Source organism: Quercus robur, chromosome 9 (genome assembly GCF_932294415.1).
Source record: "Quercus robur chromosome 9, dhQueRobu3.1, whole genome shotgun sequence".
NCBI classification, from domain to species: Eukaryota; Viridiplantae; Streptophyta; class Magnoliopsida; order Fagales; family Fagaceae; genus Quercus; species Quercus robur.
In genome coordinates, this window is record NC_065542.1 from 46,181,066 (window position 1) to 46,253,154 (window position 72,089).

The following is a 72,089-nucleotide window of genomic DNA, read 5'->3' on the forward strand; positions in this document are numbered from 1 at the left end:
TTCCATCACTGGTGCCACCCAGGTGCCTCCACTTCTTCTTCTCTTCCATCACTGGTGCCACCCAGACTTGCCTAGTCGTTGTTAGAGCCAAATTGAAGGATCTATCGTCCTCGTGTATTCCATTTTTTTTTTTAGTTAACTTATGATTACAGGCTTGTCTAAGCCCTTTTATGTATATTGTACTATCTCTTTATCTAATAAAAGATGGTTTTATTGCATTTTACGTATCCTTTCTCTTCTGCAATAATTATCTTGTGAATGGATGTGCTGGTGTCTTTTCTTTCGAACCATACTTAAAACTGATGCCTTCGTCGGTAGAGTTATTACTTTGAACTTATCGAAATTGACGAGCACAACAGTGCCGACTTTAAATAAGTTAACTATACAAGACTAACCGGAATAACAGCTGCACGTTCTGTATTGCGAACGGGGTGACCGCCTAAGGATGTGTAATTCGAAATAAACCGTCCGAGGGGGTCACTGGGAATTAGGGTTCTTTTCCGCATTTCTAATGATATTCGTAGCTTTAACTTGTTTTAAGTGTATGGTTTGAGGACCGAGGCATGACTGTACCTGGTCTAAACACATAAAGGCACCATTGTGTGTTAGTTTCCATAAGGCCGAGGACCATGCAATACCTTCATTCTGCCTAAGACTTAGGACCTTCTTGAAGTTGCTAGTTTCCCGTAGATTTGAGTCCGAGGACTATGTAATACCTTGGTTCTGTCTAGCAGTTAGGCTTAGGCTCTTAGAGTGTCTAGTTTCCCCATAGGCTTGAGTTCGAGGACCATGCAAGACCCTGGTTCTGTTTAGCACTTAGGCTTAGGTTTTTAGAGTGTCTAGTTTCCCCACAGGCTTGAGTCCGAGGACCATGTAAGGCCTTGGTTTTGTCTAGCACTTAGGCTTAGGCTCTTAGAGTGTCTAGTTTCCCCACAGGCTTGAGTCCGAGGACCATGCAAGGCCTTGGTTCTATCTGGCACTGAGGCTCTTAGAGTGTCTAGTTTCCCCACAGGCTTGAGTTTGAGGACCATGCAAGACCCTGGTTCTGTTTAGTACTTAGGCTTAGGTTTTTAGAGTGTCTAGTTTCCCCACAGGCTTGAGTCCGAGGACCATGCAAGGCCTTGGTTTTGTCTAGCACTTAGGCTTAGGCTCTTAGAGTGTCTAGTTTCCCCCACAGGCTTGAGTTCGAGGACCATGCAAGGCCTTGGTTCTGTCTAGCACTTAGGCTCTTAGAGTGTCTAGTTTCCCCACAGGCTTGAGTCCGAGGACCATGCAAGGCCTTAGTTCTATCTGGCAGTGAGGCTCTTAGAGTGTCTAGTTTCCCCACAAGCTTGAGTTCGAGGGCCATGCAAGACCCTGGTTCTGTTTAGCACTTAGGCTTAGGTTTTTAGAGTGTCTAGTTTCCCCACAGGCTTGAGTCCGAGGACCATGCAAGGCCTTGATTCTGTCTAGCACTTAGCCTTAGGCTCTTAGAGTGTCTAATTTCCCCATAGGCTTGAGTCCAAAGACCATGCAAGGCCTTGGTTCTGTCTAGCACTTAGGCTCTTAGAGTGTCTAGTTTCCCCACAGGCTTGAGTCCGAGGACCATGCAAGACCTTAGTTTTGTCTAGCACTTAGGCTTGGCCATTAACTTCTCTCTCCGTAGGGGATCCAGCAGACTAGACTACTAGGCCCGCGAGAATTAGGCCCTTATCAGGTGCCCGGGGCACACGTCTGACGCCAGAAGCCCCTAGGACTACGTTTCGCTTAACAACCCTTCCCACGTAATGAACGCTTAAAAGTGTGGGCCTGGGTAAAAGCTGAGTAACGACAACGACGATGCGTTTTAGGAAGTAGGGGGGAGGCTTTCGTGCAGTTTGTACCATCGCCACAACGGTCTTCCTAATGGACTCCTACTGGCAGGAGCTTGATCCCACCGTGATTAGCCATTGCACTTGCTAACGCCTGAGCTCTTCCCACAGACGGTGCCAATTGTAAGGTCACGTTTTTCAGGCCAAGCCCAAGATACATGGGACCTTAGACCAATGAGCCCGATACAATGAGTTTGTAGAGAGTGGGCCAAAGAGCTGGGCTTTGGTGTATGGACAACGATCATCACGGTGTTCCTCATGGGCTAAGTTTATCAAAGAAAATTGGTCCTCGGCATGATCCGAGGAGCTTTTCCTGGTCTCCCTGATATATTGGGGGGAGGATCCCCCCTTCTGTTTCTCTTTATCCCCTTTTTATAGTCGCTTTCTTCCTCCTGAATGGGATCCCTAGGGTATGTACTTGTTCCATCAGCCTCTCCCCTCAGTTGTTGGGAGTGGTTGTAAGGACAGAGAAGTATGGCTCTGTCAGGCACAAGGCACTGAATGCAATAGTGACAGCCTTTCCTTTAGACGCTTCCGTTTTCTCCGTTGTCTTTTTCTGCTTTAATGCTTTTCCTGCCCTGTGGAACGATATGGAGTGTCGCTACTAGTGATATGTTGCCTCTTTTACCCTAAGCTATATCTCAGCCGAGGAGGATTCTCTCATGGCCGAGGAGGGGTTTTCCTTAGGCTGGGCCCTTGGCCCAAAGTAGACATCGACCTGGGCCTATTAGTCTTTTACCACCCCCCCCCCACAACACTGTTTAGTGGGTCCCGTGTACTGTTCACGAGACCCATAAACCTCTTTATTTAGCAACTTTTTTTTATTAAAAATGGGTCCCACGGTACTATTCACACATTTAAAAATTATTTTGCTACAGTGTTTTCATTTTTCAGCAAAATAAGCAGTATCCAAACGGACCCTTATTTCCCTCTTCCTAAATGACCTGTAAGGTAAGACTCTAAATTTTTAATTTTTTAAATAAATGAAAACTAGTAAAAAAAACTTGTACAATTTACTTTAAAGTTCAACAAAACATGATATTTTCTTTTTTCTTTTTTCTTCTTCTAAATATATAATTTAATAATTATAAGAATGATTTATAGATATCTTTGTTTTGATGAATCCTTTTTGTGAAGATAGTTTTTTCACATTTTCATGTGTTTGGTAGTATTAGAAAAAATGGTTAAAAAGAAAACTAACTTTTTTGGAAAACAATTCTATTTCACACCAAGCTAAAAAACAAAAGTCAAAAGATAATTTTCTAACTTATTTTAAGGTTGCTATAAAATATAGGAAAATGAGTTATCTAGAAAATATTTTAAAAAAAATTGATTCATTTTTCAAAAAATATTAATGTCAACATTAGAATAGGATAGGTAAACAAAAAGATCAAAAGCTTAAGTTGTTTATTAAATAGGAAAGTGTTTTTCTTTTATTTTTTCATTCTTCTTCAAGGTCACTCGCTTATAGTTCTTTTCTTCTCTGCAATAAATATGTATAGATTATTTTAGTAATACGAGTAATAATGACATTATAGGGCTGGAAATTACAAATATAAGCTGAACCATTCTTCTCAAAAAAAGAAAATAAATATATATATATATATATATATATATATATATATATATAGCTGAACCAAAATTTTGCATAGGATCCAAAATAGATGCAAAACATGAAAAAAAATTCTTAGTATTTAGCCAATACTATCTTTCTTACTTTTTATTACATAAATGAATAAAAGGTAATTACAATTCCCTTCCTTGAGATTTGGGGAAATGACACTCCATCTCAAACCTGAAAAGAAAAAAACACTCCCCTAGCTCCTTACTACATCAGAGTGAGTGTTATAACACTCACTCTAATATAGAACAAACCGCCATGGCCTTCCTAGACTCTCACGCATGAAATTTGGTAGGCTGAAGTGAAACAATCTTCTAAGCAATAATTGTCGCTTTACCACAAGGTACCCCTTGAAAATAGCGAATTCCTTCATTTAGGCCCCGAAAACTGCGATTTTTCCGTTTATAATAATTTGTGTTTCCTTAATAACTTTTTGTTCAAAAGTCAGAATAAGGTTCCGCTTATTTTGGGACAACCCTTAAGGTTAGTAGTTTGGAACTCTACTTTGATAAAATTCACCAACACCTTTAAAATTTTGTTAATTGCACTATTAATTACTATCAAATGTATCTAACAGCAAATTGTGTATGGATTTATAACTTGTAGATGCAAAACGTGAAAAAAAATTATTCTTGCATTTAGTCAATATTTATCTTTGTTACTTTTTGTTAGTTAATTAGAACTAAATTATAGTTTTTTAGACATTAAACTAATATTTAAAATTAAATATTTTAATAAATGAAAGTTTAACTTATATTCCTGTGAATTTAAAATGTCAGTATCAATTCACCTCAGTGTTTTTGCAAACATAAGGCAAATTTTTGCAAACATAAACATGTTCTTAACCATAACCATATATCTTAAACATATAAAAATTAATAATGATTTCATTCTATTTATGTTTTTTTTCCATGATATATATGCATAGTCAAAATATGTGCATCCAATCTTTCGGAGACATTTGATAAAGTTAAATAAATTACATAAAATTATAGCACTATAATAATTATAAGTGTACACATACACTTATACACGGATGGTTGTTTATGTATGTAAAAATTTAAGTTGGCATCAACTCAATACAGTTTGAGACTTAAGAAGATAAATTAAAGTAGGGTCATCTTATATTTAAATTTCTATGTTAGAAACTTTTTTTTTTTATTTAAAATCAAATCTTCTTTCTTTTGGGGATGCAAAATTTTTAATGAGTTTGAAGTATTTATGTTTTTTTAACATATTCTTATCAATTGATAATATGACTAATTCACTTAATTTTATTGTGATACAATCAATCTTATGTGTGATTTTATCAATTTTAGTTTTCAAAAACTTCTATCTATATAAACAATTGTAACAAGTATTGTTAGTAAAATTTCATAATAATATAATCTTTTTTTATAATGAAGAATTATTATGTAATAAATATTTTATCAACATTTTTTTTTAAATATCTTACTCCTTTATGTTTTTTATAATAATGTTTTGTTAAATTTTCTATATTGCAAATAACAAATTTTGTATTGAAAAAGTTTTAATATAAAGATTGATGCATTCTAGTATATATATATAATTATAAAAAAAAATTACTAATAAAATTAAAACAATCCACAATATAAATTTATAATATAAATATAATAAATTAAATTGTAGAAGAATATAATTTTATCAAATGCACTATTTCAACTTCACTGAACAATAGAATCACAAAAAACCGTAACCTACCGAGAAAAATGAATTGAACATATAACTTGAAGAGTAAATACAAATCAAACCAATATTAATTTTATATAAAGTGTCAAAGATTATAATTTCATATTCAATTTTATTTCGGTGTTGAGTGAGATATTGTTTGGTATGTGTGGCCAAGTGGGAGATTTTGGGATCTATTATAAGGGATTATTGACTTATAATTTTAGGGGATTTCCTAAGGAGACCCTAGTTAAATACCTAATTATAGATATGGCCTTGGTTGAAGGAAAAACATACAAACAGTAAATGGCAGATAAAAAGAATGAGAGAAAGATGGAGATGACTGTTTGGATTGCAATTGGTTTTTTCATAATGGGATATTCTAAGTGTAATTATCTATATCTTTCAAAGAGCCCTAAATCGGGTAGTTATAGGCACGTAAAATTCTCAATGCTATACTTTAGTTCCTAATTAAGTTCAAGAATTGAACCTTAATTCACTCTTATCCACTTCATTGATCACACTCACTAGCTCCATATCTTTGTAAAATGAGAAGCCACTTAAATTGCACATTTGATCACATCAACCCCAACACCCCCCCCCCCTTTCTCTCTCTCTCCAAAACAAAACCTAAAAGACCATTAATATACATTGTATAAAATAACTTTTACATGATGAAAAAAATCCCAATTGTGATGTAAACTTAACTCTTTTATTTTTCTAAGCCAGAACCGAGTCGGACTGGAGTCTAGTGACCCAACACCTAGACCAGTCCATGTGTTTAATTGGATTGTTTTTGTAGAGGACCTGGTTAGTCCCAAGAGGTTTGTGGTGAACCGTGTAATCCGATTGGGTTTGTATCACTTGCCTGGATTTGTGAATTTTGTAAATTGCATTTATAGATCCACTCTATTTACTTCTTTATTATTTAATGTGTGATCATATGGTAATTTAAAGAGGAAAAAACCTATAAAAAAAATGCACTACTCTCTACCATTTGCATGTTGTGCCCTTGTCTAAGTGAGCGTTTGCGCGGATCCACATTCATGTTTTCAGCTTTTCTCTCTCTCTTTTTTTTTTTTCCCAACTCGTGAACAGTAAAATCACATGAATTTACTGTGCATGAGACAAAATATACTGTTCATGCACTGATCATGGGTCCCACAACACTATTTATATATTTAAAAATTATTTTGTTACAGTGTTTTCAGTTTTCAGTTTCAGCAAAATAAGTTATATCCAAACGGACCCTAAGAGTTCCATCTCATTCAAAGACTACTACGTTATTATTGTTTTATGACATTTCAACCTTTGTGATTATGCCTAAGTTTTTTTTTTGCTCCTGATCAGTTTTCACTTTCAGTCGTAGCCCATAGGTATGTATATCGGTTTATGTTTTAGTTTTATAACTCCAGGTTTTTTAGGCTTTCAACCTTTAAGGCTTTAAGAGGTTTTTCCTTTGTTATGTTTAATGTTTTTGTCGTGTAGTGTGAGTGTGCGATCGGCTTCTTTTGAGAATTTTATTGTTCTATATTCGTTTATTGCGTTAGTTGATTTTGGCTGTTGGATAGTATTTTTTTACTATTTAATTTATTTTTGCTATTATTTATAGGTTTTATTACACATTTTGGTACTATTTATGGATTCCACTTTATTATTTCAGCTAACTTCTACCATTATCTAGAGTACTTTTGACAAAAAATTTTCAATTTCATCTAAATAAGTTGTTTCCAAACGGATACCATTGCGTTTAACATTGGCTGAAAAGCCAACTTTTTTTACTATTTAGTTTATTTTGCTACTATTCAACTTATTTTTAGTACTATTCATAGGTCTCATTGTTTGGGTACTATATCAGAAAAAAGTTTTCAATTTTGTTGCTAAGGTAAATACCACTATTGCTAAGGTAAATATCAAGAATGGCAATAGGTCGGGTTTGGGTCGGGTTTCTTTATACCGAACCTGACCCGCGGGCTTATACCCATTACCCGAACCCAAACCGTTTAATAAACGGATTTTTTTGGTTGCACCCAAACCCGCCTTGTTCCAAAATCACAAACCCCAGCCCAAAATCACAAACAAAGAAATCAGTACAAACCCAAAATAATCATAGCATTTTCTTGGCAATTTTCTTGCCATCTAAACGGATGCCAAGATCTAACAAACCAAATTGTAAAAAAAAATCTAACAAATCCCAAAAATTTTGCAAACCCATAAATAAAATTAGCAAATTTGAAAATCCCACTAACAAAACACAAAAAAAAAAAAAAAAAAAAAAAAATCCAAACCCAAATTTTGCTCACAAAAACACGAAAAGAAAAAAAACCCAAATCCAACCGGTTGTAGGTCTGTAATGGGTGAGGGGTAGTTCGCGGGGGTTGTGGAGATTTTCATGGTGCTTGATGCTTGATTGTGGTTGGGCTTGTCGGCGAGGTGCTTGATGCTTGATTGTGGCTAGGCTTGTGCGAGGATTTTCTTGGTCACTTGAGGGAGGGCTTGCGTCAGTTGCGTGGGGCTTGATCACTTGAGTTGAGACTTGAGAGTGAGAGTGGAAATTGGAGTTGAGCTTGAGTTGCTTGAGTGCTACGGCGACGGTAAGATTGTGAGTGAGTGTGTGAGAATGGTGAGCTGAGAGGCGGCTGAAGAGATTGTGAGTGTGAGTGAGGTGAGGTAGGGTTATAACTATATATATATATATATATATATATATATATGAAGATATTTTAGTAATACTCACACACACACACACACACACATATATATATATATATATATAACCGGGTCGGGTTGCGTTCGAGTTTGGGCCGGGTTTTTGTAAAAACTCGAACCCACTTCGGTTTTTTTTTTTTTTAAATCCAAATGCGACCCTATTTTTAATCGGACCGGGTAAAACTTGGCCCATTAGGGTTAGGTCGGGCCAGGTCAGGCCAAGTATCTGTGGGTCAGGTAGAAATTGTCATTCCTAGTAAATACCTAAATATATATATACATATATATAATTATTTTCACTCCAAAATTAATGATATAATAATTTATGTTGCTTTTGAATTATCTTATGTTGCGTTTGAATTCTCTTTGCAGTATACTTAGTGTGCATTTGGATACTGCTTAGGTAGGGTTATAACTATATATATATATATATATGAAGATATTTTAGTAATACTCACACACACACACACACATATATATAACCGGGTCGGGCTGCGTCCGAGTTTGGGTCGGGTTTTTGTAAAAACTTGAACCCGCTTCGGTTTTTTTATTTTTAAATCCAAACGCGACCCTATTTTTAATCGGACCGGGTAAAACTTGGCCCATTAGGGTTAGGTCAGGCCGAGTATCTGTGGGTCAGGTAGAAATTGTCATTCCTAGTAAATACCTAATTTTATATATACATATATATAATTATTTTCACTCCAAAATTAATGATATAATAATTTATGTTGCTTTTGAATTATCTTATGTTGCGTTTGAATTCTTTTTGCAGTATACTTAGTGTGCATTTAGATATCTCTTATTTTGCTGAAAAATAAAAACTAAAAACAATTAAAAAAAAATTTTCAGTTACTGTTCATTTGCTTGTTTGCACCGTTCATGAGACTTACAAAAAAAAAAAAAAAAAAAAAAAAGGCAGACGTGATGAACGCGACGCCAATCCAAACAAAGCTCTAAAAAAAAAAACCTCAATGGCCTCTGTGTTCATAGTGACCCCGTCACCCACACCTCTGAAATCCATGAGATCAAACACCATAAGTCTCAACCTGGCATAGGTTTTCCTTGATTAACACCATGACTGAACACGAAAAACCCATCAAAGATATTCCTTTGCCAAATGAAAATCGAAGCGCACGCAATGATTCACAGCACAATGAACAACGTTCTGTGTGATGAAAACAATGCTACCAGTACCTCTAGTGATGTAATAGGTTTGATAATTTTCTTTGATTTTCATTTTATGATCATGGCTACTGCCCAGTGCCTTGGGTAATGGTGGGTTAGCTTGGTTTTAAGGGAAATAGTGAGAATGGGAGAGTTAGAGAGAGACAATACGATTATACAAACTTTCCGATGAAAATGTATGGAAGCATCTGGAGTATCACCTTTATAGCTCTTGGTTGGTCTAACAATTTCTCTCATTTTTTTCTTCTTTGTATAATCATTCCAATTTTTAAAGATCCATGTTTGTACTTGTTTTCTTTTGGATTTTAATCTTGTTTACATTGTTTGCTAGTTTGGGTCTAGTTTTACAGTATTGATTTTTTTTTTTTTAAGAATCTTTTACAGTATTGATCTCAAGTGGATATTCGATTATGAGGTGATTGTATTTGTTTCCTTAGCTTATTTTATTCTTAAAAGAATTGTACAAAAACTTTTATTTTAGTCCAATTTGTATTCAATTGATTGGCCTAATTGAAGGAGCTTGAAGAGTTTTCGTCATGAAGTATGAGTTTGAGGATAGAGAGAAATCGAGAGAGAGAGAGAGAGAGAGAGAGAAGGGGACACAAAGAGCGTTATAGTAAACTAGCCTCTGAACACGCGCTCACGCGCGTGCTCAGAGGCTCTTCTATTTTTTGGGTAAAAGTTAATTTAGAATAGTTATTATAATTTAAGATTACTACATTTTTCAATCATAGAAAAACCTAGGGGTGTGATGAAAAAATTATTTCACTTGCAAACACATAATACTCATCACACCCCTAGGTTTTTTTTGTGATTGGAAAATGTAGTAATCTTAAATTATAATAACTATTCTAAATTAACTTTTACCCAAAAAATAGAAGAGCCTCTGAGCACGCGCGTGAGCGCGTGTTCAGAGGCTAGTTTACTATAACTTGACCCAAACTTGACCCAAAAGATACACGTTAATTGTATACAAAAGAAATATAGTTTCTATTACAAAAGAAATTTTTTTACAACAGTTTCTTAGATAACAACCACTTTATGTGAGGTTTAATACATATAATAATTCTTGTAAAGTCTCTCACCCGAACTTATCTAATATTCCATTCCAATGACTCCTCAATGCAATCCAAAAAGTTTGTGCGTACGTGAACCTGAGAGAGATAAAAGAATTAGGAGTAACCAATACTGTGGATAAAAGAAATTTTTTTAGGAGATAAAAGAAATTTACATATCTATCCTCGGAGATTTAATTTGTTAGGAGTAAAATGTGGGAGTGGAATTCAAACGTGTTAAGGGTTTTTTTTTTTTTTTTTGAATTTGAAAAGAAAAAGGGTCGGCCATAGTTTTTTTTTTTTTACAAAACGTAGGATTTTTTTTTTTTTTTATACAACGTGGCTTTTTTTTGTTTTTAGTCACCACCAACATTTCAAAATTAAATTTAAAAAAAAAAAAAAAAAAAAAGTAAAGCAGTTTCTTAGGAGTAAAACATGGGAGAGTGGAATTCAAACAATTTGTTAGGAGTAAAATGTGGGAGTGGGATTCAAACGTGTTAAGGGTTTTTTTTTTTTTTTTTTTTTTGAATTTGAGTGGAAAAAGGGTCGGCCATAGTTTTTTTTTTTTTACAAAACGTAGGATTTTTTTTTTTTTTTTATACAACGTGGCTTTTTTTTGTTTTTAGTCACCACCAACATTTCAAAATTAAATTTAAAAAAAAAAAGAAAAAAAAAAAAGTAAAGCAGTTTCTTAGGAGTAAAACATGGGAGAGTGGAATTCAAACAATTTGTTAGGAGTAAAATGTGGGAGTGGAATTCAAACGTGTTAAGGGTTTTTTTTTTTTTTTTTTTTTTTGAATTTGAAAAGAAAAAGGGTCGGCCATAGTTTTTTTTTTTTACAAAACGTAGGATTTTTTTTTTTTTTTATACAACGTGGCTTTTTTTTGTTTTTAGTCACCACCAACATTTCAAAATTAAATTTAAAAAAAAAAAAAGAATAAAAAAAAAAAGTAAAGCAGTTTCTTAGGAGTAAAACATGGGAGAGTGGAATTCAAACAATTTGTTAGGAGTAAAATGTGGGAGTGGAATTCAAACGTGTTAAGGGTTTTTTTTTTTTTTTTTTTTTTGAATTTGAAAAGAAAAAGGGTCGGCCATAGTTTTTTTTTTTTACAAAACGTAGGATTTTTTTTTTTTTTATACAACGTGGCTTTTTTTGTTTTTAGTCACCACCAACATTTCAAAATTAAATTTAAAAAAAAAAAAGAAAAAAAAAAGAAAGAGTTAACGTGATACATATATATATAAAAAAAAAAAAAAAAAAGTAGAACTCAAATTTAGTGCAAATGCAGTTAGAAATAGATAATTGTGGTTAACCTTTTGATAAAATGAAAAACCTTTTTTTTTTTTTTAAAGAAATAATAAGAGAGTGATGGACATTGTTGACCTTATTTTTTTTTAAAAAAAACTCACTATCTATTCATGAGGTGATCATGGTTATAATTTCTTAAAATGTAAACAAAGGCTATTAAAAGAGGTAAGGGAAGTCATACTGTTTAACTGTTGGAGAATGATTTTGAATACTTCTTTTGTAGCATAAGACAGCCCTGTCTTTGGATCACAATACCTACAACATGAAATGACAATTCATTAAGAAGTACAATGGTGGAGTATATGAAGGAACCATTTATTTCAAAATTACATTTTAAAATAAAGAAGAAGGGGAAAAAAAAAAAAAAAGAGTTAACGTGATACATATAAGAAAAAAAAAAAAAGTAGAACTTAAAGAAAGTAAATCATAAACAAAAGAAAAGAAAACAAAGAGGAACTTGCAAAAGATAGAACCTGAAAATTTGTTGAAGCCTCTGACAGTAAATATCTTTAATATGAAGAAAAAGAGAAGATGATGTAGAGCTAAACTAAATGTCTTTAATTTGAAGAATAATGAGAGAGAGAAAGTGAGATAGAAACTGTAAAGCGTACGTGAGTTTGTGGTTTTAAAGTGTAGGAGATTTAATTTACATATCTATCCTCGGTGGTTGAAAACTTGTACGTGGGTATGATGAGGGTATCGTAGGTATGAAAAATGTGGAATCCAAACAGGGGAAGCCCCTTAAATAGTAGTATAGATATAGATTAGAAATTGTTGATATTTATAATTAATGTTGCGTGGCAGCTTATGTGGAAGTCATGTAGTATAAAAAATAATATTTTATTTTGACTATTAGTCATGTGAGCATTTTTCATCAATTACTTAATAATCGGATCATTTTAACACAATACCAAAAGATTATAGATCAAACTAACACAATTAAAAAGTTAAGGAACAAATTGAGATATGTCGTAAAGAATAGGGACTAACTTTGTAATTTACCGGATAATAAATTGTGAAGTGGTGCCATAAATGCAATAACTAAGAAAAACGGCGTAGTTGCCTCTAAATATCTTGGCTTTCATGTGTTGCTGTGTCCGAGCGTGAGGGTTGTCCAAAACCCAAACCAAAACCAAAAACCTTATTTTTTCCAAAGAATGAGAGAGGTTCCATCTTTGATATCCTTATGCATTCATTCACTCAAGAAAGAACTCATCCACGGTATTAATTTATTTCTTTTACTTTTATTAATTCATTATCATGCTTTAATATCATTTTTTTTAGTTTGATTTTGTTGTCTATGTTGTTTCAAACTTTCAGGAGATGATCTTGTACCGGTTGTCTTCGAGCTTCCACACGAGTTATCTGATACCTTAGTTTTAAGTTTGCCCCCGTTGGCCTTGCAAAACGTGCAAACACAAACGTATGTTCACTCGATTCTCCTACTTTCTCACCAACACTTTTTATTTTATTTTTTTTATTTTATCAATATGTTTTGTTCACTGTTGTTGGATTTGGATTTTTATTTCTGGGTTTCTCTTTTGAACAATCAAAGAATAGAATTTATCAGAAACGAGAGAAGAAAAATTTTTTTTTTCCTTGCACTTGAATTCAGTGTTATTCTTTTTTCTTACTGTAGGATTTGGGATTTTTTGTGAACATTAAAGAAAGGCTAAAATGAGTGTGACTCATGATCAAAAGCAATGGTGGGTGTGTGTAGTTATAAAGTGTAATGATTATTACATTTAATAAAAAATTGAAAAAGGTCATACCCAATGCATGAAGCTTTGTGCTTTCTTAGAGAGGTAATTGGTAGGCAACCTTATCCCCAAATTTTTTTTTTTTTTTTGAGAGGCTAATTTGTGAACTCAAACTCACACTTTGTCGCTTTTGGTAAAAGACACTTGGCATCACACAGAGGCCCGGCCTCTACAACTATGAAAATTTAATGGTTGTAATTATATGGGGCTAGTTGCGCTTCTGTTTAGAACCATTTTCGGGTGGGATCAAATCCGAGGTCCTAGGGACAATACTCATGAGAGTGTATGAGACCTCAGGAGTAGGATACCGGGCACCTTTGTTGATGTAGTTAATTCACATCTCTTCTACCATAACTAATTACTTTCTTTTTACTCTGTAATTGTTATCCAATTTCTTGTTTGAACAGGCCGTTTGAGGACCGTAATTACCAGGAGTTTACTGATGATTGCTTTAGAAATGGAAGAAAACGTGGAAGGTTTGGAACAATTAAGTGTTTTATTTATTTATTTTTATAAGAACAATTGAGTGTTTTATTTTCTTTAATGACATACTCATTCATACATTCTGTGGAGTTTTTACTCAATTTAGGGATGATATGTAGAACAGTACAAATGCCCTCTGATTGGAACTTTTTATTTTTTATTTCACAGGCATTGGAAATTTAACACAGCATGGAGGGCATTATGCAAATTGCGTTGGCGTGACCTTGTTGAACAGATCGAACCAGTTGATTGGCAGCAGAAGTATTGGGAAATGCATTTGCAAAAGTAGGCCCATTTGTGGACACAAACTTTTAAATTCGTATTGTTACGTATTCATGGTTTCATCTTATGATTTAGACCTTTTGTTATGTTGAACAAACTTGAACAGTTGCCTAGATGAGGCAACAGAGATAGCTTTGCTTCCATCTTTTAATGGATGTATTGGTGACATACGAATTCCAGGTACTAATTATGATGCTTTCATTATCTTTCAGCAGTTTTTGAACATTCTGAGTGAAAATGGCTTCCAGCTTAAATTATAAAGTTTTTCGAGCCTTGTTATAGAAAATTGGGTTTAATTTTCCACCATAGCTGGATGACATCATCACTTGCTTCCTTTCATGTACATACAGAAATGCATCTGTGATATTTCTTAGTGTAGATCATGATTATGAAACTAATTTTATCACTTTGGACGCATTTCATTGCACTTGTAAAGTAATCCAAGATTCTTTTGTGTGTTAGAAGTATATTCAAGTGAATTTGATGAAATAAATAAACAAGGTGATGTAGCTGTTCTTTCAGGACTAAATTTTATTTATTTAATATTTCATGGATGCCCTCTTGTGGAGCTCTATGGACAGGGAATTGATGATTAAGAACTCCCCCCTGATTCCATTGTAGAATTGAGCTTTTGAATCTCATTAGTAAGTTTCAAAAACTGCACTTTGTGGGTACACATACATCACAACATTTTCTTTTTCATTGTCTCCTTTTGTGACTGTTATAAAGATTCTACATAGAAAAAAAAAAAGAAGCAAAACAAGAGCTTTCTACTTCAACATAAATTTTTTTGGGGGGTTCGTTTTTGTTTTTATTGATACCTTGCTAAGTTCGTAAATATTTGTTTCCTCATTTTTTGTTCTGTGCAGATGCTATATTAAAATATATTGGGGTTGATGGACAAGAGAATAATTTAACTTCTGATTATTTGAAGTTATCTTATCATTGCCAAGCTTTTGGTTGCTATGCTAGGTAACGCATTATGCTAGTTTTTACATTCTGAGAGCTTATGCCAATGGTCTATAATGATTGGCTGGATTCTAGTTACAATATAACAGAAGTACTTCAGCTATCTATTCCTATGCATTTTTAGGCTTCTTTTGCCTGTATTTATTCTTACTGTACTAATAAATTTACTTATGATTTATTTTACACTTTGCATCATCTAGGTTTCTTGCAAATGTGCTAAAATGAAGTCTCTAAAGTTTTTATATCATCAATGTTTTTTTAAGCCTAAGTCTTTAATTCTTAGATCATGGTATAAATGGATGCTTGGTTTTGGCTGCATCCATGTTTCTTCTCCTTTAGATTTTATAGATTGGCTAAATATTGCTTCTAAACTTTTTGGGGAGCCTTTTTCTATTCATCCAAGTGTACATGTGGTCTCTCCTCCTTTTAATAAATTTTTTTAATTTTTAGTACTTAGAAAAATTAAAATAAACATCTGTTATTCTTTCTTTGTTGATTTTTTGAGTTATAAGGATTGTTTAGGTTGTTACATGATTTTTGTTTATTTGTGCAGATATCTGAGACTGCAACATATACTTTGCACTGCAGAAACTTGTGTATGTTATTCATTTCATAGTAGTAGATGTCAGTTACTTGATGAGTTGGCCTTTAGTATCTAAATATGTTTTTGTGCCCTGTTTCATTTGGTTTTGGATTATATGCATGTTTTGGATCCCTTCTTTCATTAATGAAAACAATAATAACAGATTGGGTTCTATTTTGCTTCTCTTAAAACTGCATTCACTTTTCCATTAAAAAAAAAAAGCCTGCACTCACCTTATTTAAAAATTTAAAAAATAAATTTTTACTAACACATTTTTTTCTGCATGGAGGGGCTATGAACTGTCTTACAGACTAGGTTATAAGGTATATTGCTGGTGGCATAAGAATTGGATCTAATTGACTCTGAGAGTGCGTGCACATGTGCATCCATGCACATCTGCTAGTGCTAACATAATAGCTTGACATATGTTGTCACTTTTTCTGCCTCTAATATTATTCTTTTGCAGCATTTATTGAGAACTGGCAAGTTAAAGAGCTTGGTGCTAAGGTGGATCAGATCCAAAGAGCATGTATGTTCAATTGTTTTTCCAAGTATTCTTAAGTTTATAAGACACTTGTGCTCCTTTGATTTGTGAGACGAATAACTTCATTGGTAAAGAGATGAAACTATTTACATGCATAAGAAAGGAACAATTGAAGCAAACACAACAGAGAAATAGAATAAGTTATTAACAGCCAATGTGCTTTCGCTCAACTGGCACCTCCTCGGCTCTCAAATGCAAGGTGGAGAGTGAGGTTGTGAGTTCAAAACCAACTGGGTGCATGCATAACTTACCAATAAAAAAATTGTTAGCAACTTTTTTCCTTAATTAGTATTTTCTTTCTATCTTGATTAGACTTCCTAGGTCACCAAATATTTTTCTAAGCAACATTGAGTCATGCATGTTCCTAGGCAACTGATTAGGGATAAGGTAGTTTTTTCATTTCAAGTCTCTGGCTAATTTCTTCTCTCTTTTGTCTTCCCTCTCCCTACTCCCCCACCCCCACCAAAATAAAAATCTCACCTATTTGATTGCCTCATCTTATAACAAGGATTCATCACTTTCAACAAGCATTTTCCAGGAAAATGCATGCATAATTCTATCCATTTCCCTGTTAGTTTGGAAAACTGACTAAAAGTGTCAAGAAAATGACTGTTTCCATAACATGGACTGTACATATCATCCCATACTTGGAGATCACAAGAAAAATAAAAGACAGGGAGTTTTAGTGTTTCAGTGTCATGTAAACTTAGAAGACTGATTGATAGTCCTATAGGATACCACTTCAAGGAAAAATCATATCAGTTTTCACTGAAAAATATGAGTGTACAAATAATTTACTTAGGACAGAGCATTGTCAAAGAAAATATGAATGGAATCTACAAGAAAATCTAATCATCAATAAAAATTTTGAAGGGAGTAGTCTAAGTTAAACTGCATATGAGATTCTTTGTGGACCTGAAGATAACAATTTGCCCCTTTTCCATTATTCTATTGGGGGGACTGATGAAATATTGACTAAGTTGGCAACTCCTTAACAAAATACATTCAGTATGCACCATGGAATGAAAGTAGAAATTTTTTATCTTTATATGGTGTGATTCTGCTGAAGCACCTTCTAGGAAAATGTTTTGGAATTTGTTACCAGTGCTAGATTCATTAAAAAATATTTTGGTTTACATGAATACTAAATGCTTCCTTCCAATTGCTAATTGCTAATACAATAATTTTCCATGCACCTTTTTTCAGATTGATGGGTTATGCAAACTTCTGAACCAGAACAGTGAAACATTAACATCACTTGAATTCATTCACTGCAAGCTTTCCCCAAATTTTATCAATGCAATTTGTGGTTCTTTACTCATACAGAGTATGCAAACCCATGGGATACAGGACTTCTCCATCAATACATCTAGCTTTCTTGAACACAACCTTTTTTCATTACCCGTTGGACTTTCATCATTTTTATCATCAGGAAGGTACATCCATTCTATTAATGGTTCACTTTTATCAACTTGTATGTATATGTTATCTGTGATTGACTGGGTTGCTTAACATGCTTATGAACTCACAAACCCGTAGATTGTAACTACAAAAACTGCTGTCTGCTGTATTCTAATTATGTTTCCTTCTTATTACAATGTGGTGCTCCAAGGGGTATATGGGGTTGACATCTTATAGAAGCAATTTGTCCTTTTCCCATGGCCAACCATGAGTAGTGGAAATCCTTTTGACTGCCACTTGCTTTATTTTGTTAACTTGTCCTTCCTTCTTCTTCTTCTTCTTCTTCTTCTTCTTTTTTTTAAAAAAAAAACTATTTTTTTTTTCAATTACAATACATTGTTCCTCTGTATTTTGTGGTGTACTTATGTTGGCATAGCAGTTCGCACTCTCTTATTTTAGACCAATAATGTTGAAGATTTAGAGTTTGATCTGCTTGTAAGGAAATCCCATCTCTTAAGATTTGCAAACTTTTCGAAGAAGTTGCAATCAAGTGATCTATGATACCAGAAAACCCTAGCTCAAATCAAATGGTACTTAATGAAATAGGTGTTTGAAAATGGGATAAAATCAATGTGGCAGACAGTATCAGGCAGAGAAGTCAGTTCTAGGTGAGACTCCATATCTCAGATTAGATAACAGCGACAATCTTTATCCACTTCTGAGTTGGGTGCAATAGAAAGCATACAATCAATTTTCCAGTACCCTTGTGAGTTGATGGAGTTTCAATGCCTGGACTTTTGTAGTGATACTTACTGGGCTTTCTTCTTGGATTTTCAGAGCTTGGGATCCAATCTCATTAGGCAAACTTTGTCAAGGCCTAGTTATCTTTAATGCATCACCCATTTCATTCTTGCACAGCTATATGTTTATTGCTTTCAATTTCTCTTTTTTTTTTAAAAAAAAAGAGAGATCTAGTTTGACCAATATTGCAAAATCATATTATACCTGCATGGAAGAATGCAAATATTAATTACTTACCTAAACATTTAATCTCATTTAAGATGAAGTCTGAGACTCTGAAGTATATAAGCATATAATACTATTACAAAACTTAAATGTTTAATTATCTGCCACTTAAAGAAGAATTCAGATGAAGCTTTAAGCTTTTTTAACTGTATGTGTACTTAAGGACTCCAACATATCCAATGGTATATGCCCTGAAGTCCCTGTTATTTTGCTATCAGGTCCTTGCGTTCATTAAAATTCTGTGACAACCAGCTGGGTCGAAATTTTGCAAAAATGGTCTTTAATACCATTCTTGATGTTTCATCTAGCATATCCATCCTTGATCTTTCAGAAAACAATGTGAGTCATGCATTCTTTTTTAGATAATTTATATACTGTGTATTTGATTAGCCAAAGAAAAGGAGAAGAAAAATATATATGTATACTTTGTATCTTTTACTTCAAACCAACATAAAGCTTCATAAACACTTTGCAGATATCTGGATGGCTTTCTGATTTTAACAAAAGATCCTCTGGTGGACCCTTATCATCCCTAGGAATTGGCAAGTCCTTGCAATCTTTACGTGTTCTCAACCTGAGGTACCACACTAGCAAAGTTATGTCTTATATGCAAAATTATTATTCCCTAGGATCAATTCATGGCAGTTGTGGTATCTTGGAAATTGTAAATTGTACCCCTGGGTTTGTGCCTAGTCTCTTAGAGGATATGAACTACCACAAATCAATGCTGATAATGTTGTAGTGAGTTCCAAATAGTCTTTCATGCAAAAAGAGCTTACTAATCTGATTTTAGGGGTAACAATCTACACAAAGATGATGCTGAAAGTCTAAGATATGCATTAATTCATATGCCTAACTTGGAGGTCCTGGATATAAGTGACAATTCCATTAAGGATGAAGGAATCAGGTGAGTTGAATTTCCATTCTCCATATGTGTTTTTTGATGCAGTAGCGAATAGGCATTTGTTTTCACACACTATCTTTGAACTTGCAGGAGTTTAATCCCCTATTTTGTTGAAGCAACTGAAAGATGCTCCTCCTTGGCTGATTTGAATTTGGAGACTTGTGAGCTTTCTTGCAATGGAGTAACCCAACTTCTAAATACCCTCTCAACCTTTAAAGGACCACTAAAGTCCCTATCTCTTGCTGATAATTGCCTTGGCAGGTTTGTTTGGTTGACACTGGCATAGACATTACACTTCACCTCATCTTTTTTTTTTTTTTTTCAAATATGTTGAGATTATTTGTACTGTCTTCCAGCCAGGTAGCTGTAGCTTTGGGAAAATTTTTGCAGACATCCATCGAAGTACTGAATATTGGAGGTATTGGACTGGGTTCAACTGGTTTTCAGGAGCTACAAGAAGGCATGACAAAGGAGTTGAAGCTAGTCAAGATTAACATAAGGTTCGAATTGATGCTTATATATGTTCTTTGTAATTTTTTGTGGTTGCTATGGTAACTAATATTTTTTACTTATCAAAAAAAATATGGTAACTAATATTTTAATGAATTTCATACAGCAAAAACCGTGGTGGGATTGAAACTGCCAAGTTTTTTTCAAAACTTATGTCATTTGCTCCCAAACTTGGTGAAGTTAATGCAGCATATAATTTTATGCCTGTAGAATCCTTAAGTATCATCTGTGCGGCACTGAAAGTTGCAAAAGGTAATTATTTGAAACTCTTAGTAATTTTTGAATGGATAGCTTTTTTATTATTGTAAATTTTCAAATATATATTTGAATATTCACTAAATTATAAGTGCAGCTGGTTTCCTTCTTTTTGTACTGACATTACTAGAGAATTCTAGAATACACCTTCCTCCCTTCCTTTGTGTTTTCCTCCACAGTTTGGGGTTTTTCCATTCCCTTATCTCCCTCCTCCAACCCTGACTACCCCGTCCCCACCATCTCAGGGGCCTAACCTCAGCATTTTGCCTAACCCTGTACCTGCACCTGTAGCCTCACCCGTTATTCCCTCCTTAAAAACTTCACAAAATACCCCTCCTATAACTGGGAGACCAACGCTGGTATTTAAATTTAAGTTGACAACTGCTAACGTGGCCTTGAGAATTTACAAGCATGAGAATGGGCGTCGAGTGGTGAAGTATTTGGGTGACAGGGGTATTAACAGGCCCAAGGTTACTTGTGATGGGCCTGGTACTTTAAAGCATATTGGTTTGGTAGGCTTGTTAAAGCCCAACCTGTTGCTACAACTGACCCGTTAAGAGTAGGTAATACTGCCAAGCCCAACACGACACTTTTAAACTCAAGTGCTCATAGTGTATATGGGTTGTGGGTGAAAGCTCGAGCAGTGGTGGTACGCGATCTTTGGAAGGTATTGAGGCACCGGCGATAGTTGTGCCGGAACATGTTACCCGTACAAAGGATCATTTTCCTTTGTTAAGGTGGGGGAGGCTCACCCCGTCGACATGGGTAGAGCGACGGTGGCTCACAGTTCTGGGTGTATCGGCGAGGCGGTGATCAAGGGGGGTATGGGTGCCACTATTTTGACTCCGATGTCTGCTGTCTTGAGCTCAGGGGCGACGGTGGTGCCGACGGGGTCGGGGCTAGAAGATTCTACTCATCAATAGAACTCATTACTTGATCAAAATCAATTTGCTCCTCTCTCGGCCATGGGTAATGAAATGGGCTTTTGTTTTGGGGTGAGCGATGACCTTACGGAAATTTCGAGTGTGGAAGGAGATCAATGGTGCGCTCCTCTAGAAGGGTGTGTGCTGTTGAGTAACTTGGATGGTGTTGAGTTTTTAAAGGGTGATTCTGAGTTTCCTCTTCTACAGTGGAAACACAGTGAACCTAACACTCACGGGGAGACAGGGAGTGCCTTGTTGGAGTGTTCCCCACTGTCTAGGTGGGATCCTTTTGAACAGAGGGAATTGGAGGTGACACAGGCAGTGGAGGAGGGAGAGTTTCTGGGGCTTGAGGGGAAGAACTCGAAATGGGTGGTGAACTTAATGAAAAGTTTCTATAAAATTGTGGGTTTTCCCATTGTAAAACATGAAGACCAATGTCTGGCTTTGTTTCGTCTTCTAGAACAGGACTACATTGATGTGGTTAACGTTGGGAAGTCTAAAGGGATAGGAAACACTAGGCAGAAAGGGCTCAGGGAGCTCAAAGGATTGATTTCTTCAATTAATTATGATGGGGTACATTCTAAAGGGAGGGACAGAGTTTCTTCAGTTGGTACAGAGGTGTTGACTAGTTTTAAATGAGTTTAAGGTTTTTATTTTGGAATGTTAGGGAATTAAACAATCCTCAAAAGTGAGAGGTATGTAAGAATCTTCTCAAGGAGTGGAAGTGTGATATTGTTTGCTTTCAAGAAACTAAGTTGTCTTCTTTAAACTCTTCTATTGTTCGTAGTCTTTGGGGTAGTCCGTTCATTGACCGGGTTGCTTTGGATGCAGTTAACACTGCAAGAGGGGTCTTACTAGTCTGGGATAAGAGAGTCTATGAAAAGATTGACAGTTCTACAGGTCAGTTTTCTGTTAATGTTTTACTAAAGGGGGTTGTGGACGATTTTGTATGGGCATGTTCAAGAGTGTATGGTCCTAATGATGGTAGCCAATGGGGTGTGTTGTGGGAGGAGCTCACAAGGATACACTCTAGGTGGAACACGGCCTGGTGTGTTTTTGGGGATTTTAATATCATTCGTTATCTGAGTGAGAGATTTGGTTGTGATGCTTTCAGTCTGGCTATGTTTGCGTTTTCAAATTTCATTGAGGCTAATTACCTTGTGGATTTACCACTTGAAGGGGCTTCGTTCACCTGGTTTAGAGATTCGAGGACAGATTGTATGTCAAGTATTGACAGGACCTTAGCAACGATGGATTGGGTAGATCATTTTGGGAATGTGTCTCAAAGACTACTCCCCCGAGTAGTCTCTAATCATTGCCCACTTTTGGTGGTTGCTCGTTGTGTCAAGAAAGGTTGAAGTGCCTTTAAGTTTGAGAATATGTGGTTGAAAAAAGAGGGATTTGTGGAGAGAGTTTGGCAATGGTGGAATGGGTATTGTTTTTTGGGTTCTCCGAGTTTTATTCTGGCTCGTAAATTAAAAGCTTTTAAAGATGACTTGAAAAAGTGGAATAAGGAGGTTTTTGTGGACTTGGCCTTTAGGAAGAAATGCCTTTTATCTGAGTTGTTGGAGTTGGATGCAAGGGAGGACTTGTTAGGTCTTTCGCTAGAAGAACAATCGCATTGTGGTCAGATTAAAGGAGACATTGCACTTTTAGCCTCTTTGGAGGAGACTTCTTGGAGACAAAAGTCCTGGATATTGTTTGTGAAGAAGGGTGACAACAATATTCGCTTTTTTCATTGGGTAGTAAACTCGTATAGAAGAACTAATCATATTCGAGGTATAGACGTAGATGGGGTCCTTTATGAGGATGAGGAAGAGGTGCGGTCTAAGGTGGTTTAGTTTTACCAGGGCTTGTACACAGAGTCAAATTCTTGGCGTCCTTCTATGGATGGTTTGGAGTTTGCTCGTATTGAGGAGGATGAGCGGCTTGTTCTTGAGAGGGATTTTTCTAAGGAGGAGGTGGTACAGGTCCTCCAAGAGATGGAGGGTGATAAAGCCCCAGGTCCTGATGGCTTCACTATGGCCTTTTTTCAAAAGTGCTGGAGTGTAGTGGAAAAGGATGTTATGGCCTTCTTTGATTATTTTCATAGAAGCTTAGAGATTTTAGGCCTATCAATTTAGTGAGCAATGTGTATAAGTTGCTATCTAAAGTGTTGGCTAATAGATTGAGGACAGTGTTGGATAAACTCATTTCAGAGTCTCAAAATTCTTTTGTTGGTGGTAGAGAGATTTTAGACTCGGTGCTTATAGCTAATGAATGCCTAGACAGTAGATTGAAATGTCAAATTCCAGGGGTGGTGTGTAAGTTGGACATTGAGAAAGCCTATGATCATGTAAGTTGGGATACTTTGTTCTATTTGCTAGAGAGGATGGGCTTTGGGGGTCGATGGAGAAGTTCGGTAAAGGCTTGTGTAGCCACTGTTTGTTTCTCAGTCTTGGTTAATGGTTCTCCTGCTAGTTTTTTTTTATAGTTCTAGAGGCCTTAGACAAGGTGATCCATTATCTCCCCTCTTTTTTCTTTTGATCATGGAGGTTTTAAGCTGGATTTTGAAGAAAACTGAGGACGGTGGCCTTATTCAGGGTTTTCATGTGGGACCTATTAGCCCTACTAGCATTCGTATTTCTCATCTTTTATTTGCTGATGACATCATTCTTTTTTGTGATGCTTCTAGGGAGCAGTTGCTACCCATTAGGTGGGTTTTGTCTTGTTTTCAAGCTTTTACTTGTTTGAAGGTGAATGTAGGGAAAAGTGAAATTGTCCCTATTGGGGAGGTGAGCAACATTCACAATTTGGCTAACATTCTTCATTGTAAGGTGGGCAGTTTGCCCATGATCTATTTGGGAATGCCATTGGGTACTTCGTATAAGACAGCCTCTATTTGGAATCCAATTCTAAAGAGGATGGAGAAGAAGTTGGCAGGCTGGAAGTGGCTTTATTTGTCAAAGGGTGGTAGACTCACCTTGTTGAAAAGTACATTGTCAAGCCTCCCGACCTATTATCTTTCCCTTTTTACTGTTCCCAAAGTTGTGGCAATGAGATTGGAACATATTCAAAGAAATTTTCTGTGGGGTTCTTCAGCGGAGTGTTTCAAATACCCTTTTGGTGGCTTGGGAAAAAGTTTCTTACCTTGTGAGCTGGGTGGGTTGGGAATTCGTAATTTGGTGTCGTTTAATCAGGCTCTTCTGGGAAAATGGCTTTGGAGATATGGTCATGAAACTACTCATCTATGGCGAAGGGTTATAGCCACGAAATATGGGGAGGGGAAAGGGGGTCGGAGCACTAGAGTTTGTAGAAGGGCTCAGGGTTGTGGTTTATGGAGAAGTATTTGTGAAGGGTGGGAAAGTTTTTCTAGGCATGTGTCTTTTGTGTTGGGGGATGGTTCTCGTATTCTTTTTTGGTATCATAAGTGGACTAGGGATAATTCTCTCAAATCTCTTTATCCTCAGCTATTTGTGTTTTTAGCCAATAAGGAAGCTTTTGTTTCTAAAGTGTTAAGTCCTTTGGCTGGTGATAATGATAGAGTATGGAGTCTAAGATTTTATAGGAAATTTAATGATTGGGAGTTGGCGGCTTCCTATTCCCTTCTTCACTTCATTCAAACTAGAATTCCTAGGGGTGGAGGTAGTGACAATCTTTCTTGGTGTCTTAATAGAAGTGGGAAGTTTGATGTTCGGTCTTTTCATCTTAAGATTCAAAATGCAACTCCTTCTTCTTTCCCTTGGAAGGGCATTTGGAAAACAAAGGTTCCTAAAAGGGTGGCATTCTTTATGTGGACAGCAGCTCATGGTCAGATCCTTACTTTGGATAATCTTATGCTCCGAGGCCGAACTTTGGTAAATCGTTGTTATATGTGTTGCTGTAATGAGGAATCTGTGGATCACCTACTGATTTCTTGTCCGGTTGCTCATTCTCTATGGATGTATATGCTTCGGCTGTTTGGGATTGATTGGGTCGTGTCAGGTTCCGTTATAGACTTATTTTTTTGTTGGTATCAGTGGCTTGGGAAACATAATTATGATATTTGGAATCTGGTTCCTGGTTGTTTAATGTGGAATATTTGAGCAGAACGGAATCAACGTTTTTTTGAGGATATGGCGAAATCATTGGATCAGTTGCTAGATTTATGCAGACGGACCCTCTTTGATTGGTCTCGGTGTTGGGGGCCTCTCGGATTGTTTTTCTATCACTGATTTTCTTTTGTCTCTTAGGATAACTTAATGCCTGTTTGCTGTTCTTTTCCCTCTTTTCTACTTGTTCACTATCATGAATCTTGTATTTTGTTCTTGCTTTTCTCTTTTAATAAAATTTTTTCTTACCTATCAAAATGGAAAAAGAAAAGTAAATCATGCACTTAAGACTAACTGCATTTGGAGTTGCAAAGATGCAAACAATGTTCTATTTACTCTGTTCTTCTTCACGTAGAGATTCAGTACACTATCTGAGGAAAAACCCTCACTCAATCTTACTTTGATTGAGCCAAGAGAGAGTATCATTTGAGTTGCATCTATAATTGCAATCTTGATAGTATTGTTGTACTTGTATCTTTAATCCCATTAAACAACATGCCAGTGTAAAGGAACAGATATCATCTTTTTTCAATTTGATAAAGACTATGCAACTCTAGAAATTTCAAATGCATAAAGCTAAACATATTATTAATTTGGAATGCTATTTAATACATAATTGAACCATTTTTTTCGCTGATTTTGCTTATGCTAAGACTAATATTTTTTTAATCAAACAACAATAATAGGCTACTACATAAAATAAAAAGGGGGGGGGGGGGGGGGGGGGGGGCGGGGGGGTTAGTGTGTCCATAAGAATTCCTCCCATCAGGAACATTTGGAGAGTTTTACTATATTCTGCTTGTGATTTAGGTAATCTTGAGCGTTTGGACTTGACGGGAAATACTTTGGACTATCAGTTGGCTCAAGCTTCAGTGCTTAATGGAATCGAATGTAATGGAAGGCCCATTGTAATTCTTCCAATACGATCAGCCGCAGATGCACCTTATGATGATGATCCCTAGATGTTAATGCTTTCTTCTGTTTTTACTCAACCATTATATATGGGACTGCACGTTGCTGTTTCCTGAGTTTGTGATCAGTGCATTGTAATTATGCCAGCATTTTGAATGTAATTTTTTGTGTAATGCATAAGGCTTTTTCCCTTCATAGTTTGTAATAGGTTGTGGTTGTTCACTGCTCAACAATTCTGGTGTATACATTAATTTGATTTGAGCTGTATTAGATTCATCAGTCTGTTGTAACCATATTTAATTTCTTTGGCTTGCATGACTCATTATATTCATGTCGTAATTTTCTTACACGTCTTGCCAGTTGGAATATATAACTTTTGTAAAGCACAATGATAGTTAAACTTTATAAGATCTTAGGGCCCTCCATCACAAAATATGTGCGGTCGAGATTTTGCTCTTTGATTATGTTTTCAACCCCAAGTGTCCAGCAGGATTTTATTATTTCTGTCTTTCCGCTTGCTGTCTTTTATCTTTGGATGATGGTTCTACTGCCTACTTCCCAAGGGAACACAGAACACTTATGGGTTCAAAATCCTGATTGGCCCATTTTTGTTTTATATTTTTTTGATGAACGAAAAGTGGGTAGAGGGGTGCGACTTGAGTTTGCATCTGGGTTTCTATTTAATCTGAATACTGCTCTGCTGTGTATTATCTAACGTACCAAATCAAGCTCCACAGAGGGAGATGCAAGGATTTATTAAGTGAAAACGAAATATTGCTCTCAAGGCCTAGGCATGGATTCGCTTGTATAGAAGAAAACAGACAACATTATTCGATATAAATCATGCAATGACAGTAGGCCAATGTTTTGGACAGGTGGTTCTAATAATTTGCTTTTTCTACGTATCTAAGATTTTCAGTTCTTTTTCAACTTCAACCCTAGTTTGGATATCCCATTAAAATAGGGAGGTTTTATTATGTCTAGAGACATGGGTCACCCATGTCACTGAAAATGAAACAAAATAGGAATTCAAATGGCTGCCAATAAGATAATAACAATGTTACAAACACAACAAAATTCACAATTTTTTCCAAAACTTTTTAAGGTTGCAGATTGTGATAGTAAAACATCACACATATGAGATTATTTGTATTGTATACCAAGTACAATCTACCAACTCAATAATTGTGAAAAATGTTGGCAAAATTTGTTGGGTCATTTGATTTATGAGATTACCACCGACATTATTTATATTGTATACAAAGTACAATCTGCCAATTTAATAGTTGTGAAAAATATTGGAGAAAATTTGTTGGTTCATTTGATTTATTGATAAGATAGTAACTATTATTCTCAAAGGCGGCTCGTGCATGAAAAAGAATGCCCACACGTGTTGCTGTTGCAAGCTTCTTTTTTGTTTTTTGTTTTTTGTTTTTTTTTTTTTCTTTTGAGAAAAGTGTTGCTGTTACAAGCTTCATGGTCTGTATAGTGCAGACTCTCAAAGTCTCAATAAGTAATGAACCACCCTGTTGTGTGTGTGTGTTTTTTTAGAGAGAGAAGAAGTGTGCGAGTACTTTAATAACTTATGCATCATATGGAGGAAGAGAGTCGTTTCCATCATAGTTATGAGGAAGGAAAAAGGTGATAAAGACATCCCATCTTTAAGAAGTTGGACAGGATGGTGTTGTGATGCAATGTAAAAGCTGACTTGTCCATGAAGAATGGTACTAAAATAAAGGCATCACTATCACAACTTTTTTTTTTTTTTTCCTCTCAATTGGAAGCTCCTCTCATGGGTTTCAATTAGCTCAACTAGTAAAGTTTTTTATAGTTGAATAAGAGATCTGGGGTTCAATCTCCACTTATACCAAAAACCGATTGGTGTTTTGGTTTGATAATAAAAAGCTATCATCAGAAGCGGACATCATAGGTTAAAATTCTCTCTCAAAAAAAAAGAAAAAGAAAAAAGGAAATTAGAAGCCCTCTCTAGGTTATACTGGAGAGACAATGATTTTCCTTTCTTTAAACCCTCTCTCCTCCTAATGTAACGTGACCCATTCAATTTTAGATTCATTGTTCAACAACATTCAATTTTAGGTCTATTAATTGTTCAACGACAATGAGAGGCTTTATCTTTACTAAAATTGATTTAACTAAGCTCATATTTATGAAAACATATTTGCAAATATCGAATTATCAATAGTAAAAAAAATATATTTATAATTGGTATTCTAATCTATGAAAACAATAACACGCAAACCTTAACACTCCGTTTGAGAGGAGGAAAAAGAATGGAATGAAATGAATTGTTTTGGAATATTTATTTCATTCATTTGCTTTCTATTCCTTTGTTTAGAAGTTTAAGTAAGAGATAACAGAATAGGTAGGAAGAAATACTCATTTCTTTCTAGTTTCTCAAAACATCAAATTTCCATCCAAAAATTAGGAAGAATATGAGGGAATGTAATTAAGTTTAATGACATTTTTACTAAAAATTCCTAAAATACTTCTATACATTCAATCATTTATTGAAAAATGAGAAGTGTTACATTCATAACATTTTCATAACAAATTATAGGTGATAAGTTGTTAATGGTTATAATTTGAATCCACAACTAAAATTACTTTTTGCCACTCATAACAACATGTCATTTAAGATTTAATTTATTGTGAAAATGTTATAAAAATGTTGTGAACATAGTATTTCTCTTTAAAAAAAAAAAGTTTTCCTTTTCTTTTCTTTTTTTTTAAGAAAAAACATAATACTCATTCAATTCATTTCTATATTTCTTTAGATTAACTCGTTTCATTCCATTCATTTATAAACTATAAAAAAAAAAAATGAAGTGTAATAGTGTTGGGATTGCTAAGAATTGCCCTTGTGCTTAGATGCGCATGTATTCCCAACAAACCTGATCAGCCAAGCTGTAAAGGTCAAACTATTCACAACAAAATGGCAAAACCCACTTAATTATATCTTATGGTATTAGCAAAAACCTAACATGATTTTATAAAATTAAAAAAAGAGAGAAAGTGGACAACTTTTTTTCCTTGAGCTATGTCCAAAAGTAGTTGTTGAGTTGGCTTTGTCATGAAGTTAGCCTTTTTCCCTCGTCGTGCATTGCCAATCATCTCCCATTGGGAACTTATCCCATCCAAAACCAAATTAACAAACATTTTATTATGAATCTATCATTACTTCAACGACCCGTGAACAAACAATCTGTTATTAATTTCTGGTAGCTAGAGCTTGTTGTCATTGTTCATTTTGGAGACTATGCCTATGCCATCATTTTATTTATGGACCATTGTTTCAATATCCCAAGAAATAGTGGTCCTGCTCCACATCAATCTTCATCCATTACAGTGGCGAATATATCTAAGACCATCTGAAAGGGTAAAAACTATAGCCTTGTATTTTCAGAAAGCAAAAGAAGGCCGGGGGTGTAAGACGAGAGCAGGGCAAGTCATGATGAAGTGCAAGGTAAAGGTATTTTGTCATCCCTAATTAGATGGTTCTACTTTTATTCTTGATTTGATAGAGATTATAGAAAAATGAGACAAACGCAATGAGAGCATTGAGAAAGAATTAACAATTATGTTTAAAATATAGTAATATAAAATATATAAATAAGGTACGTGTAAAAAATTAAATTATATATATACACACACTCAAAGCGGAGTGGGACAACACAAGTCCCGTCCCCATTTCAGAGCAAAGCGAGCTAAAACAAATCGAGCAAAACCAGAAAATTTTGCCATCTCGGCTTCTCAATTCTAAAAAAAAGAAATTGAAAGGAGGGCTGATTGATGTAACATAGATAAATACACGCCAATTTGATGGGCAAAGTATTCCTTCTTGCATAAAATAGAATATATGATAATGTGATATACTGCTTTATTATAAAACGAAAAATTAAGGTAATGCGTGATATTCACACATGACTGAATCTTGGCTTTAACGTGATTTTGGAATAAAGAACAGCAAAGCCTTTTAGAAAAGTATTGGAATACTGACAGAATATTTTAGATGAAATCACTATATTAATTAGCAATAATGGGAAAAGCATTGTGGTACGAATGCTAATAGAAAGTATGAATCTATATCTATAAATTCACTACTCTTATCATTAAGGTGTTGAACCTTAAACCTTCTGCTTATTATATCGATGGTCCAGTGGCAATTAATGAATACTTCAAAATGAAACTTCATTGATTATGAGGCTAAAAGAAAGGGAAAATTCTTCGATACTTAGGTTGCGTTTGGATAGCTTATTTTTTGTCAACTTATTTAACCATTCAGCTTATTTTTGCTACTATTCATGGCCCCACTAGACTTTTTAGTACTATTCATGGATCCCATTATACTATTTTAGCTAATTTTTACCTTTATCTACAATACTTTTAACAACAAAAAAATTCAATTTCAGCAAAATAGGCGGATCCTAAACAGATCCTTAGAAAGACAAAATTATGCAAATGGAAGAAACAATATGTGGAGCCCATGAGAGAGAGAGAGATGTTCTGAACATATGTGAGTAAAGAAGATTGATAGAAACAAAGAAACACAATTTATCAAAAATAGTAGCTAGAATTAACACTTGATTTATATATTATCCTTATGGCACTTTTTTTTTTTTTTTTGGTTAATTATTTGATAGTTGGGAGAGGGAACTTTAAACTAGACGCATCTTTATTGTAAAGATTAAGAGGTGTCAGTCAAGCCACAAAACACTTGGCTTTGTAGTTTGTTAATTAAATTATTATTACGAATCTTCTCCTAGCATATTTTATTCATGATTGACCTAGTTCCTGCCTACATTCATTGAATGTGTTTTCAGTAGAATAGTGTCACCAAAAAAAAGAAGGGTCATGTTAATGGCTGCCCTTATGATAATTGTTAATAAATCATATTAGGACAATTTTAACAAACTTTTATGAGAAATATAAAAAGCTGTTAACAAAATTAATTGTTTTTATCATTTTCTCATAAAATAATTCTAAAAATAGTTTATAAACCAATGCCCCTAGAGGGCATTTGTTAACATTTCCCAAAAAAGAATGAAGATAAGGCAATAGCCAGTAAGAGTTTTACTTAGTTCTAGTGTTTGCAGTTGCTGATGTATGTTACTTCTTTTTTTGGCTTCAAACAATATTTCAAGTTATATGATACATGGATGTTAGTGTTACATGGGCACCATTTGATTACTCATTGTTAGGAATGCCACGTTTATTTATTTATTTTTCACAATGGTTGACATACTTTTTTTTTTTTGGGAAATTACTTTTTTTCGCCTTAAATTATATCTATAGGGACTCAAAAAATAAAGGCCTGAGCCCACTTAGAACAGTGTTACCTTATCCTTCAAATTCAAGCCCAACAATAAAATTTCTTTAGAGAGTGGGCAAACAATTCAAGTGCAATTCTAATCTGAATTCAAGTCAAAGACTGAAGAGCCCAAGATAATAGAAAGGAATAACACAAGTAGATAATGAGAAAAATAGCTCTCCTTGGGCAGGTCTGAGGATTAGTTTCTGATATGTAAAGTTTGAGTTCTACACCAAGTAAAGCATTGTTCACTTTCTCTTTTTTCTATTTTCAAAACAAGAATGTTCGTCCCCATTTTTGGGAGACTCCCCTCCTTTTATATCCATCTTCTTTGTATTCTATCCCTCCATCTGTATGCTTCTAGGCGTTTCTAATGATACTTGTCCCATCAACACTCTATTGAAGGTGGTGGAAATGGCTGCTAGTTGTGAAGTTATTGTTCAGGGGTCATTTCCTCATTAAAAGCAGCTGATAAGGTTGTTCCAAGGCATTTAATGCAGAGGAGGAAGGTATACCTTTCCAGGAAGCTTCCTCTTGCCGTTTCTGCCCCCCTTATGGTCCTATCTATTTCACACAGGTTTTCATGAAACGCTATTCTGTATCCTATCCCATTCTCGGGTTAGTGAAGTCCTCGAGCCTGATACACTTCTACGATTGGGTTTGTGCGAAATACTTCATGTTTTAGTCATCTTCGGTCCTCAGACCCCGCACAATATCCTTTTTACAATTACCCCTAAACTTTAAAGATAAATACTTTAATTCCCTTAAACTATGTCATTTTTACACTTACCCCCTAAACTATGAGAATGCACATATACTTTCCTAAATTATTACCCATTGGATAAGGGACAAAATGTTATATGGGTAATAGTTTAGAGGAATAAGTGTGCACTCAGTGGTGGCTTCAAGATTTTTTTTCTAGAGGGGTCAACAATGGTAAAGCTAGGAAGTTTTCATGGGGACAAGTAAAAAAAAATTTTTTTTTTTTTAATATGTACAACTTCTATATTATATACATTATACAATAATCTAAAAAAGTATTCTAAATATAATTTAGTATAAATATCGGTAAGACAACAACCATTGAATGCATAAATAAATATAATATAATAACTAATCATACACATGGTCAATCATTGGAGTTGGACTAATGGAAAATGTGAAACTAAGAAAAAAAAAGTAATTGATATAAGTTTTTATTTTTAAAGTGTATGACTTCTTAACCATACACATGGTTAGTCTCTCGGAATTGGAGCAAGCATTAAAAGACTTCTTGGATTTGGAAATCTATATAGCATTTATCAAACTGCTTGATAAAAAAGAGAGAAAAACTAAGAAAACATAAAAGGAAAAAAGAAAGATAGAGAGAACAAGGAAATAATCACAGATATAGATACATATCTATTGGTTGTAACAGTAGTGTACTTTTTTTTGTTAATAAAGAAGAAAAGTGCAGGGAAAAACAATTTTATTCTATTATTAATGGAAAAGTATACCAAAGTCCTAAAAAAAAGTTTTTTTTAACGAATGAGCAAAAATTTATTTCTTATAAAATTAAATATTTTAAGAGTAGTACTATTGACATAACACTTTCACAATAAACCTAGGTGACAAGTTGTTAAAGGTAGAAAAAAAGTGATGTTAATTGTGGGTCCTGATAAAAACTAGTTACAATTTGCTACTTAACTTTATTGTTAAATTATTGTGAAAATATTATGAAAGTAGCATTAAGATGATCATATTCAAACTTATATCAGCTAGGTTTAAACAAAATTTAGGGTCAAGGGATTCAGAATTTTATTTTAAAGGCTTAAAAAAATTATTAAAAATTATATATATATATATCTATATATATACCTTAAGGTAACGCTGCCCCTGTGTACGCTCTAATAGCTTAGGGGAGGCAAGTGTTATGTGGCAAGTTAGTGGGTTCATTTGAACCCCCTGACCTTAAGATAATCCGCCCCTGTGTGCACTATAATAGTTTAGAGGAGGCAAGTGTTACGCGAGTAATAGTTTAACGTAGTAAGTGTGTATTTTTCATTATCTAAGAGGGTAAATGTAAAATGGGGTATAATTTAGGAGGGTAAAATGTAATTTATTTTATTTTTATGGGATATGGCTTGTTTTAATTAGTGTATAATAAAAATAATATTAGTGATGGACACATATAAAAAATGACGTTTCTTTGATTACCAAAAGCTATGTCAACAATTGTATCAAATATCGTGTCCTAGTATTACTCTAGTTCTAAAGGTGATACCGCACAATGTAGGAAACAGATAACTTTAAATGTAACTTTTTGGAACTAAGGCAGGAGACAAAACCATAATTTTATCTTTGGGAGGATCTCCAAAAAAAAAAAAAAAATATATATATATATATATATATATATCTTTGGGAGAGTTAAAGTATGAAAAAAAAAAATCAGCATTTAAGAATAACAAATGGACAAAGTTTAGTTACAAAATTGGTTGTAGCGTAAGATTATAACCTTACTCAATATTTCTTTATTAGAGATAAATTTTGACAAATCCACTATTAGATTACATCTTTTTCTTATATCCTCCATACTTGCCAAATTTATAGAAAATTAAAGATCAATAGCTATGTTATCAGTAAATTATTTAAATTGCAAGTTTTTGTAGTTTAAAATTATGCATAAAATATAAACTTATAGATCACATAGTAAATAATATCTGATTGACACAAAATTTGACATGTGTATTAAGAGCGTAAAGAACATATAATTCAACGGTTAGATTTTCAAAATATGTAGCAATATTTATTTTATTAAGTAAAGTTGTAACCTTAAGTTACAACTAATTTTGTAACTAAATTTTGTCATATACTAAAATTTTAAAATAAAGCAATGTATGTTTAGTGTTAACTTTTTTTTTTTTTAAAGAAATAAAATAACTGTTTTTAATACATTTCACTCAATCATTTATCAAAATGGAACACAAAATTCTTTTAAATCCCCATATTCACTTATGGTTAATTATGTACTAAATTTGTAGAAATTTTCCTTTTAAGGTATAAAATTAACAAATCCATCAAAAAAACCATCTTCCCTTTATTGTTAAAGCTTAGATTTGGCTTCTAAATTATTTGAATTTTTTTTTTTATAAAAATTGAAAATGTTAATTATTGTAATATGTTTTTCCCACTATCTACAAAATTAAATAAAAATTATCTTTATATATTAAGAGAATTCAGTATGTTAGTTATTGTCTTTTTCACTATAAAAAATACGCCTAATTTAATTAACTTATCATTATTCCATGAGGTTAAAATAGTAAATTGACAAAAAATTAAAATTATTCCTATAAAAGAAAAACTACCCCACGTCCCTTACTCCTATATATATATATATATATTTAAAAAAAATCCTATTAAAAAGTTCCTTCCTACTTCCACTACCATAACTTAAAAATTAAGAAAAAAAAAAAAACTACCCACAATCTCTATTAAAAAAAAAAAAAAAAAAACCTATCCATTCCTATGTTATATATATATATATATATATATATATATACAACTTCCTAACAAAAAGAAAAAAGAAACTACCTACATCGTATTAAAATAAAATAAAAAAGTCTTATCGTACGTGCAAAACACATGAGGCTAATATTTATTATTCAATTATATGTTTAATATTCTTTCTACTAAATAACCAAGGATAAAAATACACACTCAAACACAAACAAAAAAACTTAAACAATCTTTTAGAGCTAGACAATACGGTAAAATATATGAATTTGAAGGTCTTTTTTTTTTTTTTTTTTTTTAATCTGAATTTAAAGGTCTTGAAGTCTTAACTTTGGATCCCAATAATAAGTAACCAACGGTGTCGTGTCAAACAAATTTGTACTAAATTTAAAAAAAAAAAAAAAAAAAAAAAAAAAAAAAAAAAATACACGCACCATCATTTAAATAAGGGGGAAAAGTCAAATACTGAAGTCTGAATTCTGAAACACTATAATTATCGCAATCTTAAAGAAAGAAACTCCATGAGAAACACTGTCTATTGAGATTTGAGACTATTATCTAAATAAAATTAATTCTCAAATCAAGAAAATGGGTCAATTTTCAATTTTGGGCATTCATTTCTGACTAAGGCTATATATGAGTAAATATATTTTCCTATCAAACAAAAAAAAAACACTTAAGTGTATTTTATTCCTTTCCCTCCAAAAAAAAAAAATATATATATATATATATATATTTCCTGTTTCTCAAAAAAGAAAAGAAAAAAGAAGATAGTATATTTTATTCCTTTTAATTTACACTAAACGAATTCGATTAATTAATTATTAAGATTCTTAGAAGTCCATTGCTTAAAGGCTCGAATTATAATTCACTATCATCACCTGAAATTTGATGTTGTTCAAAGACTTCAATAGGACTAAGAGTAGGAATTAAATGTGGAATTCGTGCAAAGCAAATTCAGATCCTCTATGCTTAGAAGATTACCCAAAAAAAGAAAAAGAAGAGAGAGAGAGAGAGAGTAGAACAAGCTGCTCCAACCCTACAAAACCAAATGGTTTGTCTATTGATAAAAAAACTACATCCGAAAAGGACATTTATTATAAAGGTTATGTTAACAGATGCACTTAAAGTAAAGGTTAATAAAAGGAAAGATTTGATGCTACTTTCATAGAAAATATGAAAAATTTGTCAAAACAATTAATTGTTTTTTTTATTTTCTTATAAAGAGTTTCTAAAAATATTTCCTAAATAAATACACTTAGGGCATCTATTAAATTTTCCCTTATTATAAATTATAATGCAGTAATTATGATTTTTTGGGCTATTTGATATCTAGTCTCAACAAAAGTAACTAGATTGTTAAAATGGTTAAATACTGTTTTGGTTCTTAAACTTTACAAAAAGTTTTTTTTTTTTTTTTTTTTTTTTCATCTCTAATCTTTAAAAGTTTGTTTTTCATCCTTGAACTATTGAAAAGTTCATTTTTTGCCACTAAACTATTGAAAATGTTTTACTGTTCTTAAATTATACCAAAAATTTGTTTTTCATCCCCTAAACTATTAAAAAAAAAAAAAATTCCATCCCTATTTTTGTCTTTAAGAATTTTTTTACAAAATTTAAAAACGAAAAACAAAGTTTTGGCATAATTTAAAAACCAAAATAGTATTTTACGCTTGTTAAAATGTTGATCATAACCATAAACCCACTAAGTTGGCTTGGATGTTACTTGTTAGCATGGAGATGGAGGTCACCTTGAGTTACTGGACATTTAGCAAATTGAGCATCCACCAAAAATATCCAAAAGAATGAAATTCAACTGTTTTCAAACTTCACATGAAAAGACGTCATATGTCATAACTACTTGGAAGCAGATAAAAAAAAATGATAAATTACAGAGTACTCTCTTAAAGTTTGGAGTTTATTGAATTTTACACCTTGAAAGTTTGGTTCTGTTAGCAAAACTCCACTCTTTGTTAGTTTTGGTTGTTAAGTGATACGTTGGCGTGCTGATGTGATTTTTTTTTTTTTGGGTGCTAAATTAGCCTCCCAAAACGACATTGTTTCACTTAAAACAAAGAGTACTGTCGGTGCTTCCAAAACGACGTCGTTTTGAGAGGCTAATTTGGTATTAGAAAAAAAATACACATCAGCCCAATAAAGGATCACTTAATGAATGGTGGAGTTTTGCTAATAGAAACAAACTTCAAGGGTGTAAAATCCAATTTCTCAAACTTCATGATGTAAAATCCAAGTAACTCTAAACTTTAGAAGTGTACTTTGCAATTTACCCAATATATATAGTTTTTTCCTTGAAATGTGTAATATCAGGAGTCTTCACCAAACTACACAAATTGTAAAAACTGCACTAAAACCACCCACAAAATGGCATAACCACATTGCACCGCAAGTAACAGTGCATCGCACTGTATGGTGCAATACAATTTGCGGTTTTATAATAAGAAAACAGCACAAAGCACATCACACCACACCCTCTCTATATATTAATATATTTATTTTATAATATTAAATATATTATTAATAGTTTAATAACCCTAGTTTTTAAAAAAGAAAAAAGCTTAATAACCCTAGTAAGTGTTGATTAGAAAAGCTAGCCCAAAATAAAGAGAAATTAGCTCAATAGTCTAAAATAAAGGAAAAATCAGTTTTAGGTTGGGCTAGGTAGGAAAAGCTCAAAATTTGAAAAATATACTGGTTTTGAATCTCATCTTATACATTACACCTCACATGTGACAACAAAAATAAGGTGTAGTGCAGTTATGATTTTGGCTAAACTCTAAATCACACCACACCACATATGTGATCGCAAAAATGAGTTGTGGGGTGGTTATGGTTTTGGCTAAACCGCATCACAAAGTGTGATGCTAAAAATAACCCAAAACCGCACCGCAAACACCCTTAAATATACATGTGGGGACGTAAGCCCAAATATATATTGGGCCTTGGGCTCATTCCGAGAAGGCACAACGGTCTGAGAATAGATCAACAGTAAGAAATGAGTAAGACCAAGAACTTCACGAGCAAACTATGGCTGTAAAGGATGGGAGAGGTAAGCCGAGGAGAAGTATCTCCTTGGCTAAACAAAGAAGGAGTCAAAAGGTGAGCTCTATTATCCAGAGTGACATTCCAGGAAATTTTGTTGATAAAGATATGCATTGTGAAAGTACAGGACAAGATGGAAGCTGAGAAATATCTAAGAAAAAGCTTCTACCATCGCATTGGATGCTCTGTAGCTAATTTTCTGGCCGCATTTATGCGGAGAAGACTCTTGAACAATGTTGCCTTGGCCACCCCAACTCACAGAGAACCTTTGAGGGTGTTCGATGGAACAATCACTCAAGTAGTGGTTTAGACGATTGACAAGTGGAGGGTTAGGATCATTCAAAGGGAGGTATATAATGTATGAGACCCCTAATGAGGAGGAGATCAGGAAATTAAGAGAAAAATACTGTAACAATCAAGAATTGAACTTGCAATCAAACTTGAGCATCAATATATAAGAACAGATCTCCTCAGACTGTGATGAGGACGATTTTCTTTTAGTTTAAACTTGACTATCTTTACTTTCTTGTCATTAAGATCTACCTTACTTGTTGTTTGATTCACTAAAACCCAGTTTCCAACCCACCATCTACAAATTCATTGTATTGGGCTTTTTGGGCCTAAACTTATTTATCCTTTGAGCTAGGCACCCAAATCTGGTCCTTACAATACATATAAAAGTAAAAATAAGTCCCATACAATAAACATGATCTGCTCAAATGAGTCAAATTTAGTGTAGAACAGATTTTCTTGAGTGAGTATATTGATTTTTCAGCTAAGATACATTTTACACTCTCTAAATTTGGATTACTTCTATATTGGTCCCTCAAAATTCAAAACTTGCAATTTATATAATCCACTATTACAACAATATCAATTTTCTGTCTAATACAACAACATTCTTTTTGGGTGAGTAAACGGCAGGTTGTAAACTTGTAATAGTAATTTTTTTTTTTTTTTTTTTTTTTTTTGAATAAGGCTTAAAAGAAGATAAGTAGAAATTTTAAATGACGCCTTAATGGGAACGAGATTATTATAATGAAAGTTAGATTTCTTTGATTAGAGGATGTGCTAAAAGTTAAAACAATGCTCTATCGAATGTTATTATTCATTGTAAAGGTCTTAGATTTGGTGACATTTCTTCTTTTCCTTTTTTTGGGTGCTAATGTCTTGTCATACAAATTGATTTGAGGCAAGGACAGAAAGTTAAGGGTATACAAATTCGTAGAAATGCCCTTGCTGCTAACCACCTTCTAGTTATGGGTGATTATTTATTTTTTCTTTTTTTGGTCTGTTTGGTTGAAGAGAAAAATGGAGAGCAAAAGATGGGAGAAGAAAAAAGAGGAGAAAAAAGTGTGTTTGGTCGGCGATAGAAGAGGGGACTGAAAATAGTGGGGACTAGGAGTGTTTTCCTTGAGTCCACTATTTGGGGTGAAATGGTTTTCTCCCCAATTTGGGGAGAAAATGAGAGGAAATAAGTGGGTTTGATGGAAAATTATCCATTTGTCCTGTTTCCTATTCAACAAATTATTTTTTTGCCCTATATCATGTATATTCATTTATTTTTATTATTTCCTTATATATTATTATTATTTTTCTTAATGCTAGGGGCATAGGAGTAAATTAATACAATATACATTTTCTCTCATTTCATTTTTATTCTTAACGAAATAAAAAAGTTTTCTATCTCTCCACTATTCCTCCACTCCAACTAAATGCCATGAGAGAAAATTAAAATATCTTCCTCCTATTTTTCTATCCCTTCCCAATTTTTTCACCCCCAACCAAGACCCTAAAATTTGATGAGTCTTCGGTCAATTTTTTGCAACTATTTTAAATTGATAACTTTGAAATTTCTAAATAGTTTATCAATTTTTCCAAATCATAAATTTTGTCTCATCTTAACTTACATTACTATTTTCAGCAAGATTTAGCACAAACCCTAGGTATTAAATTAATATTACACCAGGAAAAAAAATTGATAACTAAACCAAAAAAATATTGGTTGTTCACTTTAACCTCTTTAGAAGGAAGTTGGAGTTTTTATCGAATTTAGTAAATAAGTTTCCTGATTCTTAAAAAAAAAAAAAAATAGATAAGTTTTCTAAAAATCTCTCAAATTAGAGAGCTGAACTCAATTTTGCAATCTTTTCTCTTCAAATTTTTATATGTTCTAAAATTCTTAAAGCAAATGTAATAGAATTGACTCCCTTATGCCAAGAGTCTTGTAACCTTAACCTAGATTAAAATAAATAAACCATTATTAGTGGGTTTTTGATGGGGGAAACCGACACAATAGTGGAAGAATTCATATAGTTAGTTAATAAACATTGTGTTTTCTTAAAGGTCAGAGACAACTATGTATGCATGTACGCGTGGTACAACAACCATATAAATGCATGGTTTACTTCATTAATGTTTTCTTTTGAATATTTGGTAATGTTGTACCCTACCTACATTGTACAAAAGTGTTGGATTATATTAAATAACAGAGTTGCAGTGTATTCAAGAGTTAAACCCTTTTATATATATACCACTGTCAGTTTCTTTAAAACCTTCTCCCCTCTCTTATTGTGTGTGTGTTAAAAATACTTAGTATTTAAAAAAAAAAAAAAAAAGAGTTGCAGTTTTAGTTAGAGAACTGTTTTGTTGTAGTTGTTGGATGTGTTAATAATAACTCATATTATTATGTTGTGCAAGCATTAATAGCTATAGTATTGTTGAATTAAGTAATTTATCTCCACTTAACTCACTGGTATCCAATCATAAAGAAAGTTTACTTATTTTCTGCTTTTAATTGTTTCTTTAACTTGCCATATTACTACCTTAAACATTACAAAAATTAATCTTTAACTTTGTTTTTGTTTTTTTTTTTTTTTTTTTAAACTACATTTACATTACAGAGCATTTCACATTTTCACTTCATTCCGCATTTAAAGTTTCCAATAATACCTCATAAATAAACTACTACTACTATTTTTCTAAATAAAATTCCATATTAAAAAATTTTTCCTGACAATAAAGAAGACCCCACCACGTCCAATTTGGAATTCGGAGCCACAAACCCAGGCCTATCACCATCTGGGCCACCACACACGCATCACACCCCGTGTAAATCCGGGCCAACCCACCAGACAATACCATCCTCTTCAAAATTATATAAACAAATAAGTACGTACATTTCTCCTTTAAAATTTGAGGTTATTTTTATTTTCGTCCTTAATATTTTTATTTTTTATTTTTTTTACTCTGGCTATTTATGGTTTATTCTTTTTTTTTTCTTTTATATTGGTTCTATCATCTATTTTTTTTTAGTAAACTGGTTATTCATAATATATTTTTATAAGTGCCACAATGAAAAATTCTTACATTACAATAAATTTTAGATCTAGTATTTGATGAAGTAGTTAAATATTAAGTGCACTCAGAGGGTTAAATTACTAAGAATAATGGATTACAAAGACAAGATAAAAACAAAATCTAGTAGAAAATGTCAAAATATTTATTTTTCCCAAATTGTTGTTTCTTTATTTCATTTTAAGATATCATTGGGAATGGTCCCCATTAAAAAGTCAATAGATCTTTCTAGACTTACCATTTAATTTTTTAAAATTGTGAATATCATTTTTTTTCCCTACTAGAGTTTAAATGAAGGACAAAATTTAATTACAAACTTGGTAGTAGTGTTACATGTCAATTCATAATAGAATATGATGCGTATCTATTATGTGCATTGAACATGTCTATGATTATATTCAATCATTTAAGTGCGAGTCATGTGTAATGCACATGACAATGTTACCTGCCATCTTCTTATTGGAGATTGAAATTATAAACAAAATTGTCGAAATTATAAACAAAACTCGAATATTTTAGCTAATATAAAAGATAATGAATTAAATAATAAGTTTGATTCAAGTTATATCTGGTATAATTTTAAACAATATTACATCACTTAATATTTTTTATTTGGATATTTTGTATACTCTTCAAAGTTGTAACATTTCAAAGTGATCAAAGGTCAACAACCATGCCATTAATTATTATTTAAATTCAAGTTTTATAGTTTAAAATAATACAAAAAAATTTAATTTATAAATCGAACAATAAATAATAGCATTTAATTTAAGATCATATACGTAATTCAACTCTAAGAATTTCAAAATTTGAATTAAGTAATAGTTTGAATCCGCATGCTTAGAATTACAGATGTAACTTTAACAAACCCAAGGCATAAATAATACTCTTTTCCTAAACAATTGAATTTTAATAAACAACCTCAAATTTTGAAATAAATAAAAAAAATTAAAAAGAAAACAAGACAGATAGACAGACACAGTGGTATATTGGGTAAATTATACAGAAACAAGTGTCAAATTGCACAACCACCGCCCCCAACCACATCAGTCTCATCATCTTCTTCCCCGTCAATCTTAGTAAAGCAACACCAACCTTCACTCTCACTCTCACTCTCTCTCTCTCTCCTCTCTCCCTGTCTCTGTCTCTCTTTCTCTCTCCGCTTAATTTAGCGGCTAACTCCTCCACTCTCTCTCTCTCTCTCACTCCCTCACCAACACTCTTGATTTATAAACCACGTCCAGATCTGACTCTAAACACAGCAGATCCAACCAGAACAACCAAAAAAATAAAAAATAAAAACAAAATAAAATGGAGGAAGCATTAGAGCTCGCACGTGCGAAAGACACGAAAGAGAGAATGGCCGGAGTGGAGCGCCTCCACTCGGTTCTAGAAAGTTCTAGAAAAACCCTAACGTCTTCGGAAGTAACCGCTCTAGTCGACTGTTGCTTAGATCTCCTCAAGGACAACAACTTCAGAGTCTCCCAAGGCGCGCTCCAAGCTCTGGACTCCGCCGCCGTGCTCTCCGGCGACCACTTCAAGCTCCACTTCAACACCGCCCTCGTCCCCTCCGTCGTCGAGCGCCTCGGAGACGCCAAGCAGCCCGTCCGCGACGCCGCCCGGCGGTTCCTCCTCACGCTCATGCAGGTCTCTTCTCCGACCATAATTGTCGAGCGAGCGGGGTCTTATGCCTGGAATCACAAGAGTTGGAGAGTGAGAGAAGAGTTCGCTCGGACCGTCACTTCGGCTATCGCGCTTTTCGCCGCTACCGAGCTTCCTCTTCAGCGCGCTATTCTTCCTCCGGTAACTTCATCATTTTGCTGAATAATTGTTCAATTTTCAACGATTTGAAGAGTGTGATTTTGTTTTTTTTTAATTAATTATAGATTTTTTTCTTTTTTCATTTTCAGATTTTGCAGATGTTGTCTGATTCCAATCCTGGTGTTAGAGAAGCCGCTATTCTGTGCATTGAGGTTGGTTTATGTTAAATTGAAGATCAGCTACATCCACTACTTGATTTATTTTATTTTTTAGTATCTCTGTAATTTTAATGTATTTATTTTATTTATAATTTTATAATTTTTTTTAGTATTTTACTTTACTTTAAAGATCAGACAAGTTCAATACTTGATTTATTAAATTTTTTTTTTGATTTTTCAATGCACAAATGAATTTAGGATTGCTATGATTTTTAAAAAGAAAGGATACCTTGATTTTGTTCTGAGACATTTTGCTGACAATTTTTATTATTATTATTATTATTTTTATGTGATGGAAGATTGGATGAAGGAAGTGTGTTAAGGGATTAAGTAATATGGAAGTAGCACTGATTTTGAAGCTTGCTATTAGTGAATGTTGGATTTTGTAGTTTGTCCTTAACCAATAATTTAATTCCGTGAAGAATGAAGATTCGCTATGAGTCTATGAATACCTGATGCGGCTTAAAAGTGTCTCAAGATGATTGGAGGATTATTACCATCTATTTTCAAGCTTTTCATGTCTTTTGTCACCAATTTTCTATGAGGGGATAGGAGATCTACTGAATATGTTGTTGCTATGTGATATAAAATTTTTATTTTTGATTGGTAAATTATGTTTGCGCACTAAGCACTTTAGTTCTTGAATCCGGGGCCGCAGTCTACCTTTTGTGCCATTTGAGGTTTAGCTCATTGGCTGGGATAAAGATCATAAACATGCTCCTGCTACTCCAACTCATATAGGAACTCTCCATCTCCATTTACATCATGTTTATGCTTTACACTTGAAAAAGAGAAGGGCTAAATCTATGTACTCCCCTTCAAAAATTACCGCTTTTTAATTACACCCCTGATTTTAATTTTTTTAATAACACCCCTCGTACTTCAACATTAGTTTTTTTTTTTTTGATAAGTAATATGGATTCATTGATATCAAAATAAGAGAGACCCAAACATTAGTTTAATATAAACATGTATGTGCTATTTTATTATATTATTATTATTTTAGAAAGCATTGTTAGATGCAAGAGAACCCATATAACCATGTATGTGCTATTTTATGTCAATTGAATCCTTAGCCATTACATAGTAGCATTGCTTAAACCATCTTGATCTCAGATTTCGTATTCTTCACCCCTGCTTGGAGAGTGGGATACAATAAGGAGATTGGGTGTGCATGTGGAAAACTAATAGAAGAGCTATTTGGGTTCTTAGAAATTGGTTAGGAACTTAGGATTCTGTCAACCTTTTGTTACCTCTAAATTTTTTAGTTTTCTCGTCCTTGGCGTTTCCCATGACTTTTGTACTCTGATTTTTACAGTATTTGGGAAAAAAAAATATTTTTAGTTAGTTATGTCTAATAGCAATTAGGGGGTCTTACTTGGTCCGTCTCTTGCCTTTTGGGATTTGTATGCTTTTCAAGAATCAGGTGTCCTCCCTCGGGTCCTTAAATTACTGGGATTAGCATTCATTGATAGAAACAAAAGTCACTTCTGTAATGTAAATGTAAAGACAGATATCTTGTTACTTGAGTTGTGTTTGATGGTATGGCATGGATTGTGCTAGTTTAAGAGAATTCTTTGTGTTTGTGTGTGTGTGTGACCTATTGTTCAAATGCCTGTTATCTTCTGTATTGACCAACACCTCCCTGTCCCATTTTGTTGGTCCTTTATTTTATTTAGGATGTCCCAAAATATAGTCATCTTTGAAAAGTCAATAAACACATGAGATTCATGAGGTCTTGGGTTCCAAACTTCTAGTCAGCATCTTAGGGCCACCTCCTCTATACATACTTGGGGGAATAATAAGTGCTTGAAGAGCTCTGTAAACTCACGTTAGAAAAAAAAGTTTAAATTAATGAAGTTAGTTTTGGAAATTTTTATCTTTTTATTTAAAAGACAATGCATTAAATGATGTTTCTCTGAAAAATTGGTTGTTCTAAATAGGACCAGGACGAAGAATTGAGCCATTTATGAACATTGGGACGTGATTTACAATCTTTGGAACTTCTCACTTGATGATTTGCTTATATTTGAAAAAATAGAAACCTTTTTTTTTTTTGATAAAATAAAAAAGAAACCTTCTTAGTTGATTCAATTTAAATGTAGGACTGATTTGTTGCATTAAACAATTGTTATTGATATTTTTGAAGGAGTGATACAAGTTTTTTTGGGATTGATATTTTGATTTGATATGTTGCATTGAAGGATTGGAATTTTGGAATTTTAGGTGTATCAAATGCTATGGTAACCGAAGGGACTATTGCTATGCAACTGGGTGGTCTAGTTATGCTATACTCTTACCTCACATAAGTACTTTTATAGATGTTCTGCTTAATCAGTCATCTGAGTTGCTTGTAGGAGACAAATGAACTTCTAGACAACGAATTGGTCTGATATTTTCTCTTTGTTTATTTATAGGAGATGTATGCACAGGCTGGACCTCAATTCCGTGATGAACTTCAGCGCCATAATCTTCCTTCATCCATGGTGAATATCTAACTGATAACATCCCCGTCTCACTCTCCTATAGTTTTTACATCTTGCAAATGTAGACTACTTTGTCTGCCTAAATTTCAGATATTGTCATAAACAATAAAAGCTTATATATAGACCGGTTGGTGATATTAAAATTTCTACATAAAAGGATGGTATTACTCTTTTTTATTTATTTATTGTTTTTTGATGCAATATATAACTGCAGGTGAAAGATATCAATGCCAGGCTAGAGAGGATAGAACCACAAATTCGCTCTTCAGATGGAGTTACTGGCAATTTTGCTGCAGGAGAGAGTAAACCTGCAAGCCTGAACCCCAAGAAAAGTAGTCCAAAGGCCAAGAGTTCCTCAAGGGAGACATCTCTTTTTGGAGGTCAGGATGCTTTGACCTCAAATTTTATTATTATTCTGATATTTGTTCACATGTGTTTGTTTTTGTTTGAAAAATTATTGGCCAACACTTCAACTTATGTACATACTTTTCCCTGCATTTTTTCTTTTCCAAATCATGGTCTCAAAAGTCCATAATTTTCAAAGTATCATGTCTCAAAGATAGCTAGCTACATCTTTGAAAGTAGCGGTTACATTGTTTTGTTTTATTGAAGATTGTGGAATTCTATGATTTTTTGTGTTCAAAATTATGTAATGCTACTAAGTGTGATTATTTTCAAATTATCTTTGTCTTTTGACTGCATGTGAGATAAATTTAGCCTTGTCTAAAAAGAAAGAAAGAAAAGAGAGAAATTTGGCCTTGGAAGGGTGGGAACTGATATAGTAGCATTGCAAGGTTACTTTGGTTGATTTTGGAGGTTAAATGTAACTGGAATTGTGGCCTTTAGAATAGATTCTATATCATATTCGCAAAAATGTAGTAATACACTCATTGCTTTTCATTAGTTTTTTCTCTTTTTAATAATCTTTTTTTTATGGCACCTATTAGTTGCAAATAGGAGCTCTTTGTTTCAATTTTTATGTTCATGTGCTATGTTGTTGATCAAAGTTGGCAATTCTACCTAAAGCATTTCTCTTCCATGCAGTAGTTAAATATTTCATTACCGTAATGCACTTGGAACATTATAGGCAGAGATTAACTGTTGAATATTGCTATCTTATTTACTATTAATATAATTTTCTGTGGAAATGTATTTTTTGTTTTGTTCTTTTCTTGCTATATATGACATTTTGAATTACATGTGAAGCACATGGGTTTTGCTGGAAAAATTGTTGTTGCTGTCAGCACTACATGTGCTAAGTCTAATGTTCATGTTATGAGTGCATTTTTTATTTATTTATAAATATTGGCATTTTAGTCTTTTCACTCTGTAGATTTGGTGGCATTTGATAGTGGGTGCAATTTCTTTACAGCAGAAGGAGATATTACTGAGAAACCTGTAGACCCTATTAAAGTATACTCAGAGAAGGAGCTAATACGGGAAATTGAGAAGATTGCTTCTACCCTTGTACCAGAAAAAGATTGGTCTGTCCGAATTACTGCGATGCAGAGAGTTGAAGCCCTTGTTTTTGGAGGTTGGTTTTTGCTCCTGTCTCTCTCTCTACTTGTGCATCTTTGCTCGTGCCTGTTTCTGCATGTGTTTGAAGATTATGGTTTTAAAGTGAATACTTTGAAATTAAGATATGAATTTATTTACTTTTGCTGTTTTCGTAAAAGAGAATCTTGCCTTTGCTAGTGAAAATAAGAAATTATCCAAAGAGCTGGCTAAATGTGGACAAGTACAATAGATGGGTTTGCCTGTAAAATACTGTTTAATGAAAGAGATGATGTGTTAATAAATACTGGTGTCAAGAGTACACATGTTTTCTACTACTTTGGTCATGAAGTTCAACGTAACTCCTCGATTGTGTGATGACATTGATGAGGTTCCAGTTTTGGTTGATTTAGTGATCATGGAACACGAGGCATTATTAATTATAGAATATGTGTAGCTCTCTATACATAGCTTGTTGTATATTCTTATTCATAAACAACTAGAGATGGGGTGTAAGCGTCTGTGCCTGTTTTATTAGGTCTTTTTAGGGTGTTATATCTTGCTTACTCTTTTATTGCTTAATATTTTTATGCATGTTTGTTATTTTGGTTGGTGATTGCAAACTAGTGAGGCTGTAGGAGGTTTTGGCTGAATTCATCTTTCCATTGTGCTATCAATCCTCCTCTCTCTCTCTCTTCCCCCCCCCCCCCCCTTTCTTTTTTTTCTTATCCTCCTCTTCTTGCATTTTTTTTTTTTGAGATATGGGGCTTCTACCGGTCATTGTGTCTTTCACTCCCATGAGTATATAATATAATTGTAATGTTATATGTATGCAAGTTTAAATTATGCACGTATATGTAAATCAGGTGATTATTTTGGTGCCATTGTCGTCTATGCCCTAGTTTACCTCTCCCTGCTTCTCACCTTTTATAATTTAACTCTGGTTTGAATAGTTTTTGCTAATTTGTAAGGATTGTACTTGAAAAGGTGAATTATTTCCATCTAAGGGCACCTTTCAATGGAAAGTGTTTCAGATAATTATTTCTTCTCTTAATTGTCAAATGGATGAAACCAGACCGGAGTTTATGACATTCATTGTGTAACTCCAAATCTTTTGATTATTATTTATACCCCTTTCTTCCATGCTTCAGTTTGATCATTCAATTTGATTTGTAGCATACTTGTGACGGACCAGATGCTTTGAGACTGGAATAGGCATAATCTTATACATTCTTCTGTCAGTATTGATCTTAGAAGACAATGATTCACTATTAATTAATGCTTTTCTAGATTAACTTATGAAAAAAAATCTACTATTGAACATTAAAATTTGGAGTGTGTGATCACTAATAGAATCTATTATAAAAAGGTCAATTATTTTTAACTTAAGGTTCAGGATCTCACTTTGCCAATAGCCTTGAATGCTTGAAGCTCAATTGGAACTATAAAATTATCAAAACAAAAAAAAGGGATCTCACTTTAACTAAAATTAAGATTTAACACTGAATTAAATATGCTTGAGTTGAGTTATATTAGTTTCATATAAAAAAATTACTTGCATTAAGTGCATTCCAATTCTTTCAATTGACAAAGTCTCTTGTTCTTGAATAAGAGATCTAGGGTTTAAATCCTGCCTACACTGAAAAGTAATTGGTGTCTTAGCTAATGATAAAGAGCAATCATGGAGTGGACTCATAGGTTGAAATTCTATTATACTTCTCCAAAAAAAAAAAAAAAAAAAAACTTACATTAAATGAGCACGCCTTTTGTGAAGTAGAGATCATCGATCTAGTTGGATGGGACATCCTCCCACATGAATTCTGACTCTTTAAATGTTGATAACCTGATATTGAATGTTCTAATAGGATAAAACCCACCCCAAATACTTATCTATTGACATTTTTGGGGTGCCTGCTTACGTTTATCAATTGAACAAGAATGCTGGAAGGTAAGGTTATGTTTGGTAACGGTTTTTGTTTTCTATTTTCAAAAACTTGTTTTAGGGAATATAATGAAAAAAACAATTTTCTTGTATTTTTGAAATAAAAAACATGTTTGGTTAGTTGAAATTAAAAAGATAGTTTTTTGAAAAAAAAATAGAAAATACCAAAATATGTTGTTACTAGGATTTGAACTCTAATACATGTCTAGTGATTCCCTCCTTTCTTTTCTTTGCTCCCTTTCTCTTTTGTAATTTTTCTATTGTTTGGTTTTCTTTTTTGTTTTTCTTTGTTTTCCTTTTCTTGTATTTTCTAGGTTTGCTCTATGTTCTTCATGCATAGAGAAGCCTTTTGTATATATATCATTCTTACTTATCAGAAAAAAAAAAAAAAACAGCCTTTTGTATGTTTTCAGTTTCCTTCACAAATTGAGTTTTGAGAACAATTATTGTTTTCTGTCCATTTTGAGTTGCCAAACAAGTTTTTTAGTTTCAAAAATAGAAAATTGTTTTTGGAAACAGAAAATAAGGGGAAAAAACAGTTACCAAACATACCCTAATATTCCTGTCCTTGCCATTGCCCTTGGTGAGATGAATTAGTAAATTAACCCTACTATTTTTCTGCTTCTTACATGTGGGAAGGTGGTGACAGGTTAAACAACACTTGAATTTACATTACTCATGTCATTAATTTGGTTGCAATTTGGTGTCCACATATTGACAATCAGTGAGGGGCTCATTTTGGGGTTCCATTAGGTTAAGATCACTCTCTCTTGTCTACCTATGCATTCCCTTTGATCTTGTTTTTCCCCCTCCTTAATTCCTCTTTGATGCATCATTTTCCTTTTTTGTTTTCGCTCATATGACTAGTTGTGCATTTTACTTAAAGTAAAGGTAGTTGGCTTGAGATCAATTCATCTTTTTCCAACTGTAACTCAGGTAACATTTAAAAAAAAAATTGTAATACTGTGAAAAAAAAGTAACCTCTTTTATATCTACTTTTTGATTTTTCTTTTCCCCTTTTGTCACACTTAAGTTATTTCAGAGCTTGTGTTCTCAATCAATTGGTTGGTGTAGCTTGGATATGAGTTTTGTCAAACTATTTTTTCCAAATTTACATCAAGGCATATTTATTATGGTCATTTTTTCTATCAGGTGCTACTGACTATCCATGTTTCCGGGGACTCTTAAAGCAGCTTGTTGGCCCTCTAAGCAATCAATTATCTGATCGGAGATCTAGCATAGTGAAGCAGGTGTGCTTGCATTTTGTTGTGTTTCCAGCTTCCAGTTGTAGTTCCTTTGTGTAATTCAAATCACAGTAGGGAAAAAAATTATAGTGTAGATGTAAATATGCATTAAGAAGGGAAAGTCTTTGCTAATCCCTGGCTGTAGTCTTGGTGATGTTTTGGAAGGAAGAATCTAGGAATATGGTGATATTTGGGTACAATGAAAATGTGTCTCTAATAAATTACACTGCTGCAACCCCAAACATTTATCTGTTTTTTCCTTCCCTCTTGAAATTCTCGTAGTTGTATGTAGCTTTTGATCTTTTTTCCCCTCCCTCTTGTTTGGTTCATTCTTTCTAGGCATGCCATCTATTATGCTTTTTGTCAAAGGAACTGTTGGGAGATTTTGAGGGATGTGCTGAAATGTTCATTCCGGTAAGTTTAACCTTTTCTTATTGACCATAGAAATCTTTAAATTTTGAAATATATAATGATTTTATTATATGATAATCAGGTCCTTTTCAAGCTAGTTGTGATCACTGTACTTGTAATTGCAGAGTCTGCAGATAACTGCATTAAAACGGTAATTCTAACCTTTGTTTTCTTTTTCATTTTTTCCCCCTTCACTCTCTATATGTGCTTCCCTTGCCTTATCCTTTTTGCATTCTAGATGTTGCGTAACTGCAAAGTAGCCCGTGTGCTCCCTCGAATAGCAGATTGTGCAAAAAATGATCGTAACGCAGTACTTCGTGCAAGGTATGACTATCAATTCTTTTATAGTATATAGCAGTGTGTATCATTGTTTCACTCACTATTTATATTCTATTGTACTTAAGGTGTTGTGAATATGCACTGTTGATATTGGAACATTGGCCTGATGCACCTGAAATACAGCGATCGGCAGATCTATATGAAGATCTTTTAAGGTGCTGTGTTGCAGATGCAATGAGTGAGGTAATTATATTTGGAATTCTTCTAATTTTTTGTGATTGGACTTAAAAATGCATTTTACACTGTTGTTGCATGATAGGTTATACTTGTGCTTGTGAACTAACATGCATGACATTAGAACTGGCCATGCATAAGCTGACAGGTTGTGCTTTTATAGCTGTTGTTTTTCTAGTTTTCTACTTTGAGTTTCTAATCATCATTCATTTTAAGTTATTTTGATCCTCCAATTTGAGGTTTTAATCTGTTTGTTTTCATTGAAGGGCCTCTCTCTCTCTTCAATATTTTTCTTTTAAAAGAAGGGGAATTTGGGATGAAGAACTCTTCATCATCACCATTATCATCTCTCTCCTTTATTGAGTTCAATAAATAATATGCTTCTCAGACTAAGTACTGGTATCTGTGATAAGAAAATGCTAATTTGTTCAACTTGACAGGTGCGATCAACTGCAAGAATGTGCTACAGAATGTTTGCAAAAACTTGGCCAGATCGTTCTCGCCGCTTATTTTCATCCTTTGATCCTGTTATTCAAAGGGTACATGTTTCTTTTCCTCTTGATGTTTCATTTTATTTTTGATGATTAATATATTTATAGAAAGCGGGAAAAGGGGTTCAACCCTGGTACATGGGAAGTATACAATGGAAGATCCAAAAGTAAAAGAAAAAAAAAAAAAGAATTATCTATCCAGAAACTCTATAAAGTTTGAAGTAGAGAAAGAAATAGAAGCTGAAGCCAACTCATAGGGCCTTCAAAAATATAAAAACTTTAGCTTCATCAAAGCTAACTCCTTTCCCTCAAAATAAATATTGTTCCTTTCTTTCCATATGCACCTCATTAAGTATAATGGAATAGCTTTCATTATTTTGGTACTAGTCCTCTTGCCGAAGTCCTTTACTAGTTTTCAACAAAATAGTAAATCCATCATGGAGCTAGGCATTACCCAACTAAAGTCAAACGAACAAAAGAGTAATGGCCACATTTCTTGAGCAGTATCATAATGGAGGAAGAGATGTATAACTGACTCCTTATGGCTCTTACGGATAACATTGATCTATAATAGTTATCCCCCTTTTCCTGAGATTATCTGTTTTCAAAATTTTCCTTAATGCAGCACACCAAGAGAAGAAAGCCACCCTCGGGGATACAAAAACTTTCCATATTCTTTGCCTTGGAAATTGTTTTCCCCCTTATATAATGCCCTTAAGTAGCTCTTCACTTGCAATCCATTGCCTTTTCAGAGGGGTCCAAACCATCTTATCTTCCTCCTCCCACCCTAGCTTGCTAGCATAGAACTCATCCAGAAAATGCTTAATTGATTCTAGTTCCCAAAGTATTTATCAAAAATGGTTCTAGTTCCCAATCATGAGTCGCTTTGAAGAATACTAGGGTCCCATGAGGTTATCCATTGCACTAAATCTACCACTCTGGCACCTGTCTCTGGCTATTAGGAATAGCTCAGGATCCTTTTCCTTAAGCATAGTATCACCATTCTGAATATTATGCTGAAAGCAAATTCTGGATCCATTCCCCACATCAAATCTCACAAATTTAAAGAAGCCATCCCAAGATGTTTGTTTCATTTCATTGCTCAAAATCATTGTTGGAGTTAATCCTTTTTTCCACAGATAATAAATGAAGAGGATGGGGGCATACACAGGCGACATGCTTCCCCTTCCGTCCGTGATAGAGGTGCACTGACATCATTTACCTCTCAATCATCTGCTCCCTCAAATCTAGCAGGATATGGAACTTCTGCTATTGTTGCAATGGACAGAAGTTCAAATTTACAGTCAGGGACATCTCTTTCTGTTGGACTGCTGTCACAAACAAAGTCACTTAGTAAAGGTACTGAACGCAGTCTTGAAAGCGTCTTGCACGCGAGTAAACAGAAGGTCAGTGCAATAGAAAGCATGCTTAGAGGTTTGGATTTGTCAGAGAAGCATAATTCTTCAACGCTTCGATCATCTAGTTTGGATCTAGGTACCAACTGACTTTGCCTATTAATTATTTTTCCTTCACTGCAAACAATCATTGTCGAGTTTCAGAGCATGAAATCGTTCAGTGATGCTGTGATGAATGCCTTTGAAATAGTTACATTTTGAACAACCTGTGAATGGTAAATTTTTCTCTTATTGCCCCTAGTGCAGGAGTTGACCCTCCATCGTCTCGTGATCCACCGTTCCCTCCTGCTGTCCCAGCTTCTAATCATCTTACAAACTCTTTAATGGCAGAATCAACTGCTTCAAGTAACACTAAAGGTAGCAACAGAAATGGTGGCTTAGTTTTGTCTGACATCATCACTCAGATTCAAGCTTCCAAAGATTCTGGGAAATATTCATATCGGGGTAATGTGGCAACTGAGCCTTTGCCAGCATTTTCATCATACCCAGCTAAGAGGTCTTCTGAAGAGAATAATGACATAAGGGAGGCCAGGCGATTTGTGAACCCCAACATTGATAGGCAGTATGTGGATACACCTTACAAAGATGGGAACTTTAGGGAATCACAGAACAGTTATATTCCCAATTTTCAGAGGCCGCTTTTGAGAAAGCATGTTTCTGGACGGATGTCTGCAGGCAGGAGAAAGAGTTTCGATGACAGCCAGCTGTCACTTGGGGAGATGTCAAATTATGCAGATGGTCCAGCATCTCTAAATGATGCTCTGAGTGAGGGACTCAGTACAAATTCTGACTGGTCTGCTAGGGTTGCTGCTTTCAATTATCTTCGTTCTCTGCTGCAACAAGGCCCTAAAGGTATTCAGGAAGTAAACCAGAGTTTTGAGAAGGTAATGAAGTTATTTTTCCAGCACTTGGATGATCCCCACCATAAAGTTGCACAGGCTGCTCTCTCAACACTTGCAGATATTATTCCATCTTGCCGAAAGCCATTTGAGAGTTACATAGAAAGAATATTACCCCATGTTTTCTCACGTTTAATTGATCCAAAGGAATTAGTTAGGCAAGCATGCGCTACAACCTTGGAAATTGTAAGCAAAACTTACAGTACAGATTCTCTTTTACCTGCTTTGCTCCGTTCACTAGATGAGCAGCGATCACCAAAGGCCAAATTAGCAGTTATTGAGTTCGCTATCAGTTCCTTTAACAAGCATGCAATGAGTTCCGAAGGCTATGGTAATAGTGGTATTCTTAAGTTATGGCTTGCTAAGTTGACTCCTTTGGTCCACGATAAAAATACCAAGCTTAAGGAAGCAGCTATTACGTGCATTATATCTGTTTACTCCCATTTTGATTCAACAGCTGTTCTGAATTTTATTCTTAGTTTATCGGTTGAAGAACAGAATTCCCTGAGACGAGCCCTTAAACAGCACACTCCTCGCATTGAAGTGGACCTAATGAACTTTTTGCAGAACAAGAAAGAGCGGCAGCGATCTAAGTCCTCTTATGATCCATTAGATATTGTTGGAACATCTTCTGAAGAAGGATATATTAGTGCATCAAAGAAGAGTCATTTCTATGGAAGGTATTCGGCTGGTTCTATTGACAATGATGGTGGGAGGAAGTGGAGTTCTACTCAAGAATCAACGCTGATCTCTGGAAATGTTGGCCAAACAGTTTCTGATGTAGCTCAGGAGAACTTGTATCAGAATTTTGATACTGGTTCTAACACTGAGGGTCTTAATTCCAAAACCAAGGATTTGCCTTACACGGTCAATCCTACAGGTCAGAATTTGGGCTCCTGGTCCACCCAGCTAGAAAATGTTGACAATAGCGTGAACTTGGAAGGTTTATCTTCTCCTCGCCTGGACATTAATGGTCTGATGAGCTCGGATCAATTGGGGGTCTTGGGCCATGTTGATGAAGCTCCAACTGAGTTGGACCTTAGCCATTATAAACCAAAAGCTGTAAATATTAATGCTATGCCGGACACAGGACCCAGCATTCCTCAAATTCTTCATCTAGTGAGTTCTGTGATATCTGAAGCTTAAATTAGTTTTTTTCTCAAATTTATGTTGAAAGATTTACTTTATACACCTTTAATGTTGAGGACATAACTTCTAAGATAATTACACAAAGAGGGTTTACCTTTGTTTTTCTTTAGATATGCAATGGGAATAATGACAGCCCTGCTTCAAGTAAGCGTGGTGCACTTCAGCAGTTAATCGAAGCTTCCACGGCTAATGATCACTCTATTTGGACTAAGGTATGTTCAGTTTCCATATTTACTAGCAACCATGGTGCACTTCAGCTGTTAATAAAGGCAAATGTATGTACCCACTTGTTACTAGAATGAAAATGCTAGATTTTCTTGTGATGTGGAAGTAAATCATATGTGACCTTCTGATCTGTGTTGAGTTAATCCACTTTCTTGATCTAATAAATTGTTTGGAATCCCTAGGAGTATTTGAAGGTTTGAAATTAGTTTAATTGCAGTAGGCACTTATGTATACAACAAATTAACATTTCAGCTCTCTTATTCTGTGTTGGAATGATTATGGTGTTCTGTTCGGTATCACTGCCCTGATAAAACCTGGTTTATTGGTCACAATTGAGCAACCAAGTTCATTAAGCATCCTTTGTTGAGTACTGTGTTCTTCAGAAATCATCTTACAAGGGCAGTGAATTCAATGATTTTAGCAGTGAACAAGTGGAAAATTATAGAATAAGGATTATTCTATTATTACAATCTAGATACACTATTATGGAATATTTGTTGGAGTCTACTTGTTATCTGTTAATTAGAGAAATAAATAATGTGTCAACTGTCAAGTGCTTTCCGACTCTGGCACACAACCAAGCACGTGGCATTATTACTTGACTCTGTTCTGTATTTGTTTTATTTTTAAGAAAATGATATAAATTATTAATTAAAATTTGATCTGTTGCTGCTGTGTTTTCCTTTATCTAAGCAGTAAATTTTGAATAGTTGAGGAGTTGGTTGTAAGTTTATAAATGAATCCCTTCAAAACATTTTCAGTAAATGTGTATGTTAATGAAATCTACTTTAAAACATTTCTGTCTACATGTGTATGCTAATGGGGTTTCATGGTATATTTGCAGTACTTCAATCAAATATTGACCGTTGTACTTGAGGTGTTGGATGATTCTGATTCCTTAATTCGGGACCTTGCGCTTTCATTGATTAATGAAATGCTCAAAAACCAGGTTTTTTTTTGATACACTTTTGTATATCATCCCGTATATATATATATATATATGTATATTTTTTTTTTTTTCGCTGAGGGGCATTTCATGCTTAACAACTATCTTCATTTTTCTCCACCCCCTTCTCCTCTCCTTTCCTCTCTGTGGTTTCATGTTTCCAGAAAGATGCAATGGAAGATTCTGTTGAGATAGTAATTGAGAAGCTGCTTCATGTTACGAAGGATATTGATTCCAAGGTAATTTATTCTGTTGAAATATCTTAGTTGCTGTCTACTTGCTTTCCCCTTCCATATCTTATTTTATTTTACTTCGTATTTAGGTTTCAAATGAGGCAGAGCACTGCTTGACTATTGTTTTGTCTCAGTATGATCCTTTCAGATGTTTAAGTGTATGTTCCGAAATACTCTCTCTCTCTCTCTCTCTCGCTCTCTCTCTCCAGGAATATCTCCTTCCCTTACCATCTCCACCACACCTCAAAAAATCATATACAGAGAGTGTTTGCTTTGTTCACCCTGTGCTTTATCAAAATATAACAAAGATGCTCTCAATTAATGATACTGCAGGTTATCGTCCCTTTATTGGTTACTGAAGATGAGAAAACTCTTGTTACTTGCATAAACTGTTTGACCAAGGTACCTTCCTTGAACAGCCATTCATTTGAGGTGTAACAACTATCAATATCATGCATCTAGTCTCTCAGTAGGAGGTTACTTCTTATTGTAGCATCATGGATATTTTTTTAAGCATATTGAACTCTTATGTTTAAATGAGGAATCTGGATGACCTATCTTCTGAAGCATCCTAAACTCTGTTTATAATTAAACAATCAAGTTACCTATTTTATGCAGCACGTTTATCTTTCAATTCTCATGCTATTTTTATCTACACTAATTTTTAAGCCAATGTTTATCAGCTTGTGGGCCGGCTCTCGCAGGAGGAACTGATGGCTCAGTTACCCTCCTTTTTACCTGCTCTTTTTGAAGCATTTGGAAATCAGAGTGCAGATGTTCGTAAGGTACTAATTTTTTAACCCGCACTTAATAATGTGTTTCTGAGCACTAAAACAGTTTTTTGTTAATGGTAGAAGTGGAGAGAACAGATGCAGTTAAAAATTTTAATAACTTATCTTTGGTATTTAATTACTCAGGCCTGATAATCATCCCCATTAACTAGAATGAGAAATGAAGTGTTGATGTACAACATTTATATTACAGTGTACAGCTAATCACTGCATGACCTCAGTTGGCCATATTATTTTTTTTTTCTATACTTGCTGCACTCCTTTACATTACCTAGTAAGAGTAAAAGCTATAAACTTCACATCCTCTTCTCATCAATTCTTTTTTCTAACCAGATTGCCACACTAGCCAATTTCTTTACGGAAATTTAAACAACAGAGTTTTTTATTTTATAAAAACAGTTTTATTATTTGACAGGTGATTTGAGATCAAAGTAATGGATTAAAAGATCTGTTTTGTCCTTGTCTCAGCCTCTCACTAGATTATTCTTAAAACATTGTTTTCATAATAGTTTGTTTGTACAGGTTTTTGTTGTTGTTGTTGTTTTTGGGTGAAATATTGCTGTTGAGAAGTATTAACTTGGTGCAGAAATGAGAAAATAACTTGGATCCTAGTAGACACGTTTCTGTTGTTCCCCCCTAATAACATAATAGATGTGATGACAAATTAGATAAAAAAGGGAAGGAATAAGAAGCTTGCACGCTTTCCCCCTTTCCTGCCCCTTTTTTGTGGAATATAACTGATAGGAATGAATGATACGATACGACACTATGTTTCCAGATTACTATTAGACCAGAATATGTGCTCAGCATGTTTATATGGATGTAATTCTATACCCATCTTGTCTAATCTGTTCTATTTCTAATTTTGTGTTACTGTATGTCAATTTTGGGATGTACAGACTGTTGTTTTCTGTCTAGTGGATATTTATATCATGCTTGGAAAATCATTCTTGCCTTACTTGGAGGGGCTTAACAGCACACAATTGCGGTTGGTTACGATTTATGCTAATCGAATCTCACAGGCTCGGACAGGCACTGCAGTAGATGCTAATCATGATTAGCCAGTTGATTCAGAAGGATGTTGGTATGGGGTGTTGGCTTATTCATTGTTGTGTATTTTGTATATTGTGTGAATGCATTGCAGAGGCAGGTTTTCATCTCTCCCCCACTTCGCTTAATTTTTAATATATATTTTTATCTACCATTTTTCCCCCGGTTTGGTTGGTTTGTGGAAGTAGAGTGTTTTTGGTGGAAGCAAATATTGAATTGTACTATTGTGTCAATATTGTAATCTACGTTTTTAGAACATTATCATTTATATGGAAGGTTTTGGAAATTTTTTTTTCCTTCTTTATTGCAAAAGTTGAACACATTCACATTTTGTATTGTTTGATGGCATTCACGTCACGCCCATGCATACCTGCACACACAAGGAAATGAAAATGATACACTAATCTCACAAGGTGGCTGGTGAAATGCCTTGCAGAAATACTCAACGATACATCATGCAGGGGGAAAAAAAAAAAAAAAACTCAAATCCCGAATTTTGTTATGGTTCTTATATAATTTTATGAGAGAAAAAAAATTCAAGCCTTATTAATTTTAAAATGTAAAACAAACACACGATCCCTAAGCCTTTAAAAATACTGAAAAACGCTCTTTCCATAAATAGGAGAGGTATCCCAAGTTCCCAGCTGAAAGAGGACTAAAATTTCTTCCTATGGTAGTATAAAAGCTCTAGTACATGGTTAATGAACCAAACATTGAAACCCATGAATTTGCTCACATAAATCCTCTATGAAACCATAGAATTTACTCACCCGCACAAAATTCGAGCGACTTTTTCAACTAATAAAGGAAAATGTTAGCGACATCTACGCTTACACTACAAGGTTAAGTTACAGCTTACACTACAAGGTTAAGTTATATTTGGACTTCTCTTACACTACAAGGTTTAAGTTATGTTTATATTTGGATTCCTCGTAATTAATTATAAATCCAAGATTTACTTAGTAAACACCTAATGTGGAACTTAGCACTTCTCATAATCTATATTTATATATATCTAAATGCTGAAGTGTAGTATTTATTGTTGTTATGCTCTCATTGAATCACATTAGCAGCCATGTCATTACAATTCTTTTTCCTGATTTTTTCCTATAATTTTAAAATACTATTAATTCTAGCCCTATCTCCACCATAAAGCCCAATCTTTATAGCTTTAATTATATATATGCATCTCATGTTAATGCTGTCCACCATAAAGCTCAATCTATATGTATGTATTACATAATATTGTCCACCATAAACTTAATCTATATGCATGTATATTATGTCAATGCTGCCAACGGGGGGCTTGGCTAAGGGGGTAAGGCTCGGGTGTTTCGTGCACCACACCTAGGTTCGAGTCCCGCTGCTCACAGGAGTCCGTTGGTGAGCATCCTTAGTGGGGTTAAAATCCCGCACAGGCAGCAATCATAAATTCGGTTTGCCTGGCGCCCTGCCCGGGGGTGTAATATAACCATAAATCCCCCCATTTTTTCATTTACTAAAAAAAAAAAAAAAAATATTATGTCAATGCTATCCACCATAAAGCCCAAACCCCTTACTCTTTATGCCAACCATTTTTGTCTCCCCTCCTTTTGCTTTACTTGTGTTTCACGGTTTCAAAACTTCATCCCTTCAGCTTGCTAACACCAACCTCTGTCTTTCTCTCTCTTCCTCTCCTCATTTAAGGGAATCACTCCATACCTCCTCTCTTTCCCCTCCTTTTGCTCTTCCTATTTTTCATGGTTTCAAAGAATCAAAAAACAATATATTTGATGATTCACTTCAAGTATCCACATCAGAAATTACACTTTAAAATTTGAACACAATAGTAGGTGCTTATTAAATATTTCAATAACATCACATCAGTAATGTTGCCATTCCTTAGAGAAACAATGGTGCTTACTTTATTGCTATGCAATCTTTCTGATTTTAATTCACTCAGACTCCAAACACTTTCTTTTAAAACACATGCCATACCTTCTTGCTTATTTATTTACTTATTTAAATGTTAAATTTTGTATAATGGGTTTTATTTATTTTGATCGTTATGATATTTGCTGCTGAACATCTTTGCAGTTTTTGCAGTCACAATTTTTTATTCCTCTTCATACCCCCATGAAGTTTGTGAGTTTTTTCTGCATAATTAACAGATATGAACATAGCTAGCTATGTACCCATGTCTCTGTTTATATGATTGAATTCCTGTTTCGGGTGATTTCGTACTTTTTCAGACATGTTTTGAGTAAAGATGTGGGTTTTATCTTTTTCACTGTGTCATATAGTCCATGTATCTAGGTTTAGGAACAAATTGTGTGTATCATTGAAATTCTGCAGACATGTTTGAGCAAAGGTGGGGTTTTCTATTTCCCACCATGTCTCATAGTCATTGTATGGGAATTTTTTAGGATCTCACTCTACTGTCCCATGGACCCTTTTTGCTTTTGCAATCTTCTCTCCTAATTAGGTGGATGTAAAAGTTTCCCACTTTCAAGAATGTACTTCTTCGGGTTTGGAATTTGTTGCTAGAAAAAAAAAACACAAAAAATCAACAAGCCCCTTGATGCAAATAATTTAATTTAAGCAGTTCCTTGTTACAAAAATGATAATAACTTGCACACGTGGAATGTGTCTTTTATAGATATTGTATTAATCTCAAGCCCAATGGGTGGTATGTTAAAATTATCATTTCTTACTCGAATGAAGGATTTTTCCACTAAGGTATGAAGAAAATTGGGTGATGATATTAATTACTAAATTAGTGTTTCCCACTAAAGTTGATATGATTTCTTAATTACTAAATTAGTCTTGCCCACCCTTTTTGTGGAATAAATGGTTTCTGGGTAATCTCAATTTGAAAAAACCTCCCTTTTTTTATTTGTGTTTTAAACAATAGTTTTTTCAAAGACTTTTTCTTTGCTTTTGGAAAGCAAAAGGATTTTTTCTTTTAATTCTGACACAAAGCAATAATCCTCTGATATTGAATTGGTAAATTTTGAAATTTTCTATTTATTTTCTTATTAAACACCATATGACTTTATTCACTCTTATATGATCTTCTATTCTGTGCATAGCATGTGCTCGTGTTGTTGTGCAAGTGCAAATGTTTTTCTTGAATTAGTAACCTAATATACTAAGTTATAAAAGTAGCAGAGGTTTTTGGGTAAACTGTTTAAGAAGGTTCATATTTTTTTTTGATTCTCATTGGGGTGTAGAGGTAGATCTATGTGTTTTAATGTTTTTATTTTTTTTTAATTTTTTAATTTTTTATAATGTTTTTTGCTTTGTTTCCTAGGTTTAGATGGTTTATATTTGTTCACTGTTAAAAGTTGTAGTCAAAGCTTGAATGTTGTAGTTTAGTCATTTGACTAATGGAAATTAATCGTTTGTTTTAATTTTTTCGCTTTTAAACAAAGAAATAGGTGTTAAAGTTGTTGAAAAGGTTGATGATGGTCATTGCAATGGAATAATTTTTCAAAATCTAAAGCAAACAAGTGGAGTAGACCTAATTGGATTGAATAGAAACTGTTTAATTTTTTGGAAGAACAAATTATCTTCAACACATTTTAGAGAAAAAAATTATAAATAATATTATAATTACAAAATAATTATTTATTCCCACGTATCCCGCGGGTCTGCGACCAGTTGCTTATAAACCAAGATTCATCTAGTAAACACCTAATGTGGACATTAGCACAAGCCTACAAAACACTCATTCAAAAAATTCAATCCAATCAAATCCACATAATTTAGAGTATTACAATCTCCTTCACTTGACGTCGTAGTTACAACCTACATTGTGTGTGTTAGTTAATATTTTTAAAAGTAAATTTATTATTTAATAGAAAAATCTATCCTCCAAAGACAATCAAATATAATTTCATTTATTGTAATTACTTTTTAATAAAAATTTCAACATAATACTAGTCGATATCCAATTTGATTAGGAGAGAACAACCTAAACATGTGTTTGCATACGGTTTATGTGTCCGGGAATATTGAATTAGTGAAAAGGGGATTCAATATTTCTAGAGTTGCTACTAATTGTTGGAATTATAAGGTATGATTAATAACTTATGTGTTACGTACCTTTATTTTATTTAATTTTATCATTTTAAAAATTAATTTTTTATTAGGAGTTGGAATACTTAGATAAGGATATGATAGATTATTAGGTTAGCTTTTGAATAAATCTTATCTACTTATAGTAATAGATATTAGGTTTCATTGGAATTTGAATGCTACTTTATCTTGTAAAACCATTTATGTATGGCTTGATGTTGATTAATAAAGGAGACTGAAAAATATTATTATTGAGTGAGATTTTTGCTTTGGAGGTATGGACTCCTTTGAAGTAGTTCATTTATCAAATTAGGACTTAATTCCCTTGAAGTAACCAACAAAACAATCGGGTCCATAACAATTGGTATCAGAGCTAGTTATGGTGGGCCATTGCATGGAGAGTGTTAAGAATATAAAGTAAGAGAGAGAAAGACTGAATAATTTGTATATTCTGTGTGAATAAAATTGTACAATAGAGAACCTTATATAGGCTAAGTATGTTTGAAGTACAAGTAATATAAGTGTACTACAAGTATAGTATACTGGACTAGGCCAGATGGGCTAGACTAAACTAAGCTATATACTAACATCCCTTCTCAAACTCGAGGTGGCAAGGAGGAAGCCAACTGGAGTTTGGATAGCAGATCTCGAAGTCAACCAGGCGAGTAAGTTTTGGTGAAAATATCAGCAGGTTGGTCGACAGAGGAGATGGAGAATAACTAGAGATTGCCTTTCTTGAGTTGCTGGCGAGTGATGTGGCAATTGATCTCAATGTGCTTGGTGCATTTATGGAAGACATTGTTATGAGCAATGTAGATAGTACTACGATTATCACAATAAAGAGGAGTGGAAGTGGGCTGTGGAGCATCCGTGTCAGCTAAGAGCCATTGAAGCCAGACAAGCTTGTAGGTGGTGTCAACAAATGCATGATACTCAACCTCAATATTGGAATAGGAAACCATGTCTTGCTTCTCGCTATGCCATGAGACGAGAAGTACCCAATATGAAACAAAAACCTATGATGGAGCATCGATTAGTCGGATCACCTGCCCAATTCACATCTGAATAAGCATGGAACTCGAGAGAAGACCGAGAGGAGTAGAGAAAACCATGATAAAGTGTGCCCTTGACATATCAGAGAATCTGAAGAATAGCAGCATAATGAACAGAACGAGGGGTGTCCATGAACTTACTAACCAAATTCATGGCATGTGAAATATTCGGGCGAGTGACAGCGAGATAGATTAGAATACCAACTAGCTGACGATAACGAGTAGCATCTGAGATAGGTTCACCATTCAAGGGTGTGAGCTTGGCATTGTATTCCAAGGGAGTGGAAACAGTTTTGTTGTTTGTGATACCGGCCTTGGAGAGAAGGTCAGAAGCATATTTAGCTTGGGAAAGATAGTATCCATCAAAGGGTGAGGTAACCTCAAGCCCAAGAAAATAGCTGAGAGTGCCCAAATCTTTCATCTCAAAATGCTGACTAAGGAAGTGCTGAAGAGAGTGGATACCTGCAGAATCATCTCCAATAATAATCATGTCATCAACATAAAGAAGAATAAGAATGATACCAGCAGAGGATCTTTGAACGAAGAGAGTAGTGTCATGAGGACTCGAAGTGAAGCCCTGCTAAGTAACAACTGAGCTAAACTTTTCAAATCAAGCCCGAGGAGCCTGCTTGAGGCCACAAAGAGCATGACGAAGGTGACAAATTTGATGGCCTGAGTGAGTATAGCTAGGGGGTGGTTGCATGTACACTTCTTCTTGGAGGTCTCCATTAAGGAAAACGTTCTTCACATCCATCTGATAAAGAGGCCAACGGTGAATGGCAGCCACATCAATGAGACATTTGACAGATGTAAGGTTAGCAATAGGAGCAAAATTTTCCTCATAGTCAATGCCATATTCTTGAGTAAAGCCTTTCGCAATGAGGCGAGCTATGTATCGTTCAATAGATCCATCAGCCTTGGTTTTGATCTTGTAAACCCACCTATAACCTACTACAGACTGAATAGGAGGCAAATCAACTAGATCCCAAGTGTGATTTTTGTGATGGACATCTAGTTCTTCGGACATAGCTTGTTGCCAAAGAGGGTCAGTATGTGCCTCACGATAGGTGTGAGGCTCATAGAGGGTGGCAAGAGTAAAAGAGCAGTGATGATCAGTGGGATAAGGAGGAATGCTTACCTGAGTAGAGCAACAAAGGTTAGGACCAACAAGAGGCTCAGGGGACAATGGTGCCGTAAGATCTAGGACAGGCGAGTCATGTGTCGGGAACAAAACTGGAGATGAGTTGTCAGGAGAGGCAGCCTATGTTGCAGCCTATGTTGAAGAATCTTCCACAAATTCAAGATAAAAAGGGAGGAAAAGATTAGTAAAAATGAGAGACTCTGAGGAAGAGGACACATGAAATTGCTGGAGACTCGTGAAAGGATGTGTTCCCAGAACTCAACATGACGGGAGACATGAAGGCGATGAGTGATGGGGTCATAGCTACGAAAACCCTTTTGGGATACATCATATCCAAGGAAGCAACAGAGACAAGCATGAGGTTGGAGCTTTGTTCGTTCATGAGGAGGAAGAGAGACAAAACAAGCACAACCAAAAGCCCAAAAAGATGAGTAGTCAGGGGTTTGACCATAAAGGAGCTCAAAGGGTGATTTGTTATGCGTGGTCGGTGATGGAACACGATTAATGGTGCAAACAGCAGTAAGTGCTACCTCACCCCAAAAGCGCTTAGGAATAGAGGCAAACAATATCAAGAATGTGATGGTGTTTTCGTTCTGCATGACGATTTTGTTGAGAGGTGTAAGGACAAGTTCGGTGGGGGAGAGTACATTTGCTATCTAAAAAGTACAAGAAAGATTTATCATTATATTCTTGAGTATTATCTGACTGAAAGATCTTAACGGTGCGATTAAACTATGTTTTAATCATTCTATGAAATGGTTGGTAAATGGACATAGGTTCAGACCTATGGTGAAGCAGATAAATCCAAGTATATCGAGAAAAATCATCCACAATATGACAAAATATCAAGATCCCCCCTCAGTGGGAACCGGCGTCGGACCCCAAATATCAAAATGTATAAGATCAAAAGGTTCAGAAGAAAAAGAGTCACTATTATTAAAGGGCAATCTTGTTTGTTTGCCAAAATGACAGGAAGTACAATCAAATTTTGGAAACTGAATTGAACCTAAATAACCTTGAGAAGCTAACAACTGAAGACAAGATAAAGATGTATGACCAAGACGAGCATGCCATAAATCAGGCGAGAGGGTGGTAGTAATAACAACAGCAGAAACAACTTGTGAAAGAATCTTCAAGTCGTGAACCTCAAGCATACATCCAACCTTACGTCCTGTCCCAAGCACTTGACCCATCCAGGGATCTTGCACATCCACACCATGATTAGTAAATAGAATATCTACTCCTAATTCACAGAGTTGACCAACAGAAAGTAAATTGAGGGACAATTTTGGAATATGAAAAGTGTCACTAAGGGATAAACTAGGAGTAGAGATTGTTCCTTTATGAATAACAAGCATAAGAGTTCCATTAGCAGTGTAAATAGAGATAGGATGTGCTAAGGATGCCTTATCAGAGAATTGTGATTCATCAGGGGTCATATGGTTACAACATGCAGTATCAAAAAACCAAGAATGGTTACTTGAAGTGACAAAAAGGGCAGTGGAATTTTGGGATAAAACCTTTTGAAATATTGCCTCAATATCAGCTGTAGTAAGTAAGGAAGCTAAAGATGGACCTGTAGGAACCGATAGATTTGAGGGACACATAGCAGCTGCCTGAGAAGGAGGAGCTTTATTATGCTCTTGCATGAATATTTGCAGTTTGCGACAAACAGATATATCATGGCCCTTGGCATGGCAAAACCCATAGCGAGTACCTTTCGAAGATTGAGAGGAGGGATGCCCAGAGTTGAATCGTGGAGGGGTAGTGATAGCAGCAATGGAAGGCTATGGAGGAAGAGAGGGTGTAGCTAACACATGGTCAGAGGATTATGTGTGATAAGTATGCTGATGATTCTCCTCAGATATGAGCTTCTTGACTGCAGCATCAAGAGAAGGGAGTAGGAGATCAGCTAAGCATAGAAGCTTTAGTAGGCTCAAAATCCTCACGTAAACCCATCATGAAATGCATAAATTGACGATGATCCCGATATTTGGCAAAAAGCTCAATGTCCTTAGGATATCGTAATGGAGGATCTGCAGCAGAAAGTTGTTCCCACATAGAAGAAGTCTGAGAATAATAATTAGAAATAAACTGACCTATCTCTTGGCGCATTTGATAAAACTTTGATTCAATGTGAAACTCTAGGCTTGAATCATTAGTGCAATTGTAGCGATTGGACAGAAATATCCAAGTAGCCGCAGCAGTACCAAGACGAGGAAGAAGACTATGAATGGAAGATATAGAGGTATTGATAAACCAAGACAAAATCTTACTCTAAATACTTTCCCATTCCTCTAGGCGTGCTTCATAATCATCCTCAGTAACAGTAGTTTTAGAGGCATCGACATCAGTTGCAGCTTTGGACTTAGGTATTGGAATTGGCTTGGGAATTGAACCAGTTACATAACACCATAGTTTGCGACCCTTGAGAAAGATAGTCATATTCTGAGACCATGCATGATAGGTAGTAGGACCATCCAGGATAATGGTGATAGGACGTACAATGACTCATTCGTTTTCTTGAGCTATAACGAAGAAAATGACCAAAAGAGGGATTTAGAGACCTCAAACGAAGAAACAGAACCCAAAATCGGAATCTACACGAAAAATTGAGCAAGATAGGCACTGTTGAAAAATATTGACTTTTGGTCAAAAGTTAATAGAAAAGTCAACGGTCAACTGTAGAAAAGTCAACGGCTGACATGTGCTGATGACGCGAGGTGCTGACGTACGCTGATGATGCAGATGTTGACGTGTGCTGGATGATGTTCCCCTAGGGCTGACGTGGAGTGACACTGACAGGCTTAGGCGTGTGGAGGTGCAGTAACTGGTGCGTGTAGTGTGTGTGAGCTGCTGGTGGCACGTGTTTGACAGTCAAAAGCTTCAGGCAACACGTGTTAGGTCATTTATGGCTGTTCTTGGTTGGGTTTGCTTGAGATTGGCTGTTTTGTCACGCTATGCCTTTGCTTTGGCAGTTTGATGAACATAATGATGAGATACGAGAGTTGTAGGGACTGTGGATGTGATGGCGGTAGCTTGCTTCTGACAGTGGCTACTGGATGAAGGCGAGGGCAGCGGAAGAGCGCCGAAGATGACCACAGGAACTAGAATGTCAAAGCAATGGCTCTGATACCATGTTAAGAATATAAAGTAAGAGAGAGAAAGACTGAATAGTCTATATATTTTGTGTAAATAACATTGTACAATAGAGAGTCTTATATAAGCTAAGTATGTGTGAAGTACAAGTAATATGGGTGTACTACAAGTACAGTATACTGGGTTAGGCCCGATGGGCTAGACTAAACTAAGCTATATACTAACAGAGAGATTGGAAGCTAGAGTGAGTAACTTGGCTTTTATGAACACGAGACAATAATAAATGTTCAAAGAAATGCTATAGATGCAATTGCGATGCTTGACCGCCTTGATCAAATTGTGGGTAATCAAAATTGCGATCATGCAAAAAGTTCCCATAAACAAGGTGAGATGAGAGGATCCAACCAAGGACTAACAAATTCGAGTTGTGTTATCTTTCCATAGGTCGCTATAATCGAGTCTTCATGTTTCAATGGCATTGGAGGGCTCACAAAGTATTGGCAAAGATTACAAGTCTATGCAACCAAAAAGTAGTAAAGATGCGTAAGGGTGCAAAACTACGGTCACACAATAAAAAGGTTTTGGCCTTCATAAACTCTACATTGTTCACTACTTCACCCACGAAAACTACACATTTTTTTAGGTTGATATGTAAAAAACTAAAGAGAAGTACTTCGTAGAGAAGGAAGAAGAAGACCTTCGAAGACCCTTGGGGATGAGTATTTTCAAGAGTCAAGGAATGTTATGTAGCTTTATTTTATTTAATTTTTCATTTTAGGATTGAATTTTTGTTCATTCTCAAAAGGATTGAATTTTTGTTATTAAGAGTTGGATAATTAAATAATGATACAATAAAATGAGGTTTCATTTGTTAATATATATATAAAAAAGGTTTCATTTGAATTTGAATGTTACTTTATCTAAATTAATAAAAGAAGGTTGAAAAAAAAAATTATTGAGTGAGGTTTTCACTTTGGAGGTCTGAAATCCATGAAAGTAGTTTATTTATCAAATTAGGAGGTCTTGGTTCACATGAAGTAACCAACAAAATAATTGGGTCCATAACACTATGTTGCATCACATTTTCACCAATTCTTAGGTGACCAATGACATGTAATGTGGTTGATCACCTATGTCTTCACCACATTAGAATATTTCCTCTTGTGGGGGTAGCGTGGGGGTTGGGGTATAAGAGTTGGGGTTCGGGTCTCCTAAATGGAGTTTCACACGCATACACTTAGATTAGAGATTAAAGTAAGATTTCTATATCAGATAAAAAGAAGAAGTAAAAAACTAAGATCATACCACATCATCAATCCACCCACCTAACCTTAGAATAAGGTTTTCCAAGTCAATATTATTAGACTTGAAAACTTAGATTTGTGCTAAAACACAAGAGTTTGTTCAGACCCCCAATTAAAAATTATGGCTAGATTGCTTTTACTATAACTTAAACAAAGTGCGGAACAAGAGTAAATAAACACAATGAATTGATAACACTACCCTAAGCCATATTCATCCATCATCAACAATAAAATGAAAGCTTAAAGAGTAGGGAAGAGAGATGCTAACACAAGATAACACTAAGACGTGTTATCACAGAGGAAACCGAAGAATTCGGCGAAAAAACTCTCCGCGACCCTCCAAGTCGAAATTGATTCACTAGAGAATAAAGTTGGAGTATACGAATAACAGAAGACCCTCCAAGCCTAATCTACTCCATGTACTTGAGCCTTCCAAGTTCCTGCTACCAACGGACTTTTGGAGTCTTGTCTTCTCTAACTTTCCAGATCCCACAATTCAGCCCGATTGCATCCGCCAATAAATGGCTCCTTTCAATACTTCCCAATAGCACCAAATTCTCACTTAACACTCAGAATGGGTGTGGTAAGTATTTGGGCTAACAACCTCTAAAGGATCTAGAGATGGAGAGATAGGAGTTTAAGGAAACCCACAAGGAAATGTGTATATGATTGTGGGTATAACAATCTCTAACTCTCAAGTGTATTTGCTAGGGTTTTCTCTCTGAAAAACACTTTATACAATTTGTTGGTAATGAGGGTATATATAGTGTGGGTAAAGAATTTGGTAAAGAAATAAACTTTTTGCCAAACAGAGAGTTTTGTGGGTACTTTGTAGGATGACCTTTCTGGCAAAACACTCGCGAACTTGACAGCCTGACATGCCTTTTCAGGTTCCAGTCATGTGCTTCACACGTGGCCTTTTCGTGGGTTGCTTCTCGCGAGCTACTCGTGAGCTAGTTGCAAATTCCACTGATTCATCTTTTGAAGCTTGATTCTTCACCGATCTCTCACATTCATCCCTTACAAATAAACCCACATACATACAGGGAAATGATTGAGGAAATTACAACCAAATTTGGTACAGAATTAAAGTCAACACAAGATAATTGGAAATCACAACTTTACAAGACTCATTCATGTTAATTACTATTGCACACCCTTTGCGCATGATGATCATTCCACAAGTATAAGTGATGGTCACTCCACAAGTATACATGCTAATGATTGAACCTTGTAGGAAAATATTGTATTCACCTAACAATTGAACCTTCTTTTTTCTCTTTGTGAGACTGTTGTTTCACGGTGGATGAAGGGTTTTTACATTTTTGTGAGATTAACTTTAGAAGCTCAGCACCATTTTCAAAAGAAGAAATGTTTTCCTCTTTTTATAATAGAACCATCACTTTGTCTTGTTTCCATGATCCTTTAATTTATTACTCGGAGAATCATATATAATTTTACTGTATGCATATTCTTTTTTATTTTTTGGCTAAGTACTGTATGCGTTTTCAAATCAAGGTGGAGAAAACACTCTTATTACTACTAAATAATATATTTGAGCTCATTTAGAAGCATTTATTTAGAAGGTTATTTCAATACTATAACAAATTAGTTCTGTTGAATAAATATATACTTTACTAGAGGTCATGTAGACACATACCTTTGGTGGAGCAGATCACCAAATTGCCGGATCTTTCACTTTACTTGCTTTACGAACTCCTCACGATCTCCTTTGTGGAACACCTCCAAGTCGCAGGAAAGGCTACTAGAGTCTCTCCTAGTTTCCACGCTCCAAATTCTAGGGAACAGTAGATGATGTCCCAGAGAGACGGCTTATTTTGAGAGAGCACTCAAAACTATACGTATGTTTTCTCACTGTGTCTAACCACTATCTGACTAATGTAGGAGTATTTAAATACTAGTAGAGATTCACTTACTATCAGATATATGTGATCCCTAAAAGATCTCATCTTTTAAATTTAAATGACTCCACTACTGATATTGATAACTCATATTAATATCTGTTAAGTTCAAATTTAAACTCACTTATCAGATAACCCATGTGGACGATCCATGGGCCATGGTTTATGGGTTGGACCAAAACTAGCCCAATTTCTAACATCTCTCACTCGTCCACACTGGGTACTATAGTCAGAACTAGCTCCTCTCAATCTTTTGTCCAATCCTCTCTTTATACAGAAAAATGGAGTGTGCGACCTGACGAGAAGGTGTAGGGTAGGAGTACTATATTAAGTCACCATCTAAACTAACATAGTACATCACTCATTGTATCTCGTCTATGCCCCAGATTATTTGATCACACCCGATCAAGTTTCTTTAATCCCTCATGAGTTCAAAACTCAAAGCAACACTTGATCCTATACCATATAATATGCTCATGATTATGTTGAAAAACAAATTCCTCATAATCGCCCGGGCTATGAGCCATAAAATAAATGGTGTGTTCTAAATAATCTTCCCCAGACACTCATGTCAACTCATTTACACTTGACCGCTTTCTTAGACATGCTCCGCGAGACCGTATATATCATGGCCCTGAGATGACATGCTAAAGTAGCGACATCAAACATTCACTTCATGACATAATTCTAGGTCGAAAAAGGGCACAGAATGGACCATATAATGGTCGACTAGGGCTCACATAGTGACGGAGTAGGGATCTGTCCAATCACTCCCTTAATTGGTCGGCTATAGCACATACAGTATAATTTGTATGCTACGGCGGAGCGCCCACTCAACTGGGCTTGTCACACTCAAACACCGTACGAATCTTAGTCCAATTGCCACAAAAGCAACTAACCTGAGTTTCTCAGCACAGTTACACATCAAGTTCCTGTCCAAGATCTCACATTTGGCTTTATTCA

The 72,089-nt window shown here is 34.6% G+C and overlaps 2 protein-coding genes and 1 long non-coding RNA gene across 4 annotated transcripts; 2 read left to right on the forward strand and 1 right to left on the reverse strand.

The window, feature by feature from the left end:
* Nucleotides 1-10,023: 10,023 nt before the first annotated feature.
* On the reverse strand, nt 10,024-12,000 carry LOC126700286 (uncharacterized). The gene is made up of 3 exons (XR_007647094.1): nt 11,895-12,000; nt 11,603-11,676; nt 10,024-10,211 (listed from the first exon to the last, which is right to left on the reverse strand). It is a non-coding gene; the product is annotated as an uncharacterized LOC126700286 (long non-coding RNA).
* A 476-nt stretch (nt 12,001-12,476) lies between these two features.
* LOC126698705 (uncharacterized) lies at nt 12,477-26,516 on the forward strand. Its single transcript, XM_050396094.1, has 16 exons — nt 12,477-12,642; nt 12,742-12,844; nt 13,589-13,657; nt 13,833-13,949; nt 14,053-14,126; nt 14,816-14,918; nt 15,469-15,511; nt 15,965-16,027; nt 17,249-17,478; nt 18,688-18,808; nt 18,945-19,048; nt 19,263-19,376; nt 19,464-19,634; nt 19,730-19,873; nt 19,990-20,135; nt 25,942-26,516. The coding sequence occupies exons 1-16, from the start codon at nt 12,579-12,581 to the stop codon at nt 26,091-26,093; spliced, it is 1,818 nt and encodes a 605-aa protein (XP_050252051.1). The 5' UTR covers nt 12,477-12,578; the 3' UTR covers nt 26,094-26,516.
* A 15,822-nt stretch (nt 26,517-42,338) lies between these two features.
* On the forward strand, nt 42,339-58,845 carry LOC126698706 (CLIP-associated protein). 2 transcript variants are annotated; one of them, XM_050396095.1, is made up of 20 exons: nt 42,339-43,084; nt 43,192-43,254; nt 45,678-45,746; nt 45,961-46,126; nt 47,119-47,280; nt 50,335-50,432; nt 50,766-50,840; nt 50,920-50,988; nt 51,076-51,161; nt 51,242-51,359; nt 51,791-51,889; nt 52,981-53,335; nt 53,503-55,274; nt 55,415-55,516; nt 56,374-56,478; nt 56,640-56,714; nt 56,798-56,866; nt 57,042-57,110; nt 57,392-57,493; nt 58,399-58,845. In XM_050396095.1, the coding sequence occupies exons 1-20, from the start codon at nt 42,593-42,595 to the stop codon at nt 58,558-58,560; spliced, it is 4,308 nt and encodes a 1,435-aa protein (XP_050252052.1). In that variant the 5' UTR covers nt 42,339-42,592; the 3' UTR covers nt 58,561-58,845. The 2 variants fall into 2 exon arrangements, with proteins under 2 accessions (XP_050252052.1, XP_050252053.1); XM_050396096.1 differs by having other exon boundaries at nt 47,122-47,280.
* The last annotated feature ends 13,244 nt before the right edge of the window (nt 58,846-72,089 follow it).

Bases quoted from the DNA above. Each gene is read 5' to 3' on its own strand.
- LOC126698705 (XM_050396094.1), top strand. From the start codon at position 12,579: ATGAGAGAGGTTCCATCTTTGATATCCTTATGCATTCATTCACTCAAG. The intron at 17,479-18,687 runs GTACATCCATTC...TTTTGCTATCAG, and splicing joins TCATTTTTATCATCAGGAAG to GTCCTTGCGTTCATTAAAAT. The intron at 19,049-19,262 runs GTACCACACTAG...ATCTGATTTTAG, and splicing joins TTACGTGTTCTCAACCTGAG to GGGTAACAATCTACACAAAG.
- LOC126698706 (XM_050396095.1), top strand. From the start codon at position 42,593: ATGGAGGAAGCATTAGAGCTCGCACGTGCGAAAGACACGAAAGAGAGA. The intron at 43,085-43,191 runs GTAACTTCATCA...TTTCATTTTCAG, and splicing joins AGCGCGCTATTCTTCCTCCG to ATTTTGCAGATGTTGTCTGA. The intron at 43,255-45,677 runs GTTGGTTTATGT...GTTTATTTATAG, and splicing joins CCGCTATTCTGTGCATTGAG to GAGATGTATGCACAGGCTGG.